This window comes from Euleptes europaea, chromosome 9 (assembly GCF_029931775.1).
Source record: "Euleptes europaea isolate rEulEur1 chromosome 9, rEulEur1.hap1, whole genome shotgun sequence".
In the NCBI taxonomy this organism is placed as follows: domain Eukaryota; kingdom Metazoa; phylum Chordata; class Lepidosauria; order Squamata; family Sphaerodactylidae; genus Euleptes; species Euleptes europaea.
The window spans coordinates 70,716,506-70,788,159 of NC_079320.1; the positions used below are offsets into that span (position 1 = coordinate 70,716,506).

General features: G+C 48.2%; 1 protein-coding gene across 1 annotated transcript; it reads right to left on the minus strand.

Annotated features, from left to right (window-relative positions):
* Nucleotides 1–11,638: 11,638 nt before the first annotated feature.
* On the minus strand, nucleotides 11,639–24,314 carry TMEM33 (transmembrane protein 33). Its single transcript, XM_056855542.1, has 7 exons — nucleotides 24,225–24,314; nucleotides 18,164–18,258; nucleotides 16,696–16,883; nucleotides 14,805–14,872; nucleotides 13,359–13,492; nucleotides 13,147–13,230; nucleotides 11,639–11,863 (listed from the first exon to the last, which is right to left on the minus strand). Exons 1-7 carry the CDS (start codon nucleotides 24,279–24,281, stop codon nucleotides 11,734–11,736), a joined length of 756 nt encoding a protein of 251 aa, XP_056711520.1. The 5' UTR covers nucleotides 24,282–24,314; the 3' UTR covers nucleotides 11,639–11,733.
* Between the last annotated feature and the right edge of the window lie 47,340 nt (nucleotides 24,315–71,654).

Here is a 71,654-nt window from a genome sequence, read left to right on the forward strand (position 1 = left end):
ACTCTGCCGTGGGAACTTTCTGGGTGACGTGAGCCAGTCACACACACTCTTAGCCTAACCTACCTCACAGGGTGGTCGTGAGGATAAAACGGAGGAGAAGAGAACAATGTGAGCTGCTTTGGGTCTCCATTGTGGAGAAAGGCGGGGTATAAATGAAGTAAATACAAAATGCATGCACCTCCTCAGCCAGATGGGAATCCTGCTTTCCCCCCTCCCCCTAGACATGCTGTTGCTGCATGCCGCTTGACGGTGAATCACATATGTTAATAGTGAGCAAATCAGTCCGCCAGCAATCATAAAGATTATGTATACATATATAAACAATTTGGTGTTCATTTAAGATTGTGGTATCAGTGTTATTTCACACGTGCATTCTTGTGTTGCTTATGAGAGGAATACTTCTCTCCCCCCCACCCCCAGTGTCATTTAATGACCTGCCCCAGCCACCCATGACCATGGATAGGATCATCTTGCCTAATGCGTGCCTGCAAAGGAACCTGGTTTGATTCCCCACTCCTCCACATGAGCGGCCAAAGGGATGAAGCAGGGCTTCTGGCTACCTATTTGTGCGGGTTCCAGGCAGAGATCCAAATCCCAAAACAGAAGTTTGCATGTCCAGACAACAAACAATTAAAAACAAAAACATTCCAGGGGAAAGTATCTGCGGACTAAGTCCAGCTGTAGTTCTAAAGTGGGTAGAAAGGCAAAGATGCATGATACTTGGATTCTGGCTCCAGTTATAGGGCCAGAGGTTTAAATTAAAAAAACAAAACAAAAAAAACCTTTATCTTCCAGCTTGGAGAGGGGAGAGGAGGCCAAGCCAGGCACAGTAAGAGCTGTAGGATTGGCAAAAGGTTAAAAGGAAGGAGTTTTGGGGAGGGTGTCCTAGGAATATTTCCAAATAAGCAAAGAAAGGAGGCGATATCTGAGTGAGAAGTGCGTTGGAAGCCACTAGGGCTAGGCAGAGCTAAGTTTTCAGCAGGCAATTCAAACAATCCATATCAGATCACGCTGGACTGAAAGCCTCCTAGTAGGGAATGCTAATGTGGGTTTTCTAAGGTTTTAAGTGTTAGGGTCACCAGATTCTCTGTCTTAAATGTACCCTCCCTAATTATTGAGCAGTTCTGATTAATGGTCCCAAAGGCAGGTAAAGGAAGGGCCTTTGTTTCCCTCGTCAGCTGCTGTTGCCTTCAGATAGCATAAAGAGATTAAGGCGAGTCCTATAAAATGACAACATTAGGCTTCACACCGCAGGCATTAACTGCCATGGGCTACGCTCAGGCCAAGGCAATGATTAAACAGCGTATAACTGATATAGAACGACAAATCGACCTAGCCAAAACACCAAACTTAATTATTAGTGAATCCAGCCAGGTATCTTACTACTCCTATGGAGTATCTAACCAATCTGGAAACTGCAAAACACAGAAGAGCCTTTACCTTGGTCAGATGTCAAGCCCTCCCTTCTGCCATTCAGGAAGGCCACTTCAGGAAGACACCATATGAGAGAAAATGTCCCTGTGGTTCTGGAGCCATAGAAACTTTTGAACACGTTCTCCTCGACTGTCAATATTATACAGCTATTCGAGAAAGGTTCACCTTGCCATTAATTTACAAATTCTCTGGCTACATGGGACATCTCTATATCCCATCCCTGCTACAAGATGCGAATTCCAATACAACATACTCAGTGGCTAGATTCTGTGCTGCTGCAATTGACTTACAATGGAGGAGGGTTTGCGCTACTCAACAGCCCTGAAAACTGAGGGGCGACAGTTTTAATTATATGTTCCCCTCCTCTCTAAGTGATTTTATTTATGTCAACAAATGATCTATTCTAGCATGTTTTACTCTGATATGTAGATATTGTATTTTTGTGTAAATTGGTGCTTTATATGTTTACCTGTGTTTATGCCAATAAAGGTGATGATTGATTGATTACCTGTGCTGGTCATTGACCTTAATAAAGATCAATCAAGGTGAGTCCTACCATTGTCCCATGCCTTCCTGCCTCTGCAGGCTCTCAGCCTTTCTCTTTGAGAGGGCCCAAAACTCACATCTGTGCCTCATGTGATTGACAGAGAGGAGCTGATTGACAGAGAGGAGTAGTAGTTGGTTTTTATATGCCGACTTTCTCCACCACTTAAGGAAGAATCAAACCAGCTTACAATCACCTTCCCTTCCCCTCCCCACAACAGACGTCTTGTGAGGTAGGTGAGGCTGAGAGAGTTCAGAGAGAACTGTGACTAGCACAAGGTTACCCAGCTGGCTTCATGTGTAGGAGTGGGGAAACCAACCCAGTTCGCCAGATTAGCATCAGCTGCTGATCTGGAGGACTGGGGAATCAAACCCAGTTCTCCAGATTAGAGTCCACCGCTCTTAACCACTACATCATGCTGGCTCTCCAGAAGGTGGTCTTCAGCAGCAAGATGGAGAAGAGGGAGAAAGAAATGTCAAAATGGAGGCTTGATAGCAGCAGTATGTTGGGTGTGTGAAAGAGAAACTAATTCCAGTATGATTTCCACCAAGTATTATTATTCCACCATCTGTTTTTCACAACATGTTGAAATTTACTGTCCGGACAATGTAAAGGTCTCTGCCCACTCTGCTACATCACTTGCCTTTCTGGGAATGCCTCCTCCTGCCACTGTACCTGCATCCTTGAAATGTCAACCGCAGCACACTCTTTGCACTCTGCCTGCCTTTCTCAGGTTGCCAAATCCCTCTCTCTTCCATTACCTGCCTTCTGGGGATGCTTCCATCTGTTCCGCAAGCAAGCATTTTAATTGCCTAGAAAACTAGGAACCTTTTCCTATCCGTCTAACATTTGGCAGCCAGAGTCCTTTGGGTAAAGAGGACAATTCTTGAAACTTCATCTGGATTCCACAGACGCAACAGCCAGAAATGAAACTGATGGGAAGGGGGGGGGGGAAACGAATGCAATAATAAAATGAATCATTTGTTCAGAGAAAAATGAAAGAAAACGGAAAAAGAAAGCAACTCTTCCTGTTGAAACCCAGATGCACATAGGAATCCACACACACCCCAGATATGTAAAGCACCCAAGGTGTGTGTGTGGGGGGGGGGGGAGAAGAGGCAGAACTATAATAACAGATGTTCTCTCACTGTCTTAAACAGGAGAGACTGCTTTCAATCGAGGGGTGTGTGTGCGTGTGCGCAGGGAGTGCAATTGGATTTCGCCAACATCAATAAAAGCAGAGATGTGACAATATAGGAGGGACAATTTAATTTGCGATGAAATAAATATTAGACATACAAAGCGTGCAGAATGAAAACGGGTCACTATAAATTATGAGCGAAGACATTTTGCTCAATCATTGCGAAAAGCCCTTGGTATTTCCAATTTCAGACCATCAGATTTATCATTTGTGCTGATTGAAGCAGAACTCCAAACAAATATGGATCCCGGTGCTTACTTTCACAGGTACAGGCATGGATAATTTACTGCCGTGATCCAATTTGTAAATCAGCCGGGGCCGCTAAATTGCAGCATAAAAACAAAAGAGCGAATGAGGTCCTTTTTCCTTTGTGTCAGCAGGCTGCGACGATTATGTTTATTAGATTTCCTTGAAAGGGTTTCACATTTTCTCAAATATGCAGGAGAACTATTTCCCCTCTGAGGCCAGCATTAGCATTTCGTGCTTCGGGCCTCGAAGACAGGGAAAATGATGAATTTTTCAATTTATTGTTAAAAATTTATGCTCTGCTCTGTGCCACCTGGGTTGCGGTGACTCTTGAAGACTGTCTGCTACCCACCCTGCTGCCACCAATGGCTCAGTTACTAAGAAAATACAAGGTTCTTGGTACCAAAAAAAAAAAAATGTAGGATGTATATTGTACTTTTCAGAAAATTGATGTGGCCTGTTTCAGGTAAAGGAAACTACATTTGTGGCCGAAGACCCAGGCTCGTGTAAATATATCCCTACTGGAAGCTCGCTGGGCGACCCTGGACAAGTCACTCTCAGCCTAACCTGCCTTGCAGGGTTGTTGTTGGGAAGATAAAACAGATGAGGGGAGAACAGTGTTGTAAGCTGCTTTGGTTCCACATTGGGGAGAAAAAAACAGTATAAATAAAGACATCTGTACAGAAATGTGTGAAGCACACGCCATTCTCATTGCTCGAACTGTATCTGAGCAACCATGTAACAAAACTTAAAATCCTGCCCAATGGCTGTCTGACGAAGAACTGGATTTATGTCCCTTTACTTTCCTCAACAAACAGCTGATTGGAGGGATTTTAGTGTTTTCTGGGCATGGAGTAGGGGTCACTGGGGGTGTGGGGGGGGAGGTAGTTGTTTCCTGCATTGTGCAGGGGGTTGGTCTAGATGACCCTGGTGGTCCCTTCCACCTCTGGGTCTGTAGCCTGGAGATCTGTTGCAACTGCAGGAGAATTCCATTCCCTACCTGGAGGTTGGCATCCCTAATTACAGTTGATCTCTACAATGTGGACTAATGAACAGTCGCATCACGTACTTCAGAAGAGGTCTTTCCAGAACCTCGGGAAACCTGCAGCACCCAAACAGTGAGAGACAGCAAATGAGCTTAAACAGAAGCTGCCCATTTCCAGCCCATACTAAAACTGAAAACCTGTCCACAGGTTTTTTGCAAAGGAAACAAACCCCTGACCCAGTCAGCGACACTGTTTCTGTGCCTTGATTCATGGCCCTGGAGAAGTGTTGCCGGGCGCAGTTCCGAGAACAGAAGTCTGTTTCTGTGTGCTGATCTTGCTTGCTAAATCAGGGCAAGTTTCTCTCGTTGCGCAGTGACCAACATCCACACATTTAATTTTTAAGAAAACCCAAACCACCAAGTGCAGACTTCTATCTTGCCAAATCAAATCCAAACGCATGATAATATTAGATTGTCCACTGGGTTAGCACATATACTTTCAACACCAGAGTAATTTCCCTTCGTCGGTAGCATAAGACCATGATTTGTGATGTTATGCCAGTCTGTCCTTGTTGATGAAGATTTTCAGCACATTCAAAACCAAAAATGGGGGGGGGGGGTTTGGTCAGTTCTTATGTGAGACAAATTAGTGCTTTTAATCTGCTGAAATCTTTGTGAACAAGGAAAACTCAGTTCCGTCTTCACATGTAGGTTTAAGAGCGGAGAAGGATCTTGGTTCACTTCAATTAAGGGTATAAGCGATCTCTTCTTGCACCGTGTCCCCACTTTTTGAGTTTGACAACCCCCTTTCCCTTCACACATCCTTCATAAATATGCAGGTCAGCTCCTTATATACCCTTCCCACCAATGCTGCTTAATAAATGTCCTCTTTTTTCTTGCATGCCCACAGCCTGGGAAACACCGGAAAGATCATAAGACAAGAGTCCTCGAGGCTTTCCTGCAGGGAAAGTGTAGCCGGGTACGGGGTCCCGTCTCAGAAACCCCAGAATCTTCTGTCATTAAGCCTGTTCCCACGTTGTGTTGTCGAAGTGTGCGCCTAGCAGCAGCAAGTGTCAATCTGCCAAGGCCCTAATGGCTCACACAAGGCTCAGGGAGATCCACAATAGAAGTGTGACTGCAGCTCTCTGTTGCGCGCACATCATGTGTGAAACGGAGTTATTGAAGGGGGTATGTTAGGAATGCAGAAACGCTGCCAGTCCTGTGATTCTGTGGAAATAAGAGACAGCCCATTTCCTCCTGAGGTGCCCTGAGAACTCAAATCAATCTCCCCTCTTTTCGTTTAGAAGCTCTTCCTTACCTCGGTCCGGAACTGTAACTTAAATTCGGTTAGGGGTAAAACCTAGATCGAGAACTATATTGTAGAAACCCACTCCTTACTCCACACCTCCTTAGGGGGACTTAAATTCTGAGGACGTAGTGTCGCGGTCCGTGCCGTTAAGATAGCCCATGAACGCCTTAGCATTCGTAGAACAATTCTTTACACCCAAGTACTTTTCACAAGAGCATGTAGAAGGGTTTTTGGATGACCCTTATGATTCAGGTGGATGGGGGTGGGCAGATGTGGTAAAGACAAACCTCTCTATGCCTTTTTGTACCCCACCCTTCCTCCAAGAAGCTCAGAGTGGCACACGTCGTTCCCTCCCCTTCCATTTTGTCTTCACAACAAGCCTGTGAGGTAGATTAGGCCCTTGATGACCTTCCTGGCCTAGTGGGGATTGGAAACCAGACCTCTGAGGTCCCGGTCTGATCACCACACCCATTCACAAACGCAACTTGCCTAAAATAGAAGTGGATTCACTTCCAGCATGATGTAGTGGTTCAGAGTGGCGGACTCTAATCTGGAGATCCCAGTTCGATTCCTTCCTTTTCCACATGAAGCCTTGGGCTAGTCGCAGTTCTTAGGCTAGTCACAGTTCTCTCCAAACTCTCTCAGCCCCACCTACCTCACCAGGTGCCTGTTGTGAGGAGGGGAAAGGAATGTGATGGTAAGCCGTTTTGAGACTCCTTAAAGGTAGAGAAAAGCAGGGTATAGAAACCAACTCTTCCTTCTTCAACTCTTCTTCAGTAATGAGTAGTCTATTTTTTAAACTAAATACTCCTGACCCACTAACTCAATTTTACAAACCTGTCCTCACGCGGCTCCTTTTTATTGTCCCCTCATACAAGGCAGCAGTCAATGCCAGCCTCTTCTCTGCAGCTCTCCCTAGCTTATGGAACGGGCTGCTCGTCAAGGTCCCGCAGGTGACTTCGCTTCGTGAAGGTGAGAGAAGCATCGGCCCCTGTAACACTGCTTTATCCACCGGAGCTTGTAACGGAGGGTAGATTGCAGGACTTTTATTGCATCGTGCCAGCTCCTGGGGGGAGGAATTGGGGGGTATTGCTTTAATTACGTATTTAAGCCAAGGGAAACAGGATATAAATGTTGTAATTATTAAATCTTCATTTAGGAAAGGTTGTAGCAGCGTGTCATCCCAAAAAGCCTTTTCTGAACAGTTGATTAGACTTTCTGGATTGGTTTTGAGGACGGACTTGATTTTTTTTCAGACAATTTAGATAATGGCATTAGTATAGGTTTTTATGCATACTGCATGAGAACCTTTTTGTTTTTGTTTCTGCAAAAGATATTTCATAAATATTCTAAGAAAGGCACTTTTGCTTGTACTAGGTATGCGTCTGCTCAGGCCCATTCCCAGATCTAGGGTGAAGTCATCCCATGCCAAGAACATTCCATGCAATGAAACCACAAAAGTTTTCTTTTTTCGTTGGGAATTAGTATACGAGTTTTGTCTCTGTCAGGACTGCAAGAATGGTTAAATGTTTTGTTTACATGGTCTCAGGGGGCAGCGCTAGCCACTTGGCCATTGCTGATTGGTCCGTTCAACAAATATTGGTCATGTGATGGTCCGGCACCTTCCGAGAAGCTGTAGTTAAACTGCCGTTTTCATTAAGAGAAGTCTTACTGTGCTTCACTTCTTCTTCCTCAAGTTATGAGCCAAAATAGGCGACAAGAGAAGAAAATGAGTTGTAGTTAGGAGTTTCAAAAGTTGTGATATGAGGGTTGAGTCACATGGATCCAGTTCATGAAGTGAGTGGAGAGTCAGCTGTCTAGACATTTAAGAGAAATTCTGAGTTAATGCTAACTATTGGCAGAAACCAAGCCAACACATGGAAGAATAACTGAAGCTATCTTATACTGAGGCATACCATTGGCTAATCTAGGTCACTATTGTCTGCTCTGATTGAAGAAGAGTTGGTTTTTATATGCCGACTTTCTCTACCTTTTAAGGAGAATCAAACCGGCTTACAATCTCCTTCCCTTCCTCTCCCCACAACAGACACCTTGTGAGGTAGGTGGGGCTGAGAAAGTTCAGAGAGAACTGTGACTAGCCCAACGTCACCCAGCTTGCTTCATGTGTTGGAGTGGGGAAACACACCCGGTTCACCACATTACAGTCCACCGCTCATGCGGAGGAGTGGGGAATCAAACCCGGTTCTCCAGATTAGAGTCCACCACTCTTAATCACTACACCACGCAGCTCTCCAGGGTCTCAGGCCGAGGTCTTTTCACATCATCTCAGACCTGAGCCTTCTAAAAGGAGATGCCGAAGACTGACCCTGGGGCCTTCTCCATGCAAGTCCTGAAGTCTACCACTTAGCCACGGCCCCATCACCCAAAGCGGCACTTAAAACAACCTTTTGGATGCACCTCTGCTGCAAGCCCCTGGGTTTTTAAAGAACATTCAAGGAAAAAGAACTGAGATCTCTCAAAGGCAATCCTCCAAGAGATACAAGTTTATTTAGAGAAGGAAAACCAAAGGAAGAAACAAAACCAAAACAAGTGTGATGCGACAGAGGGGTTGTTCAGGTGGAACCGCAGGTTAAGATCAAGAAACATCAACCGGAGAGAAGGCAGACTGCTCAACCAAGAGAGATGAGGCGCTGATCCAACCCTGCTGGAAATCACTCACTGCCAATAGAGAGAGCTCAACCAAGGCAACGTATTACCCAAAGCTGGCCCTGGATGAGGCCTCTCTTCCTTTCCGCTCCCACAGTAAATCATACCTTTATACTCAATTGTGATGTTCTGCTTACAGTTCCACATAACGTCAAAATACATTCAGACTTCCCATCCTATACAGTCACTTGATTGCCACTGGAAGTTAATATATGTTTCCCTTAATTTATAAAAACCATCCCAATGAAGGAGGAAACAAACCTAGATGGAAGACCTCGTTAAGTGTTCCTGCACACCAGGGTTCACATCTTCTCTGTAAACACACGTTTAGAAGAGGTCAGAAGAAAGCGTGCAATTGAATTGTAACTTTGTGGTCCATTTTTAAGGAAGGCTGTATTTGCCAACAGCAGAAGGTGTAGCAAGCAAATGTCATGGATTGGCTACCAGTTACCAATGGATGAGCATCGTCTAAAAGGACATTCATTCTGCACTAGGAAAAAAAGTGGTGCTTACATGGAAATAACGTTTTAAAAAGTGGTGTCACTCCCAATTACTGAATGTATCCAACAGATCAGACCATGCAAGAAGTAATAAGATGCTGAACGATGAAAAGACTGACAGGAACAAAAAGGACACCTATGCAAGTGACCCCTCTTATTTCCTGGGACTCAGGTCCTGAAACAGACATATCTGGACTGCTTAAGAAGCGCTGGCAAGAACAACATAGGGGAATTTCCCCAGGGGAGATAAAAGTTCCACATCTGCCCTGAACAAATTTCCCATTGGATATTACAACGGAAGACCAAGATACTCACCAGCTCTTCTCCAGATGTCCAGAAGTTTTATTGCTGCCCCTGCTTTAAGGAAAGCTTTTTTTTTTTTCCAAATGATCCTATACGTAACAATGTGGGAATAAGCCCCACTGAACTCAGTGGAGTCTACTTCCAAGTAAACACACACACGGCTGGGTGTTTAGGAACTCACTGAGCTCAATCGTCAACTAATTACTGTTGAAAGTCTCTCTGAATACTTCGGAGAAAGAAGGAGTACTCTAACAGACACAAATTGTACTTCCACAACTGGGGGTGGGGGGAGTCTGGTCTATATAAGGAGCTCAGCCCTGGCTAAGATTGTTCTTGGACTGTCCGACTTCAGATGACAAGTTGGGGGGAGTCACCTGACTGACTGCTCCTGCAAAATCCTCCCACCTGTAGAAAATTAACATGACAAAGATTCGAACTCCGCCCACTCCAACATGCTGGTTTTGTGCAGGTTAGGATTGTTTTTGGTAGGAGAACCCTTTGCCCACGCAATCTGCCTCCCTTCCCCCCGGCAGTCTGAAGTCCAGGAGAATTTTTAGCTTGTGATGAGCTCCTTTTGTCTGAATTGAGACTCTGGCCTCAAGAGACAGAAGGAAGCCTCGGCAGTAACTCAGGTTAAAAAGGCTTTTCAGTATTCAGAAAATTTAATTTATTATAGAAAAACTGAACTACGAAGGCTACTCAGATCCCTGTGTTAAAAAGTCAAAATCTCTGCACAATTTTCCCTTCTAAATTTTTATAGAGTAGAAATTAGCCTAAGCTAAGAACAGCCATGCAACCTTGCTGCACTAGAGCTTGTGAAAACTCTTCTTTCAGTAGCAGCTACTTTACACACTAGCCACTTTACACACTGGCCACTCTATCCAAAACACATTAGGCTTGATCCTTCCCTATGCAGGCATAGTTCCCATGGAGGGTATCACCAGGGGGAGCAAGAGACCTTCTTCTCCACACCCCTGGACATACAGCAGGCCAAGCTCATATGGGGCTTTGGAGGTCAGTGGCTTGGATCCTGCAGTAGATCTCCACTAAAGGAAGGCATTCCCAGCAGCAGAACCCAACTCCCTTGCCTCCTCCTCTGCGAGCCTAAATCCCCCACCCCCAAAAAAAATACGGCTCCAAGGAGACAGAAGACCCTCTAAAACAGCATGATGGGCAAATTGGGGATCTGTAGTGGGAGGGGAAATCTGCAATTCCTGGAAATTCACCACAGGATGCAAGCTTGTGCATACCTCTTGTATCCTCAGCCAACCCTCCCCCCTCCCAGTGAAGGAGCCCAGCTTGATGGAGTGTTCCTTGACCGGGGAGGGCAGGTAAGGTTGGGTGAGTGGACAAAGGGTACAGGAGGCACATCTGCGATGGACTAACACAAACTTTGCACATGCGCCCACACACGGACAAAAGAGAATATGAAATAATCTATGGCAATGCTCCTGTATGTTGGTGGCATGCCCAAACAGAGTAGGACTGTGACCATTATTTAGAATGGAGTCCCATTGATTTCACAGTGTAATGTGCATGTCCGAAAACAGGTTTAGGATCAGGGCTGTAAGTCATTTGAGGTTAAGAGTAAAACCAAAGCCATGTTTTGAAGATGTTTAACATTATTTCACCAGGACCACAGTCACTTCCAAGATAAACTGAAGTCCATATCCATCGACATTAGTTAGATCTTTCAAAACTATGTTGAGGATGGGATTTCAGTAGTCTTGCATATGGAAGACAGTGAAAAAATAGCAGGGCATTTTTACCATCTAGAGAAATGTTTACTTTCCAAAGAAATAAATGTTATGGGAAGGGAGATTTTCATTCCAAAAAGCATTACATTAATCTGAACAATTAACTCAGATGCTCAGTTGGGATTGTTTACATTCAGAGTAGACCTCTTCCCCTACAATCGATTTGTATTGACTACAAAGACTTAACTTAATTGAGCAAACTTCTTCCATTTATTGAATGGAAGGAATACTGACTCAAACGTACCGTGTATGTAGATATTCCATTTTGTTACCCCAAAGAGACTACAAATTACACTGCAGCAACGCTTTTCACCTCATTAGACATAATCCAGCTGATACCCACTTTATACGATTGCTGTTGTAACCAATATGCCAATAAAGGTATTGATTAATTATAGACATAATCCAGCTAATGCTGCCTGGACATTTTTGGGGGGAGAATAAATTATTTTCATTCAGTATTGACAAGAACAGACACAACCGCGCATGGGCTATTTTGTATGATGCAGGTAATTTTTTTTTTTTTTTGCCTTGAGTATCTTGTCTAAGACGGCGGCCATTCATTGCTCACAAAAGCACAGCAAAATCTTCCTGAAAAATCAAGATTTTTTGTTTGTTTGTTTGTTTAAACATAAGATACAATTCACAGAAACAGGCTCTCAGAAGAGAAGCAACAGATTTTTCATACAACCTTGACTGAGATGCAGAATTTTATAAACCCCCAGCAGAAGTACCAGCTGCTCCGAATGTTCATTAGAGACACACCCATCTGCTTCCCAGAAGCCAGCTACGCAACTGTGGGCGCCAGTCTGCTGATAAAGGAAATGCTACTGAGACCCAGCCTGCGCACGAAGACGGGACACGCTGGCTTCGTGATGACATGTTCAACGACAATCCGCAGCTCGGTGAAGAGAGTCCTAAAAAGAAGATTTTTTTTCCCCATGTCAGAAGGACGTTTAGGCAGCGCCAGTTACATGTCGCTCTTTGATCCGAACGCCTCTTCGGACAAGTGAATGGAACAATCTCGCTATTGGAGAGGTTATTCTACATTGGACTGTGCTGAACAATCTTGTATGGGAAACTCGAGATGCAATGTCAGGTCACAGCGGAGGTAAGGAGCCACAGAACAGCCTGCAGCCAGGGACGCCGAGGGCTATGCCGTGCCTGCCTGATTCAATCTGTGCCTGGTTACTTCCATTTTATAGATAGCTTTGGGGCTGGGGGCTGGCTTCTAAGGATTCTAGCTTTTTTTGCTGCTGCTTTGTTTTACAGCCATTACTCTTGTTATTGCCGCTGTTATCTTTTCCCCTTGCTATTTATTTTCTATTGAAAACCGCCTCAGGAGCCATGAGCTAAGGGTGCAGTATGTACCCTTCAAGTTTCCCCATCTTAACATGTCCCAATAATAGCTAGGCAGGCTTGTTTTAGCACTTTTCTACCTCCTCTTTCCTCCAGAGAGCTCAGGGTGGTGTACGTGGCTCTTCCCCTCCTCCGTTTTAACATCTCATTTCACACACAGACGCAGGAGAGCCACCAAGGTGTAGTGGTTAAGAGCAGTGGTTTGGAGTGGTGGACTCTGATCTGGAGAACCGGGTTTGATTCCCCACTCCTCCACATGACCTGGATCTGGTGACCTGGATTTGTTTTCCCGCTCCTGCACATGAAGCCAGTTGGGTGACTTTGGGCTAGTCACAGCTCCTTTAGAGTTCTCTCAGCCCCACCTACCTCACAGTGTCTGTTGTGGGGGGGGAGGTGATTGTAAGCCAGTTTGATTCTCCCTTAAAGGGTAGAGAAAGTTGGTTTGTATAGGCCAACTCTTCTTCTAGGTTAGGCAGAGAGTGTATGACTGGCCCAAGGGCACCCAGTGCTTTTCATGGTGAGTGGGGATTTGAACCCGGGTCCTCCCAAGGTCACAGCCCAGCACTTTAACCAGTACACTACACTGGTTCTTTGCTACAGCCTCAAAACCCGCAGAGAACCCAAACGCTCTAACTCCACACCCGAGACTCTTGGAGCTTGAGAGAGACATCTGCATGGTTTCAAGTTAAAGAGGGCCGCTCAGCACCTCCCCCTTGTGAATCCTAAAGTCTACGCTGTAGGCAGTAGCCAATACAAAGTGTGGTGGTAGGGCCTAAAGCACCACATCTCTAAAGTACAGTAATGATTGCGAGAGTGTGGGAATTCCCCCCTGGTTTCTTACCGGCAATAAGGATTTCTGCGGGAGGAGTAACGGAGCGTGAGAAACCTGTAGTAAATGAAAGGCTGCAGCAAGCTTCCCTGTCCACTGGAAAGAAAGAAAAGGGGGGAGGAGAGTTATAAAGGAAGGGTTAATTTAAGGATATAACGTGTGTTCTATCTGGGCTACAGAACAGCTCAACCTTTGTCAAGAGGTCAAAGGATTGTTGGTCATACCTGAAGAGCATGAACACAGTCGCTGGCATCAAGAATATCTCATTGCAAGCTATAAATTTGAGGATGTTCTGCTGGTTAGCATTTAATTTGTCCAAGAGATTTCGCAGGAAAAGAAGACTATTTGAACCTCTCGCCTTCAAAGGGAAAAGAAAAGAAAAGTCAAAACAAACAGCTTTTGCACTCGCTTTACACTAAGAAATGTTCAGCCTCTCAGTATTGGGCAAGCATTTTACAAACTCTGCATGCCAGTAGACAGCTATCTGAATTTCCGACGTCTAAAGAATAAGCGGGGGAAATTTCTGGAGGCCTTTACAAATAGTTTTCTTCAGAAACAGAAAAGCATAGTTAACAGGCACATTGTGAGATGCAGTGGTTTCCTGTGACTCTGCTGTCAGTCATACCCCGCAAAAGAATATTTCACACTTTGATAGAAATTGAACGTACACCTTTTTAGAAGTGCATGTATTGTACAGTTGCAACAAAACTCAATACAAATATGGTGGACTCATTTGCTGCTCATATAAAAGAACTGTCACACACATACAGATCATCTACTTTTTAGGGTTTTTTAAAAAATTAAAGAGAAGAACTAACTCTGGGAATAAGGATTACAAATTAGGGTCTCTTGCCCACCTAAGAGTGTATCAGTATTTATTATCACGGTCAATGACCAGCATAATTTTTAAAAACAAAAAGAATTAATAATAATTCCAATATATAATCATTCCTGATCCCATGGTTTACAGATACTAAAATTCCAAATAAAATGTACATAATTTAGAACAATAAAATAAAACCGCCTCCCCATCGAAGCACGAATGGATTTTGCTGCTGTGCAAAATTTTGCTACCTTCTCTACACTAACAGTGTTAACCGCTGGACAGCCAATGAAATGAGATGTCTTATGATCGCTCGAAGGCCCAGACCAATCAGGAACAGGGAAGACCGAAAGTACAGTTTTAAGTGCAGCTTGCTTCATCTATCATACCTGCTTCAGAGCCCCTGCAGACATTTTGCGCAGGGGCCACTGAAAAGAATGAGAGGTCTGCAGAACTAGCCTGCTTTGCCATGAAGCTCCAATTCCGTTCAGTGCTGCTCGGGCAGGAGATGCTCCCGGTCTCATGCGCGGCTGTGGTTTTACACTCCCAGCTGTTAATCCTCCCCCGCTGCAGATCAGGAAGCTGGCCCTGCTTTGTGCTGTGCGGCAATATTAAACAGCGCGTCCTGCCATTTCCTCCCTGCCCCCCAATTCAAGGGGCTTACAGCCCACACCCCTCCCTCCAAACCAGGACAGCCTCTACGCTGAAAACCCATAGATCCCCCCAGTAAGGATCCCCACTCTTCTTGGCTCTCCTCTCACTCCAGCAGCCATTTCTGAGCCTGGGAAACATTATTCGGGGCTGCCCTACCGACACAGGTGGGACCACATGCTATTATCATACTTACGTCCAGGACCTTCTTCGTGTAGGTAGCAGCATGAAGCAAAGAGAACAACAGAACAGGGAAAATACTCACTGAAGCAGACGATAAGGAAAAACTGCACACATTTTTAACGTGAGGTCGCACATCCTCATGTTATGAACGTTCAAACGCATACTCCCACTTATGGTGTCATCACGCCTTCGGTCTCTGGCCGGTGTCCCAGGAACAAGAGGCTTCCAAGGAGGCCTGGCTACATACAGTTGGGCAGATAGGATAGGGAGAGCTCACACGCTACGGATGCCAGGTCCCTCTCCGCCACTGGCGGGAACTTTTTGGGGTGGAGCCTGAGGAGGGCGGGGTTTGGGGAAGGGATTCAGCGTGGTGCAGAGGAACTGAGCTCTATCGGCTATAATACTGGGAGATCTCCAGCCATCACCTGGAGGTTGGCAACCCTAGCTCATGCCCCGTCCTTTGTACGTGGGAGGGCAATTTTAACATGGAGAACAATCAACCAGCTGATTACTTGGCAGGGCCTAGAGTCAAGAGCACACTTGTATACTTTCTAAGGCTATTTTTGAGCAATGCGCCAGAACCAATGGAGAAAGGGGGAGACGCTACTTTCCAACAGGAAGTGGGAACTCTGGCCAATTAAGCTGTCAGTTCACTCCTCCATCAAGGAGGCTGTAGCTCTGCTTTGCATGCAGAAGGTCCCGGGTTCAATCTCCAGTTAAAAGGATCAAGCAGTAGGTGATGGCAAAAATCTCAGCCTGAGGCTCTCGGGAACTGCTGCCAGTCTGAGTAGACAATACTGAGCTTGAGAGACCAAACGTTTGAGTCAGTATGAGGAAGCCTCCTGCAATCATCTGTAAAGAGGTCTCCGCAGCATCAAGATCTATTTGGTCAGTTAAAAGAGTCCAGAGAGCTCCTGTGCAAAGTTTAACCAATTAAAGATTTGCTAAGCAATTTTTTTAAAAGACCCCCACCCCCATTAATTAACAGGGCACCATTTTATAAGAGGTGTTGCTCTTCTCTCTCCCTTTGGCCCCTTTGAAGTAGTGTCTGAATCTCCAGAACCAACTGATGAAGAGGTAGTATTTTAACATTCAAGTCAGAGAGCTGTCAACTGCATTCTCAGAAACCAAGCTCAAGTAACAGGAAAACCACCACAACGGTCCTGGGGAGTTTAAGCACACAAATCGAGAAGGGGCTTCTTCATGCGTAGCCAACATGGCTTGCTTTTTAATGTTTATGCTACTAAATTCATCAAGAAGAAGAGTTGGTTTTTATACCCCGCTTTTCTCTACCGAAAGGAGTCTCAAAGCGGCTTACAATCTCCTTCCCTTCCTCTCCCCGTAACAGACACCTTGTGAGGTAGGTGGGGCTGAGAGAGTTCTGAGAGAACTGTGACTGGCCCAAGGTCACCCAGCAGGCTGCATGTGGAGGAGTGGGGAATCGAACACAGTTCACCAGATTAGAGTCCGCCGCTCCTAACCACTACACCGTGCTGGCTCTCAACCACCTTTAGCAACACAAAGCTGCTTAAACTTAGAGGCCTCTCCATCCATAAGCTGCTGGATGTGCCGTACGTTCTGGGAACTGCTTGTTTCTGTTATCTGGTTCTGAAGCAGTAAGTCCACCCATGACACCACCCCACCTCGTTGATGACATTTTCATCCCACCGTTCCTCCAAAAGCAAAAGTCAGCATATGCCCCACACCACTACTTTGATTCTCACAGGACCCCTGCGAGGTAGACCAGGCTGGGAACGAGCAAGCAATCCAACGCCGCCCAATAAGCTTCGTGGCCGAGAAGGGATCTGAGCCCCACATCCAGCCCCCGTGCCTCCCTCATAACCAAGCCGCTCTGGTGCGGAAGTGTTCCAACTCTCTAAGGGACCCTTTTGAAGAAAGGATACTTGTAACTGGGTAGGAATTCACAAAGATGAGGGAATACAAGAGATAGTGGCAGCTGTCCTCCAGCAGCGCCTGGGCCAGGAAGGCCCGGCTCAGCTGGAAGTGCGGCAGCCTTTGGTGAAGCCGGAGGGCGCTGGTGAGGGCATTTGCCAGCAAGGCACGCTGATAAAAGCTCGCTGCTTCATGCAACCTGCGAATTACCAAAGGAGAGGTTACCATACAAACCAAGGCACAGCTGCTGGCCTTCCTCCCACGAGCATTGCATCACCTTCGCAAGGGCTCTGGGGCCGGGCCAGCCTCCCACAGCCGAGGCACAATGCCTACTTCCCACTGAGAAGCAGGCCCAGTACTCTGAGGCTGAACCGTACAGGTACATGAAGTGGGGAGCAGGGAAGGATTCGTAAAAAATGTCTTGTGTTTCTTTGCAGAGGAAAGAAGACAATGATAAACAACACAAGAATACTTTTGTGTTTTGAAACTAGTCATCTCTGGCCTGGATCCAATGGAATGTTTCTGCATGTGGAAGGATTACCATCTGTGCGGATATCACGGTTTTCTCTCCTCCCCTGTCCCCCTGCAACTCAAAATCACCCCAAAATATTTTGGGGAGTGTATCAGGAGGCAAGGAGTGGGGGGGGGGGGGGAATTGCATGCCACAGATGAAAAACCTTCTGGCCACAGAAACGCTCCAAGCTTGTATATCCAGTGTTTGGCAAAACAGACATGCAAAGCAAGAATATTAATACTATTCAGGTTAAAATTCACTACACTTGCATGTACACTTCACAGCTACTACTACAGGGGACAACAATTAACAGAAAAGAGGAGAAGAAGAGTTGGTTTTTTTATATGCCAACTTTCTCCACCACTTAAGGAAGAATCAAACCGGCTTACAATCACCTTCCCCTCCCCGCAACAGACACCCTGTGAGGTAGGAGGGACTGAGAGAGTGCGACTAGCCCAAGGTCACCCAGCTGGTTTCATGTGGAGGAGTGGGGAAACAAACCCAGTTCACCAGATTAGCCTCCGCCGCTCGTGTGGAAGAGTGGGGAATCAAACCCGGTTCTCCAGATCAGAGTCCACCGCTCCAAACCACTGCTCTTAACCATTACACTACACTGGCTCCCTTCAAATTCAAAATACTTTAATGAACATAAATATCAAAGCTTTGAACAACAGTGTGAACTCACTGAACGTGCATATATAGACTGCAAAAACAGGCATAAAGGTTACTGAATATCAGTAAATATTTACCTATTGATTATAATAGGAGAGATCTCAAAAAGCTCAGTTGCCCTACTGAAATCTACCCAGGTTCAAGAGCGGCTGGACTGCGCCTGTGTACTCTGCATAACGGCTCAACCGATCAGCATTCTCTGTCCCACTTGCTCCCTAACATACTGAACGTCCTCTCAGAGGGCCCCCATAGCACAAGGGCACTGCGGCTTTTAAGACACTTCTGATACGTACCCTAGAAGGGGCAGGACGAATAACGCTGAACAGTAAACGGTGAATACCCGGGACAGCCACATCGCTGTGTCCAGTTTGTTAGACATCAGGAATTGCTACAAGGAAAGGAAGCCAGGATGTAAAATATCAGTCACCTCCAATTAGGGGGGGAAAAAAAGGTTATGAATATGGTGAATTACAGGCAGTATGGAAAATATATATATAGGAATTGCTACAAGGAAAGGGAAAGGAAACCTGGATGTAAATATCTGTCACCTCCAAGTAGGAAAAAATATATTCTTGGTTATGGGTATGGTGAATTACATACAGGCAGTATGGAGAATATATATATAGTTTCAGTAAAATCAGGACTTACCGTACATTTCCAAAGAGACAAAGAAGCCTGCTTGCTGAGGCTTTGGGGGGGGGGGTGTCAGGATGCCTGCTCTTTGCACAGGGCAAGGGACCCCTGTTGCTCTGCTAACAGCCTTGACAGCTAGCTGGTGAGTGCCCGCTGCCCAGCACTACAGGGAACAGGCTGGACAGACCCAAACTGATCCCTGCTGTGCTTCTGGCCCACAAGGAAGCCTTATATTGTCCTGAGCACCAGGGATATTTGCTTTGCCTCGTGGCGAGGACAGCGGGCAGCTTATCTCAGCTTTTGCTTCCTCACCTCAACAAGCCCGGGCAACAGTGACAGATTGACTACAGGAAATGCATTGGCACACTCCTCACAGAAGAGTACATCCAAGGCACTTAGAACGCTGCAGGGAATTTCCCACAGTCACTTAAAATGGTCTGGGAGTCCTTTGCTATGGGCCATGCATCACAGACCCCAACACGGCGGGCACTTCTCACGCTAAACCTGTCAGGCACAAACACAGCCTGGAGGGTGACCAAAGAGAAGGACGTTGTTAGGACTTGGGCCTCTGCTTAAGAACATAAGAAAGGCCATGCTGGATCAGACCAAGGTCGAGCAAGTCCAGAAGCAGTCTGTTCACACAGTGGCCAACCAGGTGCCTCTAGGAAGCCCACAAGCAAGACGACTGCAGCAGCATTGTCCTGCCTTTGATCCAAAGCACCTAATGTAACAGGCATGCTCCTCTGATCCCGGTGAGAACAGGTATGCATTATGACTAGTATCCATTTTTACTAGTAGCCATGAACAGCCCTCTCCTCCATGAACATGCCCACTCCTCTTTTTTTAAAAAAAAAACACTTTATTTTATAATAACAACAAAATAAAAATGCAACAACAGAAGGTTAAACATCGTACAGTCGAGATAGGTTTCAATACTTGGTTCCAATAGATGTTCCAATATTATACATCAGTACTTTTCACAGAAATCGTACCACTTAGCAGAACTTAATAAATGCAAATCATACAACAGTTTTATGAGCATCGTTTACTTTGTGATGCCCCCTTTCCTACATATTCTAGAAAAGGCAGCCATCTATTTAAAAAGTTTGTAGAGTAAGATACGTTATTTACTACTTTGAGTTGTGAAGATATCTTATATAAAATTATCCACTCCCCTCTTAAAGCTTTCCAAGTAGGCAGCCAACACCACATCCTGGGGCAGGGAGTTCCACAGTTTAACTATGCGTTGTGTGATGAACTACTTCCTTTTATCTGCTTGCCCCTGAAGGCAGTGACCCAACTCTCAAACCTGCTCCAACATGATAGAAACACTGCTGAATGTGCTTTCCCAGAGCTGCACCAGCACATCACAGTGGTTCAGGGGCATGGCAAGGAGGCTCCTACCAGTGTGGTGTAGTGGTTAAGAGCGGTGGTTTGGAGCAGTGGAGTCTGATCTGGAGAACCGGGTTTGATTCCCCACTCCTCCACATGAGCGGTGGACGCTAATCTGGAGAACTGGATTTGTTCCCCCCACTCCTACACACAAAGCCAGCTGGGTGACCTTGGGCTAGTCACACTCTCTCAGCCTCACCTACGTCACAGGGTGTCTGTTGTGGGGAGGGGAAGGGAAGGTGATTGTAAGCCAGTTTGAGTCTCCCTTAAGTGGTAGAGAAAGTCAGCATATAAAAACCAACTCTTCTTCTTCTTCTACCACATGCTAAGTGCAAGCACACAGCGCCAGAGTATAAGCCAGGACGGGCCTGCCCAAACACTGACGCACCAAGCCGCCTGTGGCAGCTCTAGGAGGGCTTTATTAACCCCCTTTTCTCCCACTGCCTGCCTGAGACCGAGACAAGAAGGCAGCCATCAATCCTGGCACACCCCCAAAATGCACCTGGTTGGCCACCATCGCCACAATGAGTGGCTGGCGGCCCAGGCTTGGTGTAAGGCAACATACACGGAGACAGCTTATTGTAATCTGAGAGCAGCAGATGGTTGGAAACCAATGCACAAAAGGGAAGCCTGGCCCACCTCTCTGTGTTTTGCCCAAAGGCCTGTCTGCCTGCCAAGTAGACAGGGGCAGGATAAATCTGGTTTTTAGAGAGCCACACCCACCCCGTGCAGAAAAACACAAAACAGACTAGCAGGATGCTGGTTGTCTTCCCCACACACCCCCAACCACAGCCGCAAGTACTTTGATATTACTACAGTCGGTCTACTTGCAAATTTGGGTATGGGACTGGGTATGGTATGGGACTGGCTAGGCAGCTGGCAGCCCAGACAATTTTCTCCACATTGATTGAAGGAGGATAAGGTGTGTGATACCTGACCTGGATGGCCCAGGCTAGCCTGATCTCGTCAGATCTCCGAAGCTAAGCAGGGTCAGCCCTGGTTAGTATTTGGATGGGAGACCACCAAGCAACACCAGGGTTGCTGGGCAGAGGAAGGCACTGGCAAACCACTTCTCTGTTAAGGCTCTTGCCATGAAAACCCCAAAAAGGGGTCGCCATAAGTCGGCTGCGACTTGATGGCACTTTACACACACACAAGGTGTGTGATACAAAGCATGCTTGTGTGGAAGTAAGCCCCGCTAAAATCAGCAAGACTTTGTTTTGTATCTGTTTGCTTCTGATGCATTATTCCCAAGCACCCCAGAGAAGCCAGGCAGCATTTAAACCCATGCCAGACACATCACTGCTTTTAGTCACATTCACTGCTATCTGCACAGCAAGCAGGCTTGTGTTAGTGCAGCATAGTATCTTTTTTTCAGTAAAACACTCAGGGCTAAATACTTTGCTTATGGTCTGTGCTTGCTATGAGATAGAGATATATTCCAAAAGCCCATTTTGTTCAACAGCTGCACAATCAAATACACATCTATCTGTTAAGTGGTTCAGAAAATATAACAAGGTAGGTTTGAACTCTGGCAGCTCTGTTTTTAAAACAGGCACCCAAAGATGAGTTTACACTTTCACCCTGGCCTGCAAACTTCTGCCCACAGCAACAGGCAGGAAAGAAGCCAAGACAGAGGGACGTAAGTCACACTCCAAGAAAGAAGAAGAAGTGTTGGTTTTCATATGCCGACTTTCTCTACCACTTCAGGAAGAGTTAAACCAGCTTACAATCACCTTCCCTTCTCCTCCTCACAGGAGGTAGGTGAGGCTGAGAGAGCTCTAAGAGAGCTGTGACTAGCCCAAGGCCACCCAGCTGGCTTCATGTGTAGGAGTGAGGAAACAAATCCAGTTCTCCAGATCAGCGTCCGCCGCTCATGTGGAGGAGTGGGGAATCAAACCCGGTTCTCCAGATCAGAGTCCACCACTCCAAACCACTGCCCCACACTGGCTCAAGTTCACTGAGGTCACAAGAGGCAAAGGAGGAGAGCCTTCCCATCCTTTTAAGAGCACAGAGAGTGGTAGAAGGGGCTGCATCTCACGCAGGAACCAAAATGCCCTGAAGCTTTCACCCCATAAGCCATGATCTGCGAGAGGTATGCGTGATCACCCAACAGGTGTAAAAAGCAACCCCCCTACATGTGCTCAGCACGGGCCCCGTGAAGCAGAGTGGTAAGCTGCAGTACTGGTTTGAGGTAGCCGGCTCAAGGTTGACTCAGCCTTCCATCCTTTTGAGGTCGGTCAAATGTGTACCCAGCTTGCTGGGGGTAAAGTGTAGATGGCTGGGGAAGGCACTGGCAAACCACCCCATAAAGCATAAACAAAGTCTGCCTAGAAAATGTCGGGATGTGACATCACCCCATGGGTCAGGAATGACCCGGTGCTTGCACAGGGGACCGTTACCTTTTTTTTAACATGTGCTCAGAGGAGCTCATATGGTTTTGTCAGGGCAGCAGCATTCTTTCAGTGGGCCTGCTACAAACTTGTAACATAGTTTTCCACCCTTGGTTCCATCCCATCATATTACTAAACCCAGCAACCCCAAGCGCTCATTGAAGGCATAACCCAAAAAACTTGGGTGCTTGGCTTTGAGAACAAGTTCAGGAGCTAAGCATTCACCTCTCACAAGCTCCAGAGATCTGGGAGTTATGAGTTCAAATCTCTGCACTGCCATGAAGTTTGCTGGTTGACCTTGGGGCCAGTCACACACTCTCAGCCTAACTCACGCAAGGTCACTGACAGAACTCTGGGGAGGGAAGCACTTTTTTTTTATAAGGATAAGGAGTGTTGGGCTTTCCAGCATGATAGAGGTTTATACAATTATGTACAGGATGGGGGGGAGGGTAAATGGGCAGAGAAAAGTTTTTCTAAAACTAGAACTCAGGAATACCCAATGAAACTGATGGGCAGTAGATTTAGGAGAGACAAAAGGAAATACTTTTTGCTCAATGAGTAATTAGATTACACAATCCACTGCCAGAGTACGTAGCAATGGCTGCAACCATTCACAGCTTTAAAAGGAGATTAGGCAAATTTATGGAGAAGTCCACCAACAGCGATTAGCTGGGGTGACTGAAGGGAGCCTCCACATACAGCAGAAGTAAACTTCGGAATACCAGTACTGGGAGGCATCATCTGGTGAAGGCCTTGACCCCTATGCCCTTTTCTTCTAGAGCAGGAGTGTTGACAAAAATGCCACTTTGTCTGGCTATGCCTTGCCAGTCCAGGTTGGAACTGGGGGAGTGGGGGGGTGGTTGCCTCAAGGGTCGGATAAGAGCTCTCAGGGGCTGGATTTGACCCTCGGGCCTTATGCTTGACACCCCTGCTCTAGATTAACTGGTTGGATTCTGTATGGAACAGTATGTAGAACTAGATATGCCAATGATCTGATCCAGAGGGGCTGTTTTTTTAAGTGGGAGGACTAGATTCACCTCCCTGAGCTCCCCGAAGGAAGGCAATAGTATGGTGCAGCGGCTGCAGTGTCAAACTAGGATCTGAGAGACGCAGGTTCGAATCTCCACTTTGCCTAGGGTTGCCAGATCCCTCTCTGCCACCAGCAGGCGGTTTTTGGGGGCGGAGCCTGAGGAGGGCAGGGTTTGGGGACGGACTTCAACGCCATAGAGTCCAATTGCCAAAGCAGCCATTTTCTCCAGGTGATAGAGATCACTTGAAATAGCAGATCTCCAGCCTGCAGGTTGGGAACCCTAACTTTGCCCCATAAACTCACTGGGCAAGTTTTAGGCCAGCTACACACACTCTCTCTCTCTGCCTAATCTACCTCACAAGATTGTTGTCAATGTGAAAATGGGGACAACAATACACACGCCCCAGGATCCCTTGGAAGAAAGAGCTCTCTTTTGAGCCCCGCCTCTCCACCTGGGAGAACCCCAAGGTGGTGGCAGCTTGGACTGGTGGTGGCAGCATGGAGAGCCTCGCCTCTCCACCTTGGAGGACCCCAAGGTGGTGGCAGCTTGGAGAGCCCCGCCTCTCCACCTGGGAGAACCCCAAGGTGGTGGCAGCTTGGACTGGTGGTGGCAGCATGGAGAGCCCCGCCTCTCCACCTGGGAGAACCCCAAGGTGGTGGCAGCTTGGACTGGTGGTGGCAGCATGGAGAGCCTCGCCTCTCCACCTGGGAGAACCCCAAGGTGGTGGCAGCTTGGAGAGCCTCCTGCAAGGCTACCATGCCCATGGGGCTCAGCCGCAAGTGGCCTGAAACCGGTTTATAGCTGCCCCGTGTAGACAGACCCAGAACAGGTGCCAAAATCTCTCCGGGGTGGGGGAGGGATGAGAGGTGGAGACTGGAGAGACAGGAATCCCCTCCCACACTCACCACGGCTCCTCCGCCGGCGCCTCCCTGCATGGGCCCGTTCTGCGCCGTGTCCGCCATGGCCGCGCCGCCCCAGCTCGGGAAGGAGAGGGTTAATCCGCCGGGACAGTAAAAGGCCGGAAGACTCAGGCCGCTCCGAACGAGGCTGCTGCAGCAGCGGCCGCCCCACGCGCCGCACAGAGAGCGGCGAGCCGGTTCCGGGCGGAAGGGAGGCAAGAGAAGGGCAACGGCCGCCAATTGCGCAACGCACGCCGGAACCTTCTGGCAGGGAGCGAGGGCCTCGAGGCAGCCCCCGGTCCGTGGAACGCTCGCCAGTGCGCACGCGCCCGGGGGAGGGAGAGAGCGCTTCATCCGGGTCGTCGGCCCGCCCGCCCAGGAGCATGATGGGGCGTGTAGTCTCCGAGGCTCTGAGTGCCTCGCTTCCATCCAGGACTGCTGGGGGGGCCTAAAAAAAAATTAAAAAAAAAATGAAGAAAAAGGAGAACAAAGAAACGCAGCCTAAAAGTCAGGGGGAAACCAAAGGGGTTGAGCTGAATGTTTATGTTATTATATTATTTATTATTATATTATATTATATCTATTATAACAACCAATAAATCTATTTTTTATTATAATTTGAGCACAATTGTTAGGGTTGCCAACCTCCAGGTAGTATAGGATTGCCAGACCCCTCTCTGCAACCGGCGGGAGGTTTTTGGGGCGAAGTCTGAGGAGGGTGGGGTTTTTGAAGGGGAGGGATTTCAATGCCATAGAGTCCAATTGCCAAAGCGGCCATTTCCTCCAGGTGAACTGATCTCTATTGGCTGGAGATCAGTTGTAATAGCAGATCTCCAGCTACTACCTGGAGGTTGGCAACCCTAAGGTAGTAGTTGGAGCTCTCCTGCTATTAGAACTGCTCTCCAGCCGATAGAGATCAGTTCACCTGGAGGAAATGGCCGCTTTGGCAATTGGACTCTATGGCATTGAAGTCCCTCCCCTTCATAAACCCCACCCTCCTCAGACTCCGCCCCAAAAACCTCCCGCTGGTGGCAAAGATGGACCTGGCAACCCTAACAATTGTATTTAAAAACACAGGGCCTAAAATACAGGCTTCCTTTTTTTAACCTAGTCTACATGACCCCAAAAGGGGTCGCCATAAGTCGGCTGCGACTTGACGGCACTTTACACACACACATGACATTAAAAAATATATCAAGTTCCAGGAGGACTGAAATGAGAGGGGGAGCAGAGGTGGCTGAAGTTGAAAGAAGTCAATCAGAGAACATTTTGTGTGATGCAGAGAGAGCAAGAACAGGAGATGGATGAGAGAAAAGTGGCCAAAATTGGAAAGGCAGGTGCCTTAAATATAAGACCAATATTCGCATGTGCCACTTAAGACGCTCTGGAGCCTCTCTCCTGGTGTTGGTGTGCTACTGTGAAAGACAGAAATGCATTTTTAAATGTATTTATATAGATTTTTAAATCAATTTATGGCCCTGGAGGAACATGGATCTAGAATTGCATTTCAAACTTCCTGCTAAAATGCACTTCAGATAAAACGCAGGTAGGACAAGCCTTCTCAGTTTCACGGAAAGCAGAGTAGGGAAAGAAATGTGTTTTATCTGAAGTCTCCCACACCATTTTATCCATAGAGTTGGGCATATTTGGGGATGATTTTTTTTCCATGAAGTACAGTTAGCTACAGTTTGTCAGTTTCATCACTGCCACTTTCTTTCATTTCTCTACAAGGGGCTGCAATTGACAAGATGGGGAAGGATCGCAGTCCATGCCTCTAGACTTCCTACATTGTCCCCCTTCTCAGCTGTCTGGTGAAACTGAAACGGTCCTGAAAAGCCTTGCAAATTTCAAGAAATTCCCAGTTCCTTTCACTCCCCCCACAAGTTCTCCACTCCTTAGTAAAGTTGCCTCTCCCCAACTGTGTCACTTTCATTGAAAGCCAGGGGCTGGGGGCAGGGGACATGGTGCGAGAGCAATCCAGAAGGAATGCATGCAGGTGTAGTTGCAGGGAACCAAGAGTAAGGATTGGGAATGAGTAAGGGGAGAGGCTGTGGCTCAGTGGTAGAGCATCCGCTTGGCATGCAGAAGGTCCCAGGTTCAATCCCCGGCATCTCCAGTTAAAGGGACTAGGCAAGTAGGTGATTTGAAAGACCCCTGCCTGAGACTCTGGAGAGCCACTGCCAGTCTGAGTAGACGATACTGACTTTGATGGACCAAGCGTCCGATTCAGTACAAGGCAGCTTCATGTGTTCATGTGAATGGGAAGCAGTGGAAATGTCTTTTCCTGTGCCAGCTGGAGAGCACGTGGGAATGTTTAAAATAGGAATGATGGCAATGCATATTAACTAAATCCTGGGAGTTCTTCCTGAATGATATCTAGGAAAGTGGTGGCGAACCTATGGCACGCGTGCCAGAGGCGGCACGCAGAGCCCTCTCTGTGGGCACGTGCGCCGTCGCCCCAGCACAGAAAAGCAGCCCCAGCAGCAGCAGGAGAGGCGGCAGAAGGGATCGCCTGAGCCACCTCATGGTGGCGACCCCTGCCCGCAGCCCTGGCTCTTGCACCAGGCAGCCTCTCTCCTCTCCTTCTTTTGGCAGACACGAGGGGAGGGGTGGGGGGAGAAAGTTGAGCTCCCCGGGTCCTCTCGCGTCGCCGGGGCGCCTGCGAGCTTCCCTCTCTCTCCCCCTCGGTGGTGCAGGGCGACCTTGCTGCGGCCGCCCCCCCAGGTGCTGGGACCGGCCAGGATGGCTGGCGGTGTGTGCGGGCTCTCCTCGAGCGGGAGCCGCCGCGCCGCTCCTGCTTTGTGCCGCCAGCTTCTGTCAAGCACGGCACGAGCAGTGGAGAGACTGGAGCTGGCTCCGGCTGCCTGCGCTGCCCCCGGCCCTGCCCTCGGAAGAGGAGTCCCGCCGGGGCAACCTCCGCCCTCACTTCTCACCCAGAACTGCTGCTGCTTGCACAGCCTGGCCAACTCTCCCGAGGCTGCAGTAAGTGGGTGATCCTGAGGTTACACGGCGACGTTGCCTTGCTTTCCTCCCCTGGTACGATTGCCAAAGATAGGACTTTTTGGAGGACTTTGATTCATAGGCATTTGTCAGATTCTAAGACTCCGTTGCCTCTCAGGAATCATCAACTTCACTCCAGACGTTAGCAGAGAGTTAAAGTAGAATTTATTTGAAAGGAAGGGTACAGTAATCCATGAAACACAACGTTACAATGGCGCAAAATCATTTGGAGGGCATTCTTATAGAGTACACAAGCTAGAATGTTTACAAGTAAAAGCTTTGAAATGCAAAACATCAGAGGTTCCCCAACACCAAGAGAGAGAATTCACACCTTAAGATCAGAGCAGGATTACAATCAGGAAGTCACTTTGAAATGGAGATCTCTCGAGCTTTTGGCTGTTGCCTCTTCCTTCCTTTCTCTTTCCCACGGGAAGGAGAGGTGAAACAAAAGTCACCCCGCTATCCAGGGTCCGATTGCATGCCCTCACTGACACTCCGCCTCCCCAAAGGCCCCCCCCCCCAGATCTCCTGGTTTGTCAGGGTAATGGCGATGGAAAGCCGCTACAAGGGTTGGAGCCTGTACGTGAACAGCGGACACCCACTCATCGTGACTGGAATTTAAATGTTTCCAACGCACAAGATATTCCAGTCGGCCCCTGCGCCTCCGAGAATCGAGCACCCTGGAGATTTCAAGGTGCTGTTCGCCCTGCACCATGATGGGAGTTGCCGCTTCGGGTTCGGGGTGCCATTCTGGTGCTTGTAGAAAGGGTTTTAGCAGACTCACGTGAAACACTGGGTGTACCCCTTGTAAGGATTTGGGTAGTTCCAACTCCACCGTAACCTCATTGATAACTCGGGAGATAGGAAACGGACCCACAAATCGTTGACCCAATTTTTTACACGGGCGTAAAGACCTGAGGTTCTTAGTGGAAAGATACACCTTCCCTCCGACCCTCAATTCCCACTGAGGTGCTCTGTGTTTGTCTGCTTGTACTTTGTACCTGTCTTTAGCCTGTTCCAGGTTTTTTACAAGCCAGGGCCAAGTGTTCCTCACTGTGTGAGCCCATTTAGACACCTCGGGGGGATCGCCTTCTGGTGGGGTAGGTACAGCCCCTAATGGTCCAAAATCCATCCCATAAACTGCTTTGAATGGGCTCATCCCGGTTGCAGAGTGTACCGAGTTATTGTAGGCATACTCTGCCAGTGGCAGCAGATCAACCCAATTGTCTTGGTGATAATTAACAAAACAACGCAAATAACATTCTATCACCGCATCGACCCTTTCGGTCTGCCCATCCGTCTGGGGGTGATAGGCAGATGACACACCCAACTGCACACCTACAATTCCTAAGAACGCTTTCCAGAACTTAGACACAAACACCGAGGCTCTGTCCGAAATTATCTTCTTCGGAAATCCGTGTAGCTTAAATATGGAATGTATGAATAAACGAGCCAATTTGTGTGCAGATGGCATCCCTTCGCACGGCACGAGATGAACTTGCTTAGAGAAAAGATCCGTGATTACCCACAGGACAGTCTTCCCCTGACTGGACGGGAGGTCTGTTATGAAGTCCATCCCAATCACTTGCCAGGGTGCCTCGGGAGTTTCTAGGGGCTTTAGTAATCCCGGGGGTTTTCCCATCAAACGTTTACTAGTTGCGCACACAGGGCAGGATTTGATAAATACCTCGATGTCTTGGCGCATCCCAGGCCACCAAAACTGTCTTCTTATTAGGTGCAAGGATTTAACAAACCCAAAATGTCCCCCTATAGTTGAACTGTGGCTCATTTCCAATACTTCTCGCCTCAGTTCCCTGGGCACGTAATGTTTGTTCTTACAGAGACCGTTTTTGTCCGTCACCTGGGATGGGATAGATTCTTCCTCCCGCTCTCGCTGAAGAGCCTCCCCCCACCTTGTCTTGACTACCTCCGGGAGGCTTTCAGGAACTGCCCAGAGGCGGGGAATGGCAGCATCCGACCCCGGCAAGGAGGTGGGTACTGGCCCTTCAGCCTGGTCCCTTCGCTCTATTTGGGAAATTTCCCCCCCCTCCCCAGCGGTTGTGGTCGAAGGTTCCCCGGGGACTGCTGGAGATGAGGAGGTGGGAGCGACCACTTCTCGAGGAGGACTCGAACTCGAGTCTTGTGCCGCCGCGCGGCTTTGTGCTCTGGTCAGAACTCCTGCACTATTCCCCTCTGGAGTCAAACCCAGGTGTTCCCGTGTGAAAAGAGAACCCACCGGCCGCTCAACCTGACACTCATATTGCGGCATGCGAGACAGTCCGTCTGCTAAGCAGTTTTCTTTCCCAGGCATGTGTTTGATGGTAAAATGAAACTTAGAGAAAAAGGTTGACCAACGCACTTGTTTGGCGGACAGCTTCCGCTGACCCAAAATCGATTCGAGGTTACGGTGGTCTGTACAAACCACAAAGGGCTCGGCCGCTCCCTCCAGGAACTGTCGCCAAACCGTGAGGGCATGTTTAATTGCCATGGCCTCCTTTTCCCCAATCGGCCAGTTGAGTTCAGGGCCAGAGAACTTCTTAGAAAAATATGCGCAGGGTCTAAGTCTCCCTTGATCATCCCTCTGAAGGAGTGCGCCTCCCATCGCCTTGTCCGAGGCATCTACCTGTAAGGTGAATGGCCTGGAGCAATCTGGGTGCGCCAGAATGGGTTCAGAGGTAAAGCGCTCCTTAAGAGTTTCAAAAGCCGCCTGACACCTGGCGGTCCAAGGTACCTGGTATTGTGCAAAGGTGGCCTCTTGCCCCTTCCCCTTGGTTTTAAGCAAATCAGTAATAGGCAAGGCTATTTGAGCGAAATCCTGAATAAAACTTCTATAAAAGTTCGCAAACCCCAAAAACTGCTGAACCTGTTTGCGAGTTCTGGGAGGTTCCCATTCTAACACTGCCTGCACTTTCTCCGGATCCATGCTTAACCCTTGGGGAGATATCACATAACCCAAAAATGACAATTGGTCCTGGTTGAATGCACATTTTGATAACTTAGCATACAAATGATTGTCTCTTAGACGACGCAACACCTCCCGCACCAATTCTCTGTGCTCTGCGGGATCCTTGGAGTAAATCAGTAAGTCGTCGAGAAAGACTATTACACCTTGAAATAGGAGATCGTGTAGAATCTCATTAATTAATTGCATGAAGCACGAGGGCCCCCCCGACAGACCGAATGGCATGACTAAAAATTCAAACAAACCATAACAACAAGAAAAGGCTGTCTTAGCCTCATCCCCCTCCTTGATCCGGACCCTGTAGTAGGCTTCCGCCAGGTCAATTTTCGAGAAAACACAACCCTCCTGTAACGCGCTCAGGAGGTCCGGGATTAAGGGAAGGGGGTAGGCATTAGTTTCAGTAATCGCGTTAAGCCCCCTATAGTCTACACACAGTCTGAGATCAGATGTACCTTTCTTCTTCACAAAGAAGCAAGGAGAAGAAAATGCAGCCTTGGACGGCCGTATGAAACCCCGCTTCAAGTTCTTGTCCAGAAATTCTCGCAGCACTGCTTTCTCTTGGGGACTCATGGAATAAACTCGGGCCTTGGACGGTTTAACGTCCTTAATCAGTTCGATGGCACAATCCGTAGTGCGATGAGGAGGCAATAAGTCACAGTCCGTCCCCTCAAATACATCTGCGAAATCACTATATTCTGGGGGCAACGTGGGTTCCTCCAAGGCAGCTGCGCTTCCCCCTCCGGGTAAGTCATCCCGGCTGTGTTTTTCGCACTGGGAAGCTCCAAACACCACCCGCCTTTGTTCCCAGTCAATGCTCGGGTTATGCCCCGCCAACCAATTGATGCCGAGAACCACCGGGTAGGAAATCTTAGGAACTACCGTGAAGTGGATCTGTTCCCAGTGGTTTCCCACCCCCAGCCACATCTTGCGAGTGTGCAAATGAACCGGCCCTCCCCGCAGGTCACTCCCATCCATTTGGTGGAAATGTAAGGGCTGGTCCAGTTCTCGAGTCCCAATTTTCAGGCGTTCTACCACCGCCTGATCAATTAGGGTCCGGGAGCACCCGGAGTCCACGATAGCCACAACGGCCACCGGTTCCCCCCCTTGGGGGTTTCGTAACACAACAGGTATCAACAATGTCTCTCCCTGATCACTCACCCTACATGGAGCCGGTTTGGTTTCTTCCGAGGGTGCCCTCTGTGCCGGTTCCCTCACAGAAGGCCGTCCTCGTTTTTTGCCGGTGAGGGGCTTCGGAAACTATCTCGGGTACAATGGTTGTGGAAATCCGATGAGGTTTCAGCTTGCAGGGCCGCCGCCCCACGGCGACCGTTCGTCCCCTCCGCTCTCCTGTGCTCCCGATTCCGAGGTGGTGTCGCCTCCCGCTCTTGTGTCGCCCTGTTGCTCGTCCCTTCTGACGGCGTGTTGGTACATTTTGCTGCAAAATGGCCCATCTTCCCACACTGAAGACAAGCTCCCTCCCTGAACCGACGTGCCCTGTCAAGACTGTAGACTCCTCGATGTCTTCCCTCTCGCCGGGAGTCTGCTGCGTTGTCCCCTCTCGCGGGCGGGATAGGGATCGTCTTCGAAGGACGATCCTTGGAGAACTGGAGGGTAAGCTTGCGATTCTCCACCAGGGCCGCCAAACTTACCCACCCCTCTACCGACTCTGGATCTCCCAAAGTCAAACAGCCATCCAGCACTTCCCACCGCAACCCTTCGCGGAAATGCTGGACCTTGGTGGCCTCGCTCCACTCCCGTATCTTGCATGACAAAGATAAAAAGTCCTGTGCATACTCACTTACTGAGCGGGTTCCCTGCTTCAAACGACGCATGGCAATCTTTGCCTTTTCCCCCCGGTGGGGGTCTTCGAACCGGCGTCGCAGAGCGGACAAGAACTCATCCAGGGAGGCCAAAACCCTAGGCATAGTTTCTGCCGCTGTCACTGCCCATTCCACGGCCTCTTTCTCCAGCAAGCTGATCACATACCTGACTCGAGCTTCTTCCGAGGCAAAGGTCTCCCCCTGGTCCTTCATGAAGCCGGAGATTTGGAGTAAGAAGTGAGGCAACTGTGAGCTGGATCCGTCGAAAGATACCTTCAGGTCTCTGGCCGTAGGGCGTCTGGGCGTGGGAGTCTCCCCAACAACGAGCGGCCCTGTAGTCGGCCGCGAATCCGTTTGGGGTGGTTGCACTGGCTGTCCAAGCCCCCTCACTGCCCCTAGAACAGCTGCCAGGTCCCGCTGCAAGGTGTCTAGCTGAGTCTGCAGGTCCCGATTCTGCAGAACGAGCATCTGATTCTGTCCGCGTATCAGAGTGGCCGCTTCTGCAGTGAGGGTAGGGGTGTGAGCGAGCGTGGGGTCCTTCCACCCTTCCCCTTCTCCATACCAAGCGGCCAGCGGTCCCCGGTAGAAGTCGCCTCCTGGTTCTGACGCTGCTCTCTGTCGCTGCCCGGCCCCCGAGAGTCGGGGGGTCCACGTCAGCCTCCCAGGGACATCGGTAGGCCCGGGTGGGCGCTGCTGCTCCGGGGTCGCTTCTCCTTGGCCAACCTCAATATCAGCGGGAGTCTGCCGAAGCTCCTCTCCCGCGTTGAGCGGCACCGAGGGTGGTACCGACATCCTAATACTGTTTCTAACCAGAAAACAAAAAAGGTTGGGATTGTAACGTACTGTCAGATTCTAAGACTCCGTTGCCTCTCAGGAATCATCAACTTCACTCCAGACGTTAGCAGAGAGTTAAAGTAGAATTTATTTGAAAGGAAGGGTACAGTAATCCATGAAACACAACGTTACAATGGCGCAAAATCATTTGGAGGGCATTCTTATAGAGTACACAAGCTAGAATGTTTACAAGTAAAAGCTTTGAAATGCAAAACATCAGAGGTTCCCCAACACCAAGAGAGAGAATTCACACCTTAAGATCAGAGCAGGATTACAATCAGGAAGTCACTTTGAAATGGAGATCTCTGGAGCTTTTGGCTGTTGCCTCTTCCTTCCTTTCTCTTTCCCACGGGAAGGAGAGGTGAAACAAAAGTCACCCCGCTATCCAGGGTCCGATTGCATGCCCTCACTGACAGCATTTAACACACACACACACACAATTACCAACCTCCAGTTGGGGCCTGGGAATCTCCTGGATTACAACCGACCACCGCTCTACACAGATCAGTTCCCTCCCCAAACTCTGCTGTCCCCCAGATATCCAGGAATTTCCCGGCCTGGAGTTAGCAACCGTATTCAGGTTAAATTGCCCTGTTGGCGCTTTGCGATAAATAAGTGGGTTTTGGGTTGCAGTTTGGGCACTTGGTCTCTAAAAGGTTCGCCATCACTGATCTAGGATGTTTAACACACTTGTGTGGTTTGGGCCTAAGGCCACAACAGCCATCGCTCGGGTGGTGCAGACGAATAGTGCAAGAAGAGCTATGTTGGATATTCTCGTCACAGCTACTCATCCAGCTAAGAAGTCAAACCATTTTTGCTTTGAAAACCAGATTGCTTGTTTTGCTAGGGTGACAAACTATCATTAAAAATTTCAAAACAGCTCACGCTTCTCTCTTCCCTGTGGCTCCCTTCCCTACTGCAGCCCGACAGTGGCTATTTCCTTCGCTGCTTAGGAAAGAGAAATGTTTAAATCAATCATTCCAGAGGGGTACCTGTAATAAAGTGCCATCCTAAGCAGAGACCGAGACCCTTCTGAATCTGTTGAAGCCAATGGGCTTAGGGAGAGCTAACTCTGCTTAGGACTGCACTTACCGGTAGTTACTGGCAGCAAAAAAAATTTTAATAGAGTCTGGCAACACCTTTTATAGTCAGACGGACAACATTTTATGCCACCACAAGGTTTTGTGGACTTTGTCAGATGATATCAGTGGATCCTCACTATGCAGGACTCCTCGCTTGCTGCATTTCACCGGCCTGCAGTTTCTTATACCCATTGCGTTAAAAGACTGTATAGTGAGGATCTGCACATTAGGAACAAAAACATATGAAAGGCCATGCCGGATCAGATCAAGGCCCATCAAGTCCAGCAGTCTGTTCACACAGTGGCCAACCGGGTGCCTCTAGGAAGCCCCCAAACAAAACTAGTATTCATTTTGACTAGTAGCCATGGATAGCCCTCTCCTCCATCAACATGTCCACTCCCCTCTTAAAGCCTTCCAAGTTGGCAGCCATCACCACATCCTGGGGCACGGAGTTCCACAGTTTAACTGTGTGTTGTGTGAAGAAATACTTCCTTTTATCTGTTTTGAACCTCTTACCCTCCAGCTTCAGCAGATGACCCCACATTCTAGTATTATGAGAGAGGGAGAAAAGCTTCTCCCTTCCTACTCTCTTCAGACCATGCATAATTTTATAGACCTCTATCATGTCTCCCCTTAACCGCCTTCTTTTCAAGCTAAAAGGGCCTCAGCGTTTTAACCGCTCCTCCTAGGGCAGCTGCTCTAGCCCCCTGATCATTTTGGTTGCTCTTTTATGCACCTTCTCAAGCTCTGCAATATTCTTTTTTAGGTGTGGTGACCATTTCCATCTGAAGATGCAAGTTCTAAACGGCAAAAGCTTTTTCCTTGCATAATGTTTTGTCTGTCTTTTTAAAGCAGAAGGCTCCAACCATGACTCACCTGTCAGGATCAGGGACCACTGCAGATGCAAAAGGAGCCTTTGCCCATCTACCACATTTTGATCCCACCCTGCCTCCAAGGGCCCTTCTGCATTTTATCCCCACAACAGCCCTGTGAGGTGGGCTCAGTTGGGAGAGAGCAGCTGGCCCGTGGTCACCCAGCAGCCTTCCCTGGCACAGCGGGGCAACACCAGGCGGAATGTTTTAAAAGGGGGAGAGGGGTGAGATGTTTCTACTTCCTGACTGCACCCTGCGCAGAACCTTCTGCAAGCTTGAATGGGTGCTGGAGTTGGTATGAAATGTAACCTTTGACCTCTTGGGAGGAAGAAGGTGAAACCGTGTCAGCCTCCATTGTGAATGTAAAAAAACAGCGGTTAATCAAATGTCTCTCTATCATCAAACAGAACACACAGGCCCCTTAAAAGGCTGACAGCAGAGGGGGAAATGGGGTTGTCTTTAGTTTAACAATACTGGGGATTCGTTTTAGATGAAGCACCAGATTCAGAGTGAATGGAAACCAAATCGGGCAACATTCCCTGTTTGACTAGTAGTGCAAACCTAACCATAGTTACAGCCTTCTAAGTGCACTTTAAGTCAGTGATCCAAGAGTGTAACTCTGTTTAGGACTGCACTGTGAGAAACATGAAGGAGATACATTGGATAAATATAATTTGGATGATATTACCTACTCCATGAGTTTCAGTGGGTTATAGATCAGACTGTTTGTCTCAAAAAGCGAATCACGGCCACAAAGTATTCAAGCGAGAATCAGGTCTGACTCTTTATAAAAAGAGATGCTGGTTAAAATCCCAGTGTCTGTGGCAGAATGCATGGCCTCCAGCCAACACCTGCATTTCTATCTATCTTTTCCATCAGAAAGAAAGAGAGAGAGAGAGAATAAAATATAACTACATGGGGAGGGGGGAGAACATAAGAAAGGCCCTGCTGGATCAGACCAAGGCCCATCAAGTCCAGCAGTCTGCTCACACAGTGGCCAACCAGGTGCCTCTAGGAAGCCCACAAACAAGACGACTGATGCAGCATTGTCCTGCCTGTGTTCCAAAGCACCTAATACAATAGGCATGCTCCTCCAATCCTGGAAAGAACAGGTATGCATCATGACTAGTATCCATTTTTACTAGTAGCCATGGATAACACGCTCCTCCGTGAACATGTCCACTCCCCTGTTAAAGCCTTCCAATGGCTGCCATCACTACATCCTGGGGCAGGGAGTTCCACACTTTAATTATGTGTTGTTAAGAACATCTTAAATAGATGAAGGCACAAGAGAAAGAATTTTTGACTAGCACATCTTGCTTTGCAGGCATAAGAAAAGCTGTCAGCAGTGGTGAGATTCCCACCTGCCCAGCCACTCATGGCAAACGAGTCCTGTTCCCCTGTCTCTCCGGTCACCTTGTTTATTTCTTGCCTTCACACAGCAGGGTCAGGAACTTACATTTCTGAACTGGCTGCAAATATACCGATGTGGCTATTTGAGGTTGATGGGAGGGGTGGGGGGTGGGGAGACAAAAGGGACGGGAAGCAACCTGACGAATATGTTCAGAGGTTAGCGTGTCAGGCCCAGAGAGAAAAGCCCAAAAGACAAGGGGAACAAAAAGAGAGAGGAGAAGTCTGCAGAAAAGAACAAAGGTGCTGTCAATTAGACTAGGTGAAGCCGAAGCTAATGGATCCTCTGCCAGAAGAGACGAAACGTGCAAAGAAAAGAGGCCGGGAAACCAGCTCAAAAGGGGGGGACGTTAATTGTGGAGCCCCAAGCTTCGAGGGCACGTGCCCCTCCCTCGAACGCAAACAGAGGCCGCACAAAAGAGGGCTCATCGGTCATCGCTCTCTGCTGACGGCCTGGGTCTTGTTCCAGGGACTTGTTCCATCCGCTCGCAGCCTTCTGGCTCACCAATCCTTGAGGGTCCCTTGATGGAGAGAAGCCATGCCAGACCAGAGGCTCTGCACAGGTGTGAAGAGGGGAGGAAGTTAACACTGTGATGAGCAGGGATGGCCTTTTCCACACAAGTGATTTGCCCCTGGGTCAGATGCTGTTGGGAAGTGGGTTTTTACTAGGGTTGCCAACCTGCAGGTGGTGGCTGGAGATTTCCTGCTATTACAACCAACCCCCACTTTAACACACTTTAACAATTGTTTGCAAGTGGATTTTGCTGGTTTACACAGTAAAATCCAGCTGCAAAGTGCATTGAAAGTGCATTGAAAGTGCATTATTTGGCATGTGTGAAAAGCACCCAGGCGACAGAGATCAGTCCACCTGGCCACTTTGGAAAGTGAACTCTATGGCATTATACCCTCCCCTCTCCAAACCTCACCCTTTTCAGGCTCCACCCCCCAAAATCTCCAGGTATTTCCCAACCCAGAGCTGGCAACCCTAGTTTTTACCCCCATCCCCTCAGCATTGTGGTGCTTCTGTGCACCACCTGAGTTTTCCTTGACTTTTCTGAGATCTTTCAGCAACCTGCTTTGGTGTGATGTTTCAGGGAAGATTGCAGAAAAGCTGGGCTGGTTGCCCGCCTTTGCCATATTCTCTGGCCCCCTCCCTGCAGCAGCTGTCTCCCCTCTTGCATGCTACCAGGGGGAAGGCTTCATTGTCTGAAATTGGCAATTGGCATATTGATATAATAGTATACCAGTGTGTCCAATATAGGGGGGGGGTTAATAGAAAAAGCTGCCGCCACCACCCTCCCATAGCACAAGGGGAAAGGCCACCGTGGGGCAAGGAAAATGTGGGGAAGGTGCCACCTGGAAGCCCCTTTTCCACTGCGCTGCATTGGCAGCTGCAGCAGTGCCAGATCTTTCATAGGAAAGTGCCGCTGGGTGGGAAAGGCCAGTGTCTTTGAGGCAGAGCACACATCAGGAGCTGCGTGCATTAATGCTTCCCCAGGTACAAAATCAAAATGCCTAGTCTGACAATATAACCACTATACCACTCTGGTTCTCTGAGTCTCCCATTGACTTCAACAGACTTAGAAAGAAGGAGGCTGAAGTTGGTTCCCAGTTCGTTCCCTATTCCCAGTTCCTTAGGTTATTTATGCATGGGCGTTTTACCTGAGGTTCGTTGCTCACTGGACCCACACTTTCGTATTTGGAACTTCTGCACTTGCAGCCTCCCAGGCTCAAATCAAGTCCCGCCCCTTTAAATGCTGCTCTGTAATTGGCTCACTTCGCCGGGCTATAATCACCCCCTAAAAACCCCAACTGCCGCATAAAAAAGCATTTTAAGAACAAAAAAACCAAAAAATGGAGCAACCTGAAAGGGGGGGGGGGAAATCCAAGCCTCGTTTTTAAAAAGCCTTTTTTTTTTTTGCTCAGAAAGAGCTCTGAGGTAGCAGGAAGCTCTTGAATCCCCGCCTCTTTACATGTTGCTTCGTGATTGGCTATTTCCCTGCTTTTCCATCTGCATTGAGATTTGACCCGGGATGAGCTCACGTTAGAGGGAAAAGTTGGATTAGCAGAGGAATGGGAAGAGCTGGACATTGTTAGGGCTGCCAGCAAATTCATGTCTCATGGAAGGAAAACATGTGCATAATTCCAGGGAATATCCGAGTCAGACAGGGAGCGAACGTTGAGTCCAAGTATCCATGCATAATAGCCCTATTCACATCTCCTAGTTCCTGAATGATATTGAGGACAATTTAAAAGCTCTGCACCCCAAAATAAGGATTGGACCACCACATATCATACACCCCCACATTCAGGGGACTGTGCCCTCCGAGAGGGCTCATGCTGGGTCCTGGTCCAAAGTCCGGTTCTTGTGCCAGCTGCTCCCAAGTTTGGGGTGCAGAGCTTTTAAATAGTCCTCAATATCATTCAGAAACTAGGAAATGTGAATAAGGAACTGGGAACAGGGAACGAATTGGGAACTGGGAACCAACTTCAGCCTCCTTTAGCAAGATGTAACTCTGCTGGGCAACGGATGGAAGGCCAGCAAATAAGTGAGTGGGTGGGCCCACAGCAAGGGTGGTGGCTGAAGGTATGGTCAACTCCCATCCGACTTAACAGCAACCGTGTGTTGTTTTCAAGGCAAAACAGTGTTGCTTACCTGTAACTGTTGTTCATCAAGTGGTCCTCTGTGCGGGCACACATGGGAACTGCACATGCGCAGGCCAGCCGCAGACCTCTATCGGAAAGCTTCTTAAAGTTAGCCCAGCAACAAGGATCGCTCCCCCCACTCCCCTCTGTCAACGGTCCTTCCCGGCCTTTTGGACACATGATGGAGGGGCGGGGGGAGCACCTTTCCCTCAGCTCTCTTTCTGCGGCTGAGGTTAGAGGACGCTTGGTTGGCTTTGCTTGTATTTTGTCGATTTTCCTCAACTTTTTTGAGTATTTCTTCGATCCTCACATTGTCGTTCTTCTTGGTCCCTTGTCGAAACTGTCTTCAAGATGGCACTCTTCAAAAACTGTAAGAGATGCGGAACTAAGATGGCAAAGATTGGCAACCACCAGGAATGTCTTCTCTGTCTGGGGGAGGGCCACATACCTTCTACTGCTGGGCATGTGCCCTGTTTACCCCCAAAGCCCGCCAGGAATGTGATCTGAGGCTGAAAGCTGCGTTATGGGAACAGGCTATGAAGTTCCCAGTAGAAGCGGGACCCCAAAAAATGAAATCCCCGTCCAACATGTGGGACTGCACAGAGGCCATGAAGGTGAAGAGACGCTCAGAGGTGGTTTGCCACTGCCCACCTCTGCATAGCGGCCCTGGTATTCCTTGGTGGTCTCCCGTCCCAGTACTAGCCAGGAGAGCCAACCCTGCTTAGCTTCCAAGATCTGATGAGATTGGCCTGGGCCATCCCTTGGCCCTGCATTGGGCCCTGCCAAAAGCCCTGTGCCCTGGCAGCCACCTCACTGCAGATGACGCTGCTGCCTGCCTGGTCTCCAGGTACCTGATAAGGGGGGGGGGAGGAAGAAGAAGAAGAAGAAGAAGAGTTAGTTTTTATATGCCGACTTTCACTACCACTTAAGGGAGACTCAAACTGGCTTGCAATCACCTTCCTCTCCCCACAACAGACACCCTGTGAGGTAGGTGGACTGAGAGTGTGTGACTAGCCCAAGGTCACCCAGCAGGCTTCATGTGTAGGAGTGGGGAAACAAATCCAGTTCACCAGATTAGCCTCCACCGCTCATATGGAGGAGTGGGGAATCAAACCGGGTTCTCCAGATCAGAGTCCACCGCTCCAAACCACTGCTCTTAACCACTACACCATGCTGAGAGCTCTGTAGGTGGAGGACATGCTGAAGGTACAACACAGACCCTTCACAGGTGGCAGCAAAAAAAATATTGACTTCCCGGATGTCAAGTCACTTCCGTTGGTAACCCGATGGAAGTTGAAACTGCATTGAGGTGGGTCACATTTTTCATCCCTCATGCAAAAGACCTCGGCATTGACTAGGATATACATTTGATTTTAGCATAGCTCCATTGCTTTAAAGATACGTACATGTATACGTGCAAAGAGGGGCAAAGATATTCCAACACCAAAGGGTGTTTCTCCACTGTAGACTTCAGCCTGTCTATATATAAAATATAAAACCCGGGTAAGGTAGAATGCCCCGTGGCGCAGAGTGTTAAACTGTAGTACTGCAGTCCAAGCTCTGCTCACGACCTGAGCTTGATCCCAACGGAAGCTGGTTTTAGGTAGCCAGCTCCAGGTTGATTCAGCCTTCCATCCTTCCGAGGTCGGAAAAATTAGTACCCAGCTTGCTGGGGGTAAAGGGAAGATGATTGGGGAAGGCACTGGCAAACCACCCCGTAAACAAAGTCTGCCTAGGAAATGTCGGGATGTGACGGAAGAAAGAAAGGGGGGAGGGACAGAGAAAGAAAGAAAGAAAGAAAGAAAGAAAGAAAGAAAGAAAGAAAGAAAGAAAGAAAGAAAGAAAGAAAGAAAGAAAGAAAGAAAGAAAGAAAGAAAGAAAGAAATTGGATCGATAGGATGAAAAATCCAGTGTGACATGTGAGGATATGAATCCTGGGAGATACAGTAATTATAGCCTTGGGATAAGATTACACCAGACACCACCCAACAGCCGCCCAAGTCTCTCTCTCTCTCTGTCACCCATATACAAAAGTATGATTAATTAATGCCAGCTGCCCAGTTAATTTTGCCACCCTTGCCCTGAATATTGTAGCTCATTCCAGCAGTAAGCAGAACATTTTACGTCCCCCAAGAATGCCTCGGTCCTAAAGATGCCTTAAAACTGCAGTCTTCAACGTGGCCTTTGAGGAGCATTTATTTGTCATGTTTTCTGGGAGTGGGCTGGTATTTAAGAAGATAAGAACATAAGAAAGGCTATGCTGGATCAGACCAAGGCCCATCAAGTCCAGCAGTCTGCTCACACAGTGGCCAACCAGGTGCCTCTAGGAAGCCCACAAACAAGACGACTGCAGCAGCACCATCCTGCCTGAGTTCCACCGCACCCAAAATAATAGGCATGCTCCTGTTTTCCTGCAGAGAATAGGTATACATCATGACTAGTATCCATTTTGACTAGAGTGGCTGAGGATGCAGTTATCATCTAGACATATCTTGGAACTAAATCCCACTTAAATCCAAAAGATACACTCAGAGCCCATGAGGAGACGGGCACAGTGTACAAAATAAGCAGGATGGTGGGGAGGCCAGAAACAGGTGCTGCCTAAAGAGAGAGGTCCGAGCTCTGGATGCAGCTGGTTCCAGGTTCAATCCTGTTCTAGAAGGATCTTGAAGTTTTACTGGGCTGCTGTCCAAGACCAGCTCTGGGAGAGCTGCTGCCAGCCAGAGCGAGCAATCCTGGTTGGCCTGACACAGTATAAGGCAGCTGAATTCACCATGAAGAGGCAGTTGGCAAAGGACATGGTGTTTTCCTGAAGCAGCTGACCTGACTTTTGCTTCCAGGCACAAAAATCTCATCCTGTCAACTTCTCCTCCTTTGCCTGCAGGGTCATTTGCACTGGTTCCCGCCAGATGCGGTTTGAAAGTCCTGACCTGTGAACAGGCGTTCACACAGCTCCGGTTAAACATGGGATTCAAAAGACACGTGCTTTGAATCTGCAATGAGGAAGCATGTCCATGAATCGATTCCTTCTTTCAGCCCCAAGTGGAGGGTGGGGGGGACACACTAGCCAGGACGCAGCATATGATGAATGCACCGTGGGCGCACAGCAAGAGGTTTCCATTCTGGTAGGAAAGGGGAAATCCATCCCATTTTTCTAAGGTAGAGGTATTTGCAAGACCCCCATCTGGATTATTAAAGGGAGGATGCCTAATGTTCATAGTAATCCTGATTTTAATTTAGAATTAAGTAATTTGGAGAGATCCTGTCATTCATTCGATCGGTGTGCCAGACCCTCCGCTCAGATTAATAATGCATCTTTATAATAAATCTTAATTTTCACCCTCTTGTGTTACAGTATGCTATACCCTCAGCCCAGATGAATGACTCCCTTCAATAATGACAAAATTTTCACAGAAAATCCCCCCCCCCATTTGATGTATAGGCACAGAGCAGAAGGAGATGAAAACCCCTTTTCCTAAACAGCAGGAATTTGAACTCCATTGCAGGGGGAAAACGTGTTACTTCAGAGCAATCGTGTTTTTTGTGTGTGTTTTTTTATTCCTCATCAGGATTGCAGCCCTAACATATTTCCCTGGTCTTACATAGGAGGAATCGGGTTTAGGTTTGAGGTGTAGGGGGAGGCTCAGTAAAAAATGCAATTTTGGCAGCGGCCTCTTAGATATTGAGTTGGGAGGGTCCCCTCCGATACTTCATATTTTCCCTACTCCGGTTTTCCTACAGCGATTTCTTAACATGATTTCTTTGTCTTCGGTGGGATTTCGTTACTAGTTTCTTTCCCGTTTTCTATCAGCCCGCGCGACTCGCCTGTAGGACTTTTCCCTGCCCGGTTTTACAGTCCCATCCTAACTATAAATGCACTCCCCTAAACCCGTCGACTTCAGTGGATTTCGAAGGGTGTAACTCCGTTTAGGATTGCACCAAAAGGGTCCTAATAAACCGCCTGGACCGAGGGCAAACGAATCTCAAAACGGTTTGCCATTGAAGAGGGAAGTGATCCAGAGGCTTTCCAAGGACACGGCAGCCTCCCTTTGCGATAGAGAGAACGTGCGTCTCTAGAAGCATTTCTCTCCTCTTAAATTCTGTATTTTCTGTATTTATGAAAAGAGGAAGACCCAACAAGAGACGGATTGACTCAATAAAGGAAGCCACAGCCCTCAATTTGCAGGACAGTTTTCAGAGGCCAAGCAAAATGGAGACGGTTGGTGTTCATCTCTCGGGCCAGCTCGGCTCTGGGGTCCTGCTGCATTCTGAGGGTACGTAACAGATCCTCCGTTTGGAATAATAATAATTCCGATTTTGCAGATTTCCAACCCGTGTTGGCTAGCAACCGACCCCCGCGTGCATTTGACGCGCAGCACACAAGCGTGAGCAAGAGGCCTCCCTTCGAGGCTGCCGCAGGTCGGCGGCAGTGTCCCCGCTCGGCCGCTAGAGGGCGCCGCTCCCCTCCCTTCTGGCTGGTAAATTGATCACGGCAGAAGCCCAAGATAATTAGTTTTATGTATATAATATTCGATCATGAAAATATTCTTTGCCTTATCCTAGGACGGGGAGCCTGTAATATATGTTAAAACGGTTAATTTTTTTATTATCTCTCCGAATTGTTTTACCAGCCCTGGCCCCCCAAATTATTGTAGCATCCACTGAAAGCGCCGGCAATGTAAGCAACGGGAAATCTAATTTTTTCCTGTGCAAAACCTAATTAGCCATTTAAAAAAAAAAAAGAAGAAGGTTAACGCCAGCGCCTGAGACGGTTTTTGTTTAATAATCCTATTACTGACGGCTCATCATGTATAAAATGGTGCTGTAGGATGCAAAAATTTCCCACTTGTTTGTTGGAGAAATGTATAAAGCACAGGAGGGCCGGCCGGGCCGCTATGGAGGACGGCCGCTTTGGACGTAAGTACCTTTCTTCTCTCCCCCCCTCCCCGACTCGACCCATCGCTACTTTTCCGGCCATCCAAAAAAAAACCAAAAACCAAACGAACAACAAAAGTCATGTCTGCTTCGTCTCCGAGCAGCGTGCCACGAGCCAGCTTCGGATTTTCCTTTTCCTTCCGGAGGCAGAAAAAAAAAGAACCCCAAACTGATCCCTTGGAGAATGAGGGGTCCCCTTGGATGCGCAGAGAGCGCCTTCTTTAATTTCTGGGATCCCGCAAAGGACCGAATACCGAGACTGTTTCATCCTCCCCCTCCCCATTCGTTTCTACTTTTCTACTTTCGGCATAACCGGCGGCTCAAACGTGCGGAGATCCAGATCGTTGCGGGAGGAAAGCGGCGATTTTAGGGTTTTAGGAGCCAGCTCCCTCGAAGTCGGAAGGCGGGGGCTGGCTGGCGAGGAAGGCCGGCTAGCCTGTCCGTAGGATCTAGTCGGAAGCGCCAGCTGAGCTGGCCAGGTTTCATTCCGGAACGAATTCGAATTCGCCTTGGAGGCGCCCCGACGGACTCCATCCAATGTTTTATTATGGGGGTAAAACGCATGGTCGCTTGAGCCTCCTTTCTTCCCTGTTCCAGCCAGGATCCAGCCAGGATCGAACGCACTAAAGTGCGTTCGATCCTGGCTGGATCCTGGCTGGAACAGGGAAGAAAGGAGGCTCAAGCGACCGTGCGTTTCGCCCCTTGGTCAATAAGGGCGGTGTCTACCCAAGGCCGCCCCGGCTCTCGAAATCGAAGGCTTGGGGTGCCTGTTCGGGCAAGGAAGGAGTCCAGACATTGCGATCCGTTTTCCTCTTGCCTAACCCGGTCACGATCCGGAGCCGTCCCCTCTTCCCAAAAAGAGAGAGGACCTGATATCCGCACCCATCGTGAAATGGGTGCAGAGAACCGGGGTGGGGAACCGGCACGTGGATGGGAAAATCAATGTCTTTGGGGGCTCGGCAATTTTAGGGGACAAAAAGCCCACCCCGGTTTTCCCTCCGTTGGGAATAATGTAACGCGGGACGCGCCACCCCGGGTCCAAATCCCCACGACGGCGCATTGGTGCAGGGGGGATTTGCGCGGGGTTTCCCTCTCTAGAGGCCGAATTCGGATCAGAAAACTGCACGCGCGCGGGGGGGGGGGTGTTTCGCCGCTCTCGAGATGCGCGCTTCCCCCATCCTAAGTCCCCAATAAGCCCCCCGTGCAGAGTTTGGAGAATTCGGATGGGAGAACCGCGAGAGCGGCGAATCCCAGGCCCTTTCTGCAGGGGAGGTTTTGCCTTGGGTTTGCGGCTGCACATTTCCCCCATCTGAATTCTCAGAACTCTGTACGGGGGCTGGTTTTTGAGTTTGGGGAATTTAAAATATTTTTATTATTATTTTTCTTCATGTAATATATCAATAAAAACAATATAATAATAATAATAATAATAATAATAATAATAATAATAATAATAATAATAATAATAATAAAGAGAAAAACCAATCGTATTTCTAATTTAACAATCAAATGACTTCCCCCTCTCCCTCTTCCGTCTAAAACGAAATTGTATAATCTTTTGCTAACGGGACTAATCCCAATATTGTTTTCATTCATCTGTTCTTGTCGTATCCAACATTATGAAACCAATACCTAATATAAAAATTAACACAAAGTATGAATAGGGGATTAGATCAGTGAGTATCCTTTAAATGGTCCCGTTAAAAAATAATTTTCACAGTACAGTCTCCAAGCCTCCCATTCCCCGAGTTTGGGGAATTTGGATGGGGGAAATGTGCATTTAGAGAGCGGGCCAAACCCCGGGGCATCGATGGCGCAAGGCCAAAGATCCCCCACGCGCAGTTTTCGGATCCGCATCCTGCCTCCTCCCCGTTATTATTTCCAAGCGTCATTCTGGGGGTGCGGGGGGGGGTCTGGATTCTGGGGTCTTTCCCGCCCCCTGGGCGGTGGTTCGGCGTTGTCCAGAAGAAAGGGGCGGCTTGCTCGGGTTTGGGTTCTGAACCCCCCGACGGCGCGGCTCTCTCCAAGCGTAGCCTTTCCCACCCCGGCCTGGCTCGGCCCTCTCCGGAAGGGGGTCCACCGGCGGCTCCCCACGATGTTTGTCGTGGGTTTATTAAGGGGGGGGGGGACACAACGTGGGAAGGGAACAAAAGGGGGCCGTTCGGACGAGACGTCGAAGGGCTGGAGGGGCTGGCACTAAAAAGGCTCTCCGGATAGGGATCCGGTGGTGGGGAGAATAAAAAGGACCTGATTTCTCATCTCGAAGGAGAAAGGAGTTGGGGCGGGGGGTCAAGAGGGCCCGGACCGGAGGGCTTTCGAGGGGGCGGCCGGCCGGCCGGCGCGGCCACGATCTGCGGGGGAATCCTGCGTGCGAGAGGGTCGCCGCGGGGAGGAGCGGCGGGCGGGCGGGCGCTGCGGGGTCACTCTGGCGCTTGGGGGCGGGCGAGGGGGGCAATGCAACCCACCTCCGTGGGCAAGAAACCCTTTCCAGCCCCGGCGCGCTCGGGCCCAGGCAGCAGAGGCCATTTGGGCAGGGGAGGCTGGGCCTTGGATTTGCTGCTCTCTCGGTGCATTTGGCCCATCCCAATCCCCCAAGCTCCGCAGTGAGCCGCCCTGCAGAGTTTGGAGCATTCGGGTGGGCAAAACGTGCTTCTGGAGAGAGGCAAATCCAAGGCGAAACCTCCCAGGCGTAAATGGCCATTTACGCAGGGGAGGTTTGGCCTTGGATTTGCCGCTCTCTAGAGGCTCGTTTTGTCCACCCGAATGCTCCAAACTCAACAATAAGCCCCCCACCCCACCCCATCCCACCCCGGGTTTTGATCATTCGAATGGGGGAAATGGGCCATCGGGCATTTTTGCACGGGAGGTTCTGCCTTGGCTTTGCCCCTCTCTAGATGCACATTTATGCATCTAGACGTCTAGATCTAGATGTCCTGTCAAAGAGAGGACATTTTGGAGGACTTTCATTCATAGGGTCGCCATGAGTCGGAAGCGACTTGACGGCACTTAATACACAGAGAGATGCACATTTGCCCCATCCCAATTCTCAAAACTCAACGCTAAGCCCCCCTGCAGAGTTTGGAGCATCCGCATGGGGGAAATGTGCATCCAGAGAGAGGCAAATCCAAGGCGAAACCCTCCCGTGCATAAATGGCCTCGGCCCGGGGGGGGGGGGCGGCTTTCTGCAGAGGCCCCGATCCCACCCTGCTTGCCTCGGGGAGGGGTTGCAGGAGCCTCTCCCGCCGGCCCAGGCCTTCCCTTCGGCTGCATTGGGCCAGCGGGGTTTCGCAGCAAAGGCGGCGGCGGGACTCTCCAGAACGGGCCGGGTGGGCGTGGGGTGGGGGAGAGATGTCGCGGCGCCTTTTCGTTTCGCAGAAGCGGGGGCGGAGACCCGCGTGTCCCCCTTTCAGACGTTACGTGGAGCCTTTTCCCAACCCAAACGGCCTTTCTCAGTACGGGGGGGTGGGGGCAGGGCCGGATCGGGCGGCCCGCTTGTGGAAAAAGGGCACACACACACCCCTGCACCCAGAAAGCCGGTCGTGGCGCTAAGCAAAAAAGAAAGGGTGGGGGGAATTCAGTCCCATTGAAATCAACGGGGCGGAAGCCGGCCGAGCAGCAGGGATCGGGGCCGATGGAGCAGGATGCGCCCTTTGGAGCGTTTCTCCCTCCGAGGTGCGAACCCGCCGGGCTGTGTCTCTCTCCCCACCCCCCATGCAACGCAAGAGGGGTTCTCCTTCTTTCCAGTCGGTGCCAAAGATGATTTCTGTTCACCTGAGTGACATCCGTAAGATCCAAGGGATCCCTGTCGCAATCTCACACCTGTGTAACTCAGGATCATCTTCACGTGTTCTCACTATACTGAGCAACAAAGAAGGCGCCGGAAGATTGGCATGGGCAGCCCCCGCGAGTAACTGTGCGTCCTTTTCCCGCTAGTACCCATCTAGGGGGACACGTGAATAAGGTTGGTCTGAATGCAAGCATTCAAAGCGAGAAACAGCAGCGGCATTAGGAAAGGAGCAGCGATTTTGCCCCAAATGCTCAGAGAGAAAGAGGGATGGGGGCGGGAAAGCAAGACGCTCAGTGTCCTTAGGACGCTGCTTGGCTTAGCCCTGGTTGAAGCTGTCTTAAAATCGAGGGTAAAAGGCAGGGGGTGCTTTCATACATGCCCAATAATGCCCTTTCAATGCACTTTGCAGCTGGATTTTACTGTGGAATGGCAAATTCCTCTTGCAAAGATCATTAAAGTGCATTGAAAGTGGACTGAAAGTGCATTCTTCAGTATGTGTGAATGTGCGGGTTTAAAAGGGAGCTTCTACAAACCAGCGCCAAACAGTTTGACACTGAAATCCTATGGAGCTACTCTAGTGCAAGCCCCTGAACTGTCAGATCCTGGAGCTTGCTCTTGAGGAACTCCAAAGGGTCTGAAGCCGAAGTCCCAATCCGTGTGAAGTGGTTTTGAGAAGGGTGTGGAAGGATGAAGGGGTTGGGAGCCAGCTCAAAAGAATCCAACCGTTAAACTAGGAATCCAAATTAACATAACCGTCAGAATTCATTACTCCAAAAGGTAAAATCTGAAAACAAAAGATGGATTTTGCCACCCAGCAAGTTTCCAACTCCCCCCCCCCCTTCTTTTTTGGGTAGAGGGAAAGCTGCCATTTTCCAACGAACTATTCTAAAGCTTCCTTCTTCTGGCCAAATACTGCATTAAAAACAACATAGACATTTCTAACCTGGCACCTGCGCTGTATCTTTGAATAGGTCTTCAGGTATTCTTATGTGCCTTTTTCCAATTTAGCATTGGGGGGGGGTTCCCTGAAACTAGGGGAGAGAAAAGTCGCTCAGGAAGAGATCGGAGCCCTGCCCCCTCAAGAATAAACCCCGTTTACATGGCTGGGGGGGGGGGGATTTGAAGCGATTTTAATGTTAGTTGAATCAACCAAAGCATTGGGGGAATTAATCAGTGAGTGGATTTTATTGTGTGGGGGTGACAGTATGTTTGGTGACCTTCATTGGTGACGTTCTTTGGAATCTGGTGGCGTATTCATTCACAGCATTGTGTGCGTAAAGTGCCTTCAAGTCGCAGCCGACTTATGGCGACCCCTTTTTGGGGTTTTCATGGCGAGAGACTAACAGATGTGGTACAGCATTAGACAATTTTTAAAAAGGAAAAGGGGACCGCGGGGTTTTTCACCTTCATACAACTCAGGTTAATTGTAGTTTACATAATTTCTCCTTTTCCTTCCTATCCTACTAAAGGCACGGATCCCGAGGTGCGGGTCCCGGGGACATGTATGGGATCGATGAGAGTGATTAATCCATTATTATTTTTTAAAGTGGGCGGTGGAGGAGAGTGGACTCTGCTACCCGGTCATGGAGGGAGAGTCGAGATGTTAGTGGATCAGGTCCGGTCTGGTTGGCTTCCATCCTCAAAACCCCCATTTTGAAGAAAGTTCATTGTGGGAAGTCATGGGATGGATTTGCCTGCGGGAAGATGGGGGTTTACCACCAAAGGAACCCCATACACACAAACGTCTGAACACTCTTCCCTTCAAAGAAAGGCCATCTGATCCCCATTAATCAGGATAGAGGACGGCTGCGAGCCTCGTGCACCTTACTCCAGAGTAGTTCCAGTGGGAACTCTCTAAACGGCGGCATCCACAGCCGTGTGGCAGATTGGAAAACTGCCAAGTGCCAGCTTCTAGCCTGCCTAACGTGGCGTCCGAGCAAAGATCCGGGTCCACGCCTCAAGAAAGGGATGCAGCATTAAACCAGTTTCATCCCAGTGCCAGATGATGATGATGATGATGAAGAAGAATTGTTTTTTATATGTCGACTTTCTCTACTGCTTAAGGAAGAATCAAACCGGCTTACAATCACCTTCCCTTCTCCTCCCCACCACAGACACCCTGTGAGGTAGGTGAGGTTGAGAGAGTTCTGAGAGAACTGTGACTAGCCCAAGGTCACCCAGCAGGCTTCACGTGTAGGAGTGGGGAAACAAACCCAGTTCACCAGATTAGCCTCTGCCGCTCATGTGGAGGAGTGGGGAATCAAAACCGGTTCTCCAGATCAGACTCCACTGCTCCAAACCATCACTCTTACCCACTACACCACGCTGGCTCTCTTAGATGTTCTAAGGAGCACCTGTGAAGATGCCAGGCATCCCTTGGAAGCGCTGTCAACATCTAACCAAAGTCGAATACAACCACCCTGTGCAAATTCTATGCACACAATGCGTGTCCAGTCCTGATGGCCGGTTTAAGCATCTCCAGTGAAAAGCGCTGGGTTATTAGGCTGGAGTTTAGCAGCTGCCCCTAACCACTTGAAAACAGTTTCCTGGACATCTTTCCAGCCCACACTCTCCTCTCCCAGGTACCCCAAGCGTCCTCTTCTTGACGGGGGGGGGGGGGGAACCCAGCAACAAAACAGGGAAATCGAAAAGATTGCCAAAAGAGGATCACAAAAGGGGTAAGAAGACCACTGAAATCAACCGGAATTAGTACGATCTGAAATAACATCTGCAGTAAAGCCAAAAGGAACAGGAGCAAAGGGGAGGGGAAGTATTTAACTGAAACCAATGAGGCTGCTCTGGATTTAACTTGGAGAACAGGAGAAGGGAAGAATGTTGCCACTCTATAGATTGAAAGTTCCTTGGGACCGAGCCCTGCCTTTTTATTAGGGGAGTCTGCAACTCTTCCTGGCGCGTGATGTTCTAATCATCATAACAACAATACATTTATTATTATTATTATTACTACTCAATACAGACCAAGGTGGTTGAGACACCTCCTTCTCTACCCCAAAGTGCCAGTAGGTGAGGGGCTTTGGAGGAGGGGGACGAAAGGTGCTGTTTGTTTTTCAGCACAGAGAAAAGGAAGGAAATTAATTAGAACCAATTAATAATTAATCCCTTTTAAAACGGCTTTATTATCTTCCCTCCGCACCTCCCGCCCCCACCCCCCATTCAGGGACCAGAGGGAATTTTGTCTGACAACCCCCCATAGACCAAATGTCAAGTTTAACCAAATAGTTATTGCTTTATCAAGGCGAGCCTGCAAATAAATTAATCAAAAGCAAATATGTCCTCCATGAGCCTCATTTGCCAGTAATGGATGGAGTGGAAGCTCAGCGGATATTATTGTCTGTCATTCAATCTAACAAAGTGAACATTTATTGCATATATATTAAAAATTATCCCTTAATCGAGTGGGGAATGGGGGGGATGCAGTTATTGGAGTCTTCCCAGAGGTGAAGTCCCCTTTGGATAGAATTTGGGGAGGCGGAAGAGAAAGATTTTCTCTTATCCCTCCCCTCCGCATTAAAAATGGCCTGAAATACCAAGAATCCACTGAACTGCATTGCTAAATACCTTGGCAAGAAATGTATGACTGGGTCAAAAAGATCTCTCTTTTCTTAACCAGATGGATGTAAATTGCAAGAAAGTTAAAAATTCTTTATGAAGGCGGGAGATTGGGAGACAGACAGAATTGGGTTCTCTTTGCCCCCCCTCTGGGGGGGCACATAATTTTCTGATTAGGCATAAAATTGCCTTCATACACTGGGACCGCCGACTTCATAAACATAACCATTATGGTTCATAAAGGAAGCCATTGTGGCCGGCTGTTCTCAAAATAGAAAAGAAGTTCGGAGAGGTTTAAGAGAGGACGCCTCTCCCTCCTCTCTCTTTGTTTCCCTTTTTGAGAAGATGGATGGCCGGTGTCATGAAGACGATGACTCCAAGTCAGGACATTGTCCAAAAAGGAAGGATATTTCTCATAATCATTATGATAATAATAACAGAGAGAATTCTTTTCTGGAGAGAGACCCATTGGTTCCGGGGGAGGGGAACAGATTGGAGACCAACAGGAACACCGGGAAATTGAGGGGTTAGAGACGGTGGGAGGTGAACCAAGATAAATTAAGACGTATATAAAATCGAGGCAGGCGGTGGGGCAGAGACGTAGGTTATACAAGGCGGATGAAAGAGGGTAAAGGAGGGGGACATTAAAATTGCACTTGGAAACCGTTATGTATGCTGAAGGTTATAGAAGTGAAGCTTGATCAGACTGTGTAGACATAATTCTTTGAAAGGAAGGAATAGACAATAGTTACATAAATTACTATCTCTGTATGGGATAAACTTTCCAAGTATGAATCTACCTGACATAAAGATCAGCTAGGAGGGCCTTGACAGTGTGGTGCAGTGGTTAGGAGCAGTGAACTCTAATCTGGAGAACCAGGTTTGATTCCCTACTCCGCCACATGAGCAGCGGACTCTAATCTGGTAAACCGGGTTGGTTTCCTCACTCTTCCACATGAAGCCAACTGGGTGACCTTGGACTAGTCACAGTTCCCTCTGAACTCTCTCAGCCCCACCCACCTCACAAGGTGTCTGTTGTGGGGAGAGGAAGGGAAGTTGATTGCAAGCCAGTTTGATTCTCCTTAAAAGGTAGAGAAAGTCAGCGTGTAAAAACCAACTCCTCCTCTTCTTCTTGTGTACTGTGCCTTTTGTCCAGTGGTAGTGCATGACAGGGCCTTTTGGGTGGCAACACCAAAACTTTGGAACAGCTGGCCACAGGGAGTTCATCGGCTGTCTTTCTTAGAGGTTCTAAGGAAGGTGGTCAAGGAGACACATCTTTCCTGCCTTCCCTTGTAGCAGACTGAGAGTGTTTTGACACTCCCAGTTTATTGTTATCTTTTAGCTGTGGTTGGTGTTTTTATACTCCTATTTTGTAAATGCAGAATATTCTGTAGCGGTTGTTTTATGTAGTAGGTTTATTCTGTAAGGCCACCTTGGGCGTACATTGTATTGACAGGTGTGCATTGGTATGATGACACTTTCCATCCCAACCTAAGTCTTTTAAAACTGTGTTGATTCAGTTGGAAACAGTTGAACGTGAATAACTGATTTAAAGGGGACTTGAAGGCACACTTGAAGAATGCATGCTTCTATATGGGGTGACCAAAGTATTAAGATCTTCTGAGGAGGCTCATCCTCAGAATCCCACACAGGGATGCTGCAAATGTTGCAATGAATGCATCTGATAGTTAAACTTACCATATTTGTTTGTTCGTTTGTTTGTTTATTGGTGTTATATCCCGCCCTTCTCCCGGCCAAAGCCAGACTCAGGGCGGCTAACATCAGGTAAAGCAGCATAAAACATAGTAAAAACATACAAATTTACCCCAATTAAGACCGAACAATCTCTCAATTAAAAGCAGATGGTGCTCATTTTACTGGCACATAGGGGTTGTTCAAAGGTGATGCTCAGAAGTCAGCCAATCAGCCAGCCTGTTTGATTCATGCCAAACAGTCATGGATGCCCACAGAATGGTTTTGCAAAACTGTGCATGCTCAAAGACGCCATTGATTTAAACCAACTGATAACCATTTGCTTCACTAGGGACTACTTCAATTAACACAAAAGGGTAGTATTTTATTAAAACGCAGAATTTATTTATGACTTATTTATATGATTTATATGGTTTAATTGTCTATTTAAGCAATTATTTGCTGAGTAAAGCAGTTATGCGGCAAGGACAGAGTGACAGTAGAGCTCAATCTGGCTGTGTGAATATACATGTGCAAAAATCCAATTGTGCTGTACTGCATGGCTAGGAAGGAGCACAGTGAAATAACCTGCCAAGTAGTCACGAAAGGGTCAAACTGATAACTGAAAAATTAGCTTCCTGTTCAAAACTAGCAAATGGGACTCAAGTCAAACTGTAGGGTGTTCCTACATCCCTAATCCCAATCTTCCAAAATGAAGCCGGTAACTATTGGAGACAGGGCCTTTTTGGTGTTGGCACCAAGCACATGTAAGGCCATTCTGTGGTATCTTCCAAAGTAGGCAAAACTCTGTTGTTTCTTAGGCCTCAGTGGAAAACCTTTTCCTTTGGATGGATCCTCAATTTTAATGGGATTGAAGACGCTCCCATAAGGAAATGCAACGGTCTCTCCTTCATCGCTCTTTTTCATTTTGTCTTTTCTCATATGATTGTTAATAGTTTGTTTAAAATGGTTTTATAAAACGTTGCATGCCACCTTCAGCAGAGCATGCATGTTCTGAATTAACTAAACGCTTAACCTTTGGTTTTTGCTGTCCAAAATAATTAAACCTAGGAATTAACAATTTGAGAAATATACAAGCAGCACCCAGTTTGTAAATGTCCCTTTTATTTTGGTGAATCTTACTTTCAAATAGAAGTGCTTAGTACTGTGGCTAGTTAGGTCCTAAATGTATCAGCTTGAAAGTGGACCTGTGCCATTGTATATTCCAGGACAAAAGCTACCTATGAAAGGGAATCTAGATCTATTAAAATAATAGGATGTTTCCCCCCTTTTACTTTAGTGATAATCCCATATTCCTACTAGTTTTAAATTGGGTGGGATCCAGACTAAATTGGCAAGTTCTGCTGATTCTCCATGTCATTTCATGGAGACTAGTGGGCTGCCATTATGCCATTAGAAAATTTTATCTCGATCCAACCCATTATAGTTCAGTTTTGGTGCATTTATGTTAATTTGGGGGAGCACCCCTGCCTCCACCATGATGATGACATAGGCTGGCAATCAATGACCAGAGAGAGACAGCTTTGTAGAACAGGCAGGTACATCGATGGCATCAGAGATCTCACATCTGTTTGAAAGTGTACACCTGTCACCTAGAATCATAGAATCAAAGAGTTGGAAGAGGCCATCCAGGCCATCTAGTCCAACCCCCTGCTTAATGCAGTATCAGCCTAGAGCATCCCTGACAAGTGCTTGTCCAGCCTCTGCTTAAAGGCTGCCAGTGAGGGGGAGCTCACCGCCTCCTTAGGTAGCTGAGTCCACGATCGAACAACTCTTACAGTAAAAATATTTTTTCCTAATATCCAGCCGGTACCTTTCCGCCTGCAATTTAAACCCATTATTGTGAGTCCTGTCCTCTGCTGCACACAGGAACAGCTCCCTGCCCTCCTCTAAGTGACAGCCCTTCAAATACTTAAAGAGAGCGATCATGTCCCCCCTCAACCTTGGGAGGTGGTGGGCTCTCCTTCCCTGGAGGTTTTTAAGCAGAGGCTAGATGGCCATTTGTCAGCAATGCTGATTCTATCGCCTTAGGCAGATCATGAGAGGGAGGGCATCTTGGCCATCTTCTGGGCATGGAGTAGGGGGGGTAACTGGGTGTGTGTGGGGGAGGTAGTTGTGAATTTCCTGCATTGTGCAGGGGGTTGGACTAGATGACCCCAGTGGTCCCTTCCAACTCTATGATTCTATGAACCCCCCTTAACCTGGAAAACCCCCCCCCGTTGCCAATCCTGTCATATGCAGCTTCTCTGTACTTACTCAGAAAAACAATCTGCACTTGCTCAGAGGCCCTTTCTCTAGGCTCCCTTCATGTGCTCCACGGTTGAGCCCTGGCACAAATTAAGTCCTGGATGGCATGTTCTAAAGAGAGAGACAGGGATTAATCAAATTTGATATACTTGTCCGAGCATCTCGGCTAAGTCAGAGCCAGTCGGCTGGGTTAGGCCACTCAGCCAGGGAGCTGGGCGTCCCCTCCGAGAGCCCGGTTCCTCTAAGCGAGCTGCATTTGCTGCACGTGAGGCAATGGAAGAGGGCAACTCCATCAAAAGCAATGAATGCATGTCCGCAGGAATCCTTCCTCGCCAGCACGGGATAGGCCGAGCCCTGCTGGGAGCACAAGTACTAAGTGGATGGAGATGGATGGAGCTCCTCTGATTCCCCGTGATGCGGTGTCAGGCCTGGGACAATTACCGTCTCCTGAAGGCTGCCGGACAGACCGGACTGCCGCTGACCTCCGTGCACCGGCCCACTGGCAGCCCCGAGGAGCTTCTCCCCTGCAAATTGCTGGCTTGCTTTTACAATAAGCCAATTTGACATAAATAACTCTCATGCTGTGTCTACGCTTGCGTGACCCCCTGAACTGGGGCGGAGACACTCCTGCCTCTCGCGTCCAAGCAGAAAGCTGGTTTTTTCTCCCAAAAAATCTTTCAAAAAAATTTCTAGCGATAACTATGACAGGAGATTCTGACTGCCACAGGGCCTAGACGGGTAAGAAATTAATAATAATATAATGAAAACCTTGATTTTTCAGATAAGGTCAGGATCTAACCAAAGTTAAGCCCTTTCCTGTGAATTTCAATCGGACAGATAAGCACATGCTGAACTTGCTCAGGGAAGTACGATGGGGCTTTTTTCTCCAGAGGTACTTTTTTCTCCAGAGGGAGAAAAAAGCAACACACACAAAATGGGCAACCTTGTATTGGAAAATATGCCAGTAGTTAATTGGATCCTATTCTAGCAGCAACTGGATCACACAGCCTGGATGTTGTTCTTGTTATCGTTGTTATTACTTGAACTTACACCCCGCCCTGCCCGGCATCTCCAGGCAGCTTCCAGCGTGGGGTAGCAGTTAAGAGCGGCAGACTCTAATCTGGAGAACTGGGTTCAATTCCCCACTCCTCCCCATGAAGCCAGCTGGGTGACCTTGGGCCAGTCACTGTTCTCTCCAAGCTCTCTCAGCCTCACCTACCTCACAAGGTGCCTGGTGTGGGGAGGGGGAGGGAAGGCTGTTGCGTCTTAACCAGCTCTTGTGTATCCGGAGGGAGAGGACAGGCTCCCTGTGTGCATTCTTGTTGAACTCTCTTGTCTGAACTGCGGCACAGCAGTTCAGACAAGAGAGGGCTACTGCCCAGGTGGCTCGAGGACAGCCTGCGGGCTGCGGAGACAGGGAATAAAACTGCCGCCACTCTACTACAGCCAGCTTGCTCTTTCCTTGGACAGCTGTGGTGGTGGTTTGACTCACTCTTCTCTTCGCTCAGTTCGCTCTTCTCCCAGTAGTATCCTGGTTCTCAGAGCTCAGAGGCTGCAGAGAAGGGAGGTTGGCAAGAACAAGCCCTTTACTTCCACCCCTGGCATGAGAACCACAGCTCAGGGAAGCTCACAGATTACCTATCCTCCAATCCTTCCAGCAGTGGGTGTGTGAAGGTGGGAACCACCTGCCAACCGCAAACCCTACCAGGCAACGACGGTGCCCACTTACCTGGAACGTGGGAAGGGTGCTGCGATGGGGAAGAGCCACGGGTAGCATGTAAAAGAGTCCCGAATAAGCATCACTACTGTCCGTGTCCTAGAAGAAAGGGGCCCAGCAGTGGGGCAGGAGGTTTTTGGAGCCAGTGATGGTGGAATTAGAAGAGCAAAGGGTACAAGCAGTGATACATGTTTACAAAGAAAGGCAGAACAGGTGACCCTGGGCATTTGGGCTAGGAAAACATTGTAGTCACTTGCAGCCCATTCCTGAAACCTGCCGTGGCCGGGTATGGTGTGGCTGTGGCGCTGCCGTGGCGTCTCCACAGAGGTTTTGCGACCACCACGGGGGGGGGGGGGGAATGGTTTTAAGTTTTTTTAAAACCCTAAAATGGGGGGGGGAGCAACACCGTTGCGTTAGAGGGCATTCCCAGCGCGAAAGGGGTGAGGAAGCTGCCTAATGGCAGCTCTGCCCCCCCCCGGAACTCCCTGGGAACACCTCCCAGGACGCCGGTGCAGGGACTTGCAACGGGAGAACGCTGGCGGGAGGCCATGCTGGCATCCGAGGGCCACACTGCCGCCATGGTCCAGGAGGGCCAGCGTAAGTGGCCCGATGCTGGCATCCGTGACAGTTTGCACAGCGCAAGTGGCATGGACGCTGGCGTAGGGGTCTCGCCGACTCCTAAGAACATTCGGCCCTTCCCCTTCAGGAATGCACTCTTGCCCTGAAAAGAAGCGAGACAATTATTTTGGCAGGGCAATGCTGGATAGTAGCAAGAAGCCTAGAGATAATAAAGGAAAACCAGAGATATAACGAAGCTATAACAAAGAGCCCCGTGGCGCAGAGTGGTAAGCTGCAGTACTGCAGTCCAAGCTCTGCTCACGACCTGAGTTCAATCCCAACAGAAGTTGGTTTCAGGTAGCCGGCTCAAGGTTGACTCAGCCTTCCATCCTTCCGAAGTCGGTGAAATGAGTACCCAGCTTGCTGGGGGTAAAGGGAAGATGACTGGAGAAGGCACTGGCAAACCACCCTGTAAACAAAGTCTGCCTAGAAAATGTCGGGATGTGACGTCACCCCATGGGTCAGGAATGACCTGCTGCTTGCACAGGGGACCTTTACCTTTTTTTACCTTTAGAGATATAATAACTCATATAACGCATTACAACTTTACCACATTAGCAACTCATGTTTTATTTTATTTTTAAAATAACCTCCTCTTCTTTAAAGCAAGTGGATTTGTCCCTTTGGCATGCATACATAGTTCACAGATCCTCTTGTTTGTTACTCTGGCAATTCATTGTGTATAACCATCAAAGCAGCCAGAAATATAGGTGCTCCTGAGGAGTCTGCATATCACCTGGAACACAGGCCGCTACCCAAATGGCAGCCTTGCTGTCAAGTCACATCTGATTTATGGGGACCCCTGGTGGGGTTTTCAAGGCAAGAGACCTTCAGAGGTGGTTTGCCCATTGCCTGCCTCCGCGTCACGTCCCTGGTATTCCTTGGAGGTCTCCCATCCAAATACTTGCCAGGGTCGATCCTGCTTAGCTTCTGAGGTCTGATGAGATAGGGCTAGCCTGGGCCAGTGGTAAATACAGGATTAAAAACAGCACCAGGAGAAGTAATAATGGCCATAACACCGGTGGCCCCAGCAGTTGGAAGGGTGATTTTCTAGATTCTGTTGTTGACTTTTACATCCTGCCTCCAAGCATCCCATTGCCCAGTTAATCCAGAGACACAAGATTGAAACTGATTTGTAGCATAATCCTAAACATCTTTACTCAAATCCAGTTGGACTGGGGCTAGTGTTGGGACCCAGGTTCGAACCCCCTCTCTGTCATGGACTAGGGTTGCCAGGTCCCTCTTTGCCACCGGTAAGAGGTTTCGGGAGTGGAGCCTGAGGAGGGCGGGGTTTGGGGAGGGGAGGGACTTCAATGCCATAGAGTCCAATTGCCAAAGTGGCCTTTTTCTCCAGGTGAACTGATCTCTATCGGCTGGAGATCAGTTGTAATAGCAGAACTCCAGCTAGTACCTGGAGGTTGGCAAACCTAGTCATGGACACTAGGTGGGTGTCCTTGGGCTAGTCACTCTCTTTCTCAGTCTAACCAACCTCACAGGATTTTTGTTGTGAGTGTAAAATGGATGACAGGAAAATGATGTTGTGAGCCACTTTAGATCCTCTTTGGAGAGAAAAGTGGGTAGAAACATCCAAATACACATGAGTTCAATGGGACTCATCTTGCTCATTTGCCAAGTACTTCATTTTTAACGGCCACGTGGATTTGGCTTGCTTTAAATCTGCGAGAGCCCAATGTTGAGGAGAAGGGAAGACACCATTTCTAAGAGCCCATTCTCAGCGATCCACGGCACACGTTCCATTTTCGGCCTCTATGCCACAGCCTCCATGCATCCAAAGCTACATTTCCATCTTGTTTGCTATTGAACATTTGTGTTTTTCTAGATCTGTATGCAGCTGTGCTTCTAGTGACACACATCTGGCCCTCTGTGTGCTGTCTCGTTGGTGATAATGCAGGGCGCCCCATCAAGGGACACTTCTCTGACCCGAAAGCGCCGGCTCACCAACGTGGCCCCACTGTGGTGGCAGCGCCATCCCCGCGCGCCCAAGAGATGCCTTTTCTTCTCCCTTTCGCATTTGACTTCCAAACTGAGCGGCCTGGTCACCGCTGCTGACCTCCTCGGGGCCCTGTCCCTGAGGGAATGTTGACTTGGATGCTGTCTCCTTGTCTGCCCTTTGGGAGCCGGCAGATTTATGGATTTTTGATATTAAATCCTTGCCGTCATTAAGCCTGCTCTCCTGTTGACTTTCATTGACCCGCTGCCCTCGCTTCTCCCCTCCTGCCTCATTCTTCTTCCTCACCATTGAAGCCCGGCCTCATTTTTCCCCCCTGCTCCCCCATTGTGGCTTCCTCGTTGACTGCTGTCCCTAATGGCCGCAGCTTGTTTGCTCTGTTCTTGAACTTGGTGGGGGTCACCGAGTCTAGGCCCCAGCTACCCGCTGCCTGCCTGCCTGCCTTCATCCCTAGCGACCAACTTCCTAATGACTTGAACAAACACCGTTCCCGCCCCACACGCATACCCCCTCGTGATCCCTCAGGGTCCCCTGCACTCTTTGGGGGGTTTTGTTTGGCTGTGGGCCTGGTCGGGCCTACTGGCGCCTTGGCCTCTCTGACCCGAGCCATCAGCCGCTCTTCCCTGGCCTTGTCCAGTTCCCCCTGGGCCAAAGGCCAACCCCGTGGGAGCCTTGCGTGCCACCAGCTGCCTTGAGGTGACACCCCAGTCACAAAGGGAGGGAACCCTCCGCTCGCAGGCCAATGAATGTGCCCATTGAGCATCTCCCCCCCTTCTCCCCAGTGATGGTTATGGATCATTTTTTAAAACTTGCTCCCCTTTAAAACGGGAGGCACTCCCATCCCCGAAAGGACTGGGCTCTCGCTCACATCTCGGGGTCTGTTCAGTATCACAGCAGCCAATTTCTTTCTCTCCAGCCCCCAGCGGCGGCTTGATGGCGTTTTTGATTCCTTTCCCCGGCGTGCCTGCCTGTGCATTCGTGGCCTGGAGGGTCTCTTTCCAAATGGATACTAATTGCAGGGCCTGTGCCGGGCTCGGCTGCTGCGTTTTGCCCCCGGGGCTCCCAGGACCAGCTCGTCAATGGCTTAATTGACAAGGCCTTGTCTCTAGTTAGGAGCAGCTGGTCCGGAGCACTGGCACATCAGGCCCTGCTTAACACAGCGGCTTTAGCCCGGAGGGGGGAGGAAGGAACTGGGGGGGAGAGAGAAGAGGGTTAATCGTGGTTAAAATGAAGGAAGATTTATAGGTGGCCCCTATGGGAAACAACACGAGACAGCTCCCAGGATTTTTTTTTTTAAAAAAGAGGTCTTTTATGCAACAAACACCAAGTCTCGGTCACCCAGGTGGGAGGTGGCATTCTAGCTATTATAAAGAAAAGGTGGGCACTTCCAGCCATTAGGCAGGTAAGCATCCCCCTTAAAGATGCGGAAGTCCTGAGTGAGCCTGAAGTACCAGAGTCCTGTCCTTAGGGCTGCCAACCTCCAGGTAATTGGAGCAACCCAAAACAGCACTATAACACTATAAAGCAAATAAGTGAATTTTATAAAGTGCAAAGTGAATAAATATATACAGCATATACAAAGGGAGTACAAACAGATACAAAATTTACAATAACAATCCAATAAACATGACTTATCAAGAGGATGCCAAAGATCCTGATTCAACAGGTAAGTTCAAGTAATCAACCAATTAAGGTATCATTTGATATTAGAATTTTTTTGAATCTTTCAAATTCTTTTTAGGTTGCAGTTATTGGAACAAAGCCACAGGAAAAAAGATGTCAGACGTGTTGTCTAGATCGGGACCACGTTTCGCATATGGCTTCTTCGGTGACCTGTATCAATAATAAATAATGTATAAGTGCCTTAGTAGGTGTTGTCTCATAGGGACCGCAAACTTTGCGAAACGTGGTCCCGATCTAGACAACACGTCTGACATCTTTTTTCCTGTGGCTTTGTTCCAATAACTGCAACCTAAAAAGAATTTGAAAGATTCAAAAAAATTCTAATATCAAATGATACCTTAATTGGTTGATTACTTGAACTTACCTGTTGAATCAGGATCTTTGGCATCCTCTTGATAAGTCATGTTTATTGGATTGTTATTGTAAATTTTGTGTCTGTTTGTACTCCCTTTGTATATGCTGTATATATTTATTCACTTTGCACTTTATAAAATTCACTTATTTGCTTTATAGTGTTATAGTGCTGTTTTGGGTTGCTCCAATTATCCTTACAGCACTGAGCCTTCTTTTCTTGTGGTTAACCTCCAGGTAATAGCAGAAGATCTCCTGCTATTACAACTGATCTCCAGCCGATAGAGATCAGTTCACCTGGAGAAAATGGCCGCTTTGGCCATCGGACTCTATGGGGTTGAAGTCCCTCCCCTCCCCAATCCTGCTGCTACACTTTGTATCCCTTGAGGAACTTGTTACAGCCTTTTGTAAGAAGCTGTGCATCTGGTCTGCTTTAAAATCTACTGCACTACAGATTTTTATAAAACTTGAATACGGAAAGACCATGTATCCATAGGAGGAACTTGTTAATTTTCATTGAAGTGAATACATACATTTATGGTGAGATATGTGGGACTGAAGAAGACTCTGAAACGATCATATCTTAGCATTCCACTTTGTTCTTCAGTAACATGAACATCCATTGAACATCTACGGGGGAAAAAATGCCTAGATTGCTGTATATGCTTATGGCAATTTATGTACATAGAACTTCACTGATGTGAATTGTCACTTCTGTATATAGCACTTGTTGTTGTTTGTTTGGTTTTCCAATACAAACTGTTTTTGCAGATATTTCAGCATATTCTTGTACTAACCTCCAGGTAGTAGCTGGAGATCTGCTATTACAACTGATCTCCAGCCGATAGTTCACCTGGAGAAAATGGCCACTTTGGCCATTGGACTCCATGGGGTTGAAGTCCCTCCCCTATCCAATCCCCGCCCTCCTCAGGCTCTGCCCCCAAAATCTCCCGCCGGTGGTGAAGAGGGACCTGGCAACTCTACCTGTCCTGACAAGTCCTGTCTAGTTTCATCTCCATTGGGGAAAGTGACTGGGAACAGGTAGATAAGTAGGGTTGCCAGGTCCTTCTTTGCCACCCGTGGGAGGTTTTTGGGGTGGACCCTGAGGAGGGCGGAGTTTGGGGAGGGGAGGGACTTCAATGCCATAGAGTCCAATTGCCAAAGTGACCATTTTATCCAGGTGAACTGATCTCTATCAGCTGGAGATCAGTTTTAATAGCAGGAGATCTCCAGATAGTACCTGGTGGCTGGCAACCCTATAGATAAGGAGTACTGCATTTTGGCAGCATAGCTTTAAACTGTCAGCTTTCTAAAAGCTGCAAAATAGATTTTGGGGTTGTGGTCTCAAAACGTTGTCTGCAGAGATGGGGGGGAAAAGGACTTGTTGGGGTTCAGCTCTGACTGGGACAGAAGCCTTGCTCTTCTGTTGTGAGGGTAGAGGCAGGCTGTAGATGCCCAGTGGAGAGGCAAAAACTATGTACTCAGAGCATTTCTCTGGACTGGATAATATTATTTCGTCTCTGTTTCTTTCAAGAAAGAGCCTGGCCACACGGGAGAGGGTGTGGCTACACAAGTACATCTAAAGAACAAGGGGGGAGCTTGCAAAGGGCACGCTCGACATTTGTGGTGCAATCCTAAGCATGCCTACTCAGAGGTTAAGCATTCACTAAGTTCAGTGGTGCTTACTCTCAGGTAGGTGTGCACAGGATTGCAATTTTAACCATACAGGGAGTTGGTGGGTGCCTTTGCCCAGTTGTAACTGTCTGTATTTTCACAATGCACAGACCTGGATGGCCCAGGGTAACCCTATCTCTTGAGATCTAGATCAGCTCTGCTTAGTATTTGGATGGGACACGCCCCTAGAAAGTCCAGGGTATGGAGGCAGAAAGTCCAGGGTATGGAGGCAGGCAACAGGGTTTCGTCTCTTGCCTTGAAAACCCTCTGGCAGATCTCCCCCCCCCCCAAGATTTTGGAGCTTGCAGGAAAGTTTGGAATCCTGAAATAGCATGGTTGCCATGGACAGAAAATGGCTGCCACAAAAGAGTTGTCGCAGGAGGCGGAACCAGCCATAAAATGGCTGCTGCAACTTCCCTTCAGTCACACAGTGAAGATCCTTGTGCTGTGATAGCAGCTGCTGCCAAAGCAACGCTTTTTACAAATCTGCACAGCCAATAAATTCTCCAGAGGCCAATCCTAAGGGCTGCCAGGCAAAAGCCCTTCCTGGCACCACACTTTCTAAAAACATTCGGCGGGCACGAGGAAAGGCATCGGAGGGCACAATGGTGCCCACAGGCACCACATTGAGGTCTTCTGCCCTATGGGGTCTCCATACCAGCTGCGACTTGATGGCACTTTTCACCACCATTTTCATGATGCTAGCGAGCGATGTTCAAACACCTGCCGGTTCAGCTCACATCCTCCTCACCAGATGCTAATGGGGAGCCAATTTTTCGGAGGACTGTTCATCAACTTGTCAGTGGCTGTTCAACAGGCTGTTTCGCTATATTTCTAGCTAACAACACAGCGCATTCAGCTATGTGCACATGCGCATTCTCACACAGCTCGACTTCTACCTTCCCCAGCCCTTCCCTCTTTGCTATGCTCCTGCTCTGCAGGCAAGTGTTTAAACACACAGCTAAGTCACCCACAAATCATATACATCAGTCCTAAACACACACTGTGGATACAGAAGCAATCCTGCTATTCGGTCTTCATATAAGTAGTCCTTAGCAATGTGAATGGCTGCTGATCTGTGTGGATCAGCAGCATTTTCACGCATGCAGGGTGTTGAAAGAACTGATGCAAATCTGCTCGGTAGGCATGTGCATCGTTTGATCCTGAACCAAACGGACCTGGTGATCAGCTCATCACACGTGGATCACAGCAAGTTCAACTCTAGGAACGTGCCTGCCATGAAATTTCCCAGAATCCCTAAGGCCGCAAAAAAGAAAATCCAGAAATGAAAGAATGTGTACCTCAGCCTCCGGCACGGTGCTCCATAGATTTCCGTAAGGAATTACTGACAGCAAAACAAACAGTGGGTACCATCCGCCTACTATTAAGCACTTCTGTCCAACAAGGTTTTTAATGGGAGAAAGTTTGTGTGTGTGTTAAGTGCCGTCAAGTCGCTTCCGACTCATGGCGACCCTATGAATGAAAGTCCTCCAAAATGTCCTATCTTTGACAGCCTTGCTCATTGAAGGCTGTGGCTTCCTTTATTGAGTCAAGGGAGAAAGTTTAGCATGTGTTTAAGGCTCTCATCAATTTCAATGGGACTTAACTTTGGTTGCATTATGTCCCCCATTGGTTTTCTTGAGTAGTGCTTTATTCAAGTGAGAAGCTGATTGTAACTATTACCATGTTTCTTTCAAAGAAATGTTATCTTAACCCCTCCCCCAAGAAATTATGCAAGAGTGATGTCATCCTGTATAGCACTTTGCGCGCTACTGGTGGAAAGGATGTGGCATCAGGGGATAACTGCAGAGCACTTCACATACTGAAAAGTAATGACAATCAGGCACAACCCATCCAGGGATTGAAGTTCCAGTCCTATGCACATTCAACTCACAGAAAGTCCCATAGGAGCTGGTAATGCAATCCTAAATCCAATTGGATGCACAGAATTATAGAATCACAGAGTTGGAAGGAGCCATACAGGCCATCTAGTCCAACCCCCTGCTTAATGCAGGATCAGCCTAGAGAGCATCCCTGACAAGTGTTTGTCCAGCCTCTGCTTAAAGACTGCCAGTGAAGGGGAGCTCACCACCTCCCTAGGTAGCTGATTCCACTGTCGAACAACTCTTACCCTAAATTTTTCCCCCTAATATCCAGCCAGTACCTTTCTGCCCACAATTTAAACCCATTATTGCAAATTTATCCTCTGCTGCCAACAGGAACAGATCCCTGCCCTTAAGTGACAGCCCTTCAGATACTTAAAGTTAGCAATCGTCTCTGTTTAGGATTGCACTAATCAAGAAGTTCTCTGAATGTTGACTAGGCTATGAATTCCTTAGGTAGCCTCTGGCAAACCTCTCTCTCAGTGCTGTCCATCACAATATTGGAATAACAATAATACTGACCTACCTTATAGTATTGTTGGAGGTATTACAAAAAGATAACGTGACATACTTTAAACACATGAAAGCACTATGCAATACTAAATATTATTATCCATTGAATTTATTTAGGCTTACTTTTAGGTAACCATGCATAGAGTCCGTCTGCCTAGCCCGGGCTTCAGGATTTCAAAGTGCATAACTTTGGCTGGATCGTGCCCAGTGCTCTTTTCTTCTCGGGCCTAGATTCTGTTTCCAACCCTCTGTTTAATATTTGATTTTAACATGAGAGTTGCTTCTTTTTCTTTCCTGCGACGGTTATTTAGCATTTCACAAAGCCAGCGTGGTTGAAAAGCTGGGTTCTGTTGTCTCCATGTGTGGGAAATCACTGGGACGTTCACCCACTTCGCCTCTGTGTGAATAAGGATAATGGTTTTCAGGATCCTCATTGAAATTTGAAGTTTTTTTAAACAGAAATTCCCTAACTTTTGCTCATTTTCTCCCCTTTTTTTCCACTCTGCAGGAACAATGCCAACATTGAAGCCCCTCGGTTGGAGTCTGCACAGTTGGAGATCTTTGGTGCCATTTTAGACATCTTTGGATTTCATCAATCAAACTGACTGCAATTTTCCATAAAAACCCCTGAATTTGGGTCAGAAAGTGGGCAAGGCAGATAAAGATCATTGGAGCTGTCTTATGAGATGATAAATAGATAGCCTTTCAAGCCAACAATGCAAGAAAGTGCATCCCCCCCTTTTTTTGCTAATTCACCCCCAAATGGGTTTGAATGCAGTGAGTCTAAACAATTTCTCCATGTTTTCCCATGGTTTAGAGGATGTCTTTGCAGACTTGTCAATAGTAATTTGACCCCCTTTCCCCCCACAGAGTTAAGATTCCCCCCCCCCCCAGAATACAAAAAAGTCCCTCCCTCCTGCCCCAGCCTTTCGGAAACTAAGGCAAATAACAGAATATTTTTCCTTATCCCAAGAATAAAGTGACTTCAGGTAGCTTGCGTGGAAAACTCCATTCTGGATCCTACTGACAGCTGGCAGGAAGGACGTGCTGCTCCAGGTTGATACCAGACACAGGGTTGAGTTTCAAAGCAACACCAAGCTGCCGGCCTTGCTCTTGAACTTGAGAAATGTCCCTTTAAGTAAGGGGGACAAAAGGGGGATGAAAAGGTGCTTGGCCAGTAAAGGTGCTTGGCCACAGCTCTACCCACCATTCAGTTTGCAGGAGCACATTGCTGTAAATCAGCCTGAGAGTTCCAAGTCTATGACAAGCCCCGACAAAAACAATTTTCAGTCATTATTGCTCTGTATGCATCAATTTAGCATAAGTTTTATTATGTATATTTATTATTAATCTAGCATTTATTATTAACCTAGTATTTTTTCTTTTATTATATATGTGTGGCATTGTTGATATGTTGGTAATGGCTATGTGCAAATAAACTTATTAATTCATTCACATAAAACATGTTAAAATAGGTATACATCTGTTGGGTTTCTATACGGACCCATTCACTTTCTTAGGACAGACAAGCTCCAACATACCCAGTGAAGCTTGCTTCTAGATAAAGATGTACAGCCTCTCACCATACAGCTGGAAATAAGATACAGGGGGAGGGGAACCCAGAGGGGAACTGCAACAGGGATGCCGACTTTTCGATCAGTACCTGTGGATGTACCCTTAATAGCAACTAGATTTGTAGAAATTTAGCAGGTGGCACTCAAGTAGCCCAGGGGTCCAGAACCTTTTTGAGCCAGCGGGCACCTTTGGAATTCTGATATAGCGTGGTGGGCGCAGCCGCAAAATCTCTGCCGTGGGAGGTGGAGCCAGCCACAAAATGGTTCTCACAATTTACCTTCAGTCACACAGTGACGATTCTTGTGCTGTGGTGGCTGCTGCTGCCAAAGCAACTTAAAAAAAAAATCTGTGCAGCCAATCAGAAGCCTTGCTGGGCAAAGGCCCTACCTGGCCCCACCCACTTTCTAAAAACACTTGGCAGGCGCCAGGAAAGGTGATGGAGGGCACTAGGGCACTCATGGGTACCGCGGTGAAGACCCCTGCAGTAGCCCTTTTCAGACCTAACAATCGTGTGTACTGGGAGCCTACTGGCCAAGCCCAGCAGAAGCACATACTACTTGTGATCCAAGTAGGCAGGGGCAACATGCATATTTATCAGGTGGGTATGGCCTCGGCCTGGGTGAATGTGAATCCTGAAATAATCCATTGGTCAGTTTGCACGTACCAAAATTGTGCGAGCACTGGAAATGTATGTGTTGCCCCTGTTCACACAACATGTTGACTGCACAGATCAGAAGGATCTACGCGTGATTGGCAGGCATGACTGTAACACCTGAAAACGGTTGGTACTCCACTCTTTGAGAAGGTTTCTGTACATCAAGCCGCTGTTAATGGCACAAGAGCAGGCCAGGTAGGAAGGAGTAATTATGGACAGTTGGTAACTTTAAACTTTAGTATCAAGTTTCTTTCTTTTCTCACTCTCCCCCCACCCAATAATTGGATGCATCGTGTGACTGAGATGGGCGCGGAAAGCTCAAAATATTGTCGGAAAGCAAACTATTTTGGAGATGGAGCATGATGGGTAGCTGTGTTAGTCTCTCAATAGCAGTAGAAAAGAGCAAGAGTCCAGTAGCACCTTAAAGACTAACAAAATTTCTGGCAGGGTATGAGCTTTTGTGAGATGAAGAAGTGAGCTGTGGCTCACGAAAGCTCACACCCTGCCAGAAATTTTGTTAGTCTTTAAGGTGCTACTGGACTCTTGCTCTTTTCTACTGCTATTTTGGAGATGCTCCTTCCTGGTTTGTTACTATCTTCAGGACCACCTTTTTAGGCAACTCACTTGGAGCATCAAGCCGGGGGAGCTAGACTTGGAGTTTGTCACCAGACATAGTCAAACATTGTACAACAGGAGGAAAGTGGCGAAGATGCTTCTCACTTGCAGTGCCATATGGGTTAGGACTAATACTTACTCAAATCTTCTTGTTGCAGCAACTCCCTATATAGTCTCTGAGAAAATTCATGTTCCACTAGGACCATCTGGGGAAAGGAGCGTGTTCTCCCCTGATTGCACACCACACATAACTTTTCCTCGAGTTACTCATATTGACCAACTCCTTGCTCTACACACTAAATGGCAATAACAGTTTAATGGACCCGGGTTTTTGTTATGTATGACAAAGGCACAGATCCCTTGCTTTTTGAAAAGCTGACTATTTCATCTGTACTGATGACTTGCTGTAACTATCTGAAATTAACCACCACAAATACTCTTAATGTATACTGCACGAAATCTTCACTATATCCCAGAGGGAGCTTTAAACCTAAATTGTGTTTCTCCACACTGGTTTCTTTGTTTCACACTACTAGGGTTGCCAGGCCCCTCTTTGCCACCGACGGGAGCTTTTGGGGGCAGAGCCTGAGGAGGGCAGGGTTTGGGAGGGGAGGGACTTCAATGCCATAGAGTCCAATGGCCAAAGCGGCTATTTTCTCCAGGTGAACTGATTTATATCGGCTGGAGATCAGTTGTAATAGCAGATTTCCAGCTAGTACCAGGAGGCTGGCAACCCTACATACTACTCAAATCTGAAGTGGCATCCTAGGTTTTCACAAGATTATATCCTGAATTAGATTATATCCTCTGGCTGAAGTCAGCCTTACCCACAATTCAGTTACACTGCATTTAAGCCCATCAAGTTATCCACAACCTGGGTCTTTCTGTTTAAGAGATTGTGGATTAGGATGGACTCTGATAATCTCAGAGAATGTGTGTCTCAATGAGAACGGAGTTTCTATACCATGTACACTGTATGTCTATAATGAATAGGGTTAATTAAAGTCAGGATTGTTGTAACCACTATGCTGCATTTTCATTCAGAGATCTCTCTTGGCTTCTGCGTGAAGGAAACTTCCTAACTTTGTACCCATTTTACAGATGGAGAAAGCCAAGTCACAAAATGTGCAACTTTTGAGCATATTTTTACTTAGAAGTAAGCCTTGCTGAGTTTAATAGGTCCTATGAGAGCTGCATGATCATTACTAACTGCCAGAAATGTCATGTGATGATTTGTATGTGTGAATGGGGCGGCCACAGGTCTAATGCACCATTTGGAACTTCCATATAGTTTCACATCATTGAGCCAGGGACATCTACCTCTGTGCGGTGTAGTAGCTAAGAGCAGTGGTTTGAAGCAGTGGACTCTGATCTGGACAACCGGGTTTGATTCCCCACTACTCCACATGAGTGGTGGAGGCTAATCTGGTGAACTGGATTTGTTTCCCCACTCCTACACATGAAGCCAGCTGGGTGACCTTGGGCTAGTCAGTCCAACTCTCTCTCAGCCCCACCTACCTGACAGGGTGTCTGTTGTGGGGAGGGGAAGGGAAGGTGACTGTTAGCCGGTTTGATTCTTCCTTAAGTGGTAGAGAAAGTTGGCATATAAAAAAACAGAGTTGCACTTACCTGTAACTTGCTGTTCGTCAAGATGTCTTCTGTGCAGGCACACATTGGGACTGCCAATGTGGGACTGCACAGAAGACCGCAGACGAAAACAGAGTTGCACTTACCTGTAACTGCTGTTCGTCAAGGTGTCTTCTGTGCAGTCCCACATTGCTGCACAGAAGACCACAGACGAACCAACTCTTCTTCTTCTGCTGTATACTTTGAGTGCCATCAGCTCTCCAGGCGCTTGAAACACAACCCATTTTAACTGGAAATTAGCCTGATATCTTCAGCACACCAAGTATTTGCTCCACTTTGGAGCTGTGGTCCCTCCTTTGCTTTCCCAGCCCCATTTCCCAGGATGTGGGGGCCCCTTCAAGCAGGGTACTGTCTGCCCCCTTAATGTAGAAGACTGCAGGATGTGCAAACAGCAAATCCTTTCATGCTGCCTCTGACCTTCTGGGATGTTCTATCCAAAGAAAGAAGAGTGGTGCTCAGAATAGGCTCTTCCTATTCTGGCCTTGGCCAACACTCCATTTTACTACCCTCCAGAGTGATCCCTACCCAATCCCCTAAATATGGTAGATTGTGGTAAAGAAATCAGGTGTAGCGACCGAGACCAAGTGATGCATATACATGTGAGAATGAGGCCATGACTGGCAACTGAATCTGTGAATGGATTCCATTGAAAAGCACTGGGTGAGGTAGGATACTCTACCTGTGTGCATGACCCATTTACACATGCAAGTGAACACACTGAAGCTGCCTTATACTGAATCAGACCCTTGGTCCATCAAAGTCAGTATTGTCTACTCAGACCGGCAGCAGCTCTCCAGGGTCTCAGGCAGAGGTCTTTCACATCACCTACTTGCCTGGTCCCTTTAGCTGGAGATGCCGGGGATTGAACCTGGGACCTTCTGCATGCCAAACAGATGCTCTACCACTGAGCTATGGCCCCTCCCTTAATCACTCGATACTCATATTAAGTGATTGCTTGATATTAATATTCACCACATCCTGAACAGGAGGGAAGGAGGCATGGTACAGCCTGATCTAGCCAGATCTCAGAAGCCAAGCCTGGTCGGTACTTGGAAGGGAGACCACCAAGAAAGACTCAACAGAGAAGGCATTGGCAAGCCACCTCTGCTTTTCGCTTGCCTCCAAAGCCCCTTGCTGGGGTCGCCACACATTGGCTGCCACTTGACAGCACTTTACACACACACGCAGAGTGCTGAATGTGTATGTCTGAACAGCCACCAGAAAAGCCAGCCTCGCTCTTGTTCTGTAGCAGAGCTTAGACAGGACTTATAGGTATAAGTCCCCTGTGCAAGCACCGGGTCATTCCTGACCCATGGGGTGATGTCACATCCCGACGTTTTCTAGGCAGACTTTGTTTACAGGGTGGTTTGCCAGTGCCTTCCCCAGCCATCTTCCCTTTACCCCCAGCAAGCTGGGTACTCATTTGACCGACCTCGGAAGGATGGAAGGCTGAGTCAACCTTGAGCCGGCTACCTGAAACCAACTTCCGTCGGGATCGAACTCAGGTTGTGAGCAGAGCTTGGACTGCAGTACTGCAGCTTACCACTCTGCGCCACGGGGCTGCTAGACAGGACTTAGTTCTCTGTTTACAAGCCCATTTCCCATAGGGTGGAACAGGAAGATGGTAGGCCCCTCCGTCTGCATACCTTCAATCAAAG

Excerpts from the sequence above, each read along its gene's own strand:
- TMEM33 (XM_056855542.1), bottom strand. The coding sequence starts at position 24,281 with ATGGCGGACACGGCGCAGAACGGGCCCATGCAGGGAGGCGCCGGCGGA. Across the intron at positions 16,884-18,163 it reads TTCGTCCTGCCCCTTCTAGG|GTTGCATGAAGCAGCGAGCT; the intron begins GTACGTATCAGA and ends GGTAATTCGCAG. Across the intron at positions 11,864-13,146 it reads CGCAGAAATCCTTATTGCCG|GACTCTCTTCACCGAGCTGC; the intron begins GTAAGAAACCAG and ends TCTTCTTTTTAG.